We start from the raw sequence: 60,948 nt of genomic DNA on the forward strand, positions 1-60,948 counted from the left end.
TGTGCGACAATAGCCCCCCCATTCCCAAGTGTACGCCAAGTTGTTTCCTTCATTTATCACTTCCTTATTGCGTTCGGATCGCGTGGCGCGGATCTTGGATTATGCGCTTTGGAAGCCGTCTCCCCCGTTCCCCGGCCCCTTGTCAAATTCGAAAGCAATCATTCCGACTCCCCAACCCAGCCAGTGACCTTTGCTGCATAAACTTTACCCTCCTCACTGGCGCCCTTTCTTTGGTAACAACGCATTGCTGCTAGTCAAATGTCAACCAACAGCCGAGAAGCAAATCGAAATAGGCGGCGGCTAAGAAAGTTAAACCACGACCTGCAAAATAGATGAGATTTTGTACCGCGCCCCTTCCAGAAAAGAGTTCAGGATATGGCTCTCACACACATACACACACACTCACACACGTCCTACAGAAACGGCAAAAAAGAAGCAAAATCCATTGCTCAGTCAATAAACCTACCCATTCCCACGCATTCTGCACCGAACGGAACAACCGTGAAGGTAAAAACTTTTGCGCAAAAACTCATTCAAAAGTTTGCTGCTTCATTTTTATGCGGTACGGTTTTTATGCTTGTTACGTACATTTATTTGCTTTTTCCTCGCTTTGCGATATTTTCCCTCTCACTCTCTCTCTCTCTCTCTCTCTCTCGTTCTCTGTTGTTTTCTTTCTTTGAGTTTCACCATTTCGATTTACTTTCCATCGGTTGCGCACCCTTTCACCTCAACAATCTCACTTCTGCCTGTGTAACGTCGTGTATTTGATCAGTTCCTCTTTTTTTTTCTTTTCCGGTTATCTTGTTTACATTGAATAAATCCGAAAAGTTGTACTGTACTTCAATTAATTTGTTTTTATTACCTGATTGCTTTTTGCGACGCGATGGCGGAATGAGTTTTTGTTTGTTTGTTGGTTTTTCATCCTTGTAGTTGTCTCATTGTGTTGGTCTGTTGTGCTTTGATGGTTTAATTAAGCTATTATTTTTAATGATAAGTGTGATTACTTTTATTAAGTCTCTTTGCAATAGAATAAGTTTTGTGATTGATTGATATTTACTACTTATCGTGACATGCATATGCATGTATTAATTACAGGCAAATACTTTAAGTGACATTAAGCCCCAGAATAAAACCACAAAAAAAAACAAGCAAACCGTGTTAAATTAGCCCTGTTTTATGTCATTCCGCGTCTCTTGTTGCACGCAGTCAAAATATTTGTTTCCTCATCTCGTGTTTTGCTCTCTCTTCGCACATTAAATGTTTCTCGTGTTGAAATTTGGTTTAATTTTATAAGCCTCATATACAGCCATTATTCAGTTCTGCTTGTTGGCAGGGTTTTTGAGGGTCACTTTTAAAGGTCAACATAGATACAATGTTGTTTGATGTTTTCAAAATGATTTCCCACACTTGTTTGCCTTGAGCTATAATTCTTCTTCTTCTTCTTTTGGCTCAACAACCGATGTAGGTCAAGGCCTGCCTGTACCCACTTGTGGGCTTGGCTTTCAGTGACTAATTGATTCCCCCCCATAGCAGGATAGTCAATCCTACGTATGGCGGCAAGGTCTATTTCGGGATCGAACCCATGACGGGCATGTTGTTAAGTCGTACGAGTTGACGACTGTACTACGAGACCCGCTAAAGCTGGTTGAGCTATAATATTGTATTTAAAAACATAAACTTTTACTTGCCATTTCAAAAACGCTTCTACAAACCCTTCAACCATTAATTTGCAACACAATCTGCATCGGTTTGTTTCACGCTACAACAAATCCAACCGAATCGATCGTCAGTGCCGACACTTAAACAGGCTCGTATCGAACATGGCACAACCAAAATCAATCTCCTCCAGCTTGCATTTCATCTTCAACAATTCGGGACCATTTCGGACCACTCCGTTTTACAGCAACGGCAACGCGCTGCTGCGTTTTTGTGCAGCGTTTGGCAATTTGCGTCAAAAACGTCCCCTTCCATCTCGACCCAAAACCCCTCGCCGTCACCTCACGTCAAGCCATTCGTCCGCTTCGAGCGAAGCAGCATTTTGTTGCAAATAATGTGCAACGTGCAACGACACCGACCGTTTGCTGATGCAAGCAGTAATAAAATCGAAAACCGACGACGGCTGTGTGCCCTGCTTGTCGACCAGCTAATGAAACGGCATGTTTTGCATAATTCTCACACGAAAAACACAAATCTCAAAAAAAGAGAAATAGTTGTCAAACATAATGTGAGCACATAAAACAAACAATCGATAATGGTGTTCAGTGTCATGTTTTGCAACTTGTTAGCTTCACGTTTTTTGTGTGTGTGCATTTTCTTGCAATTTTAGCAGATTTTGACCCGTAGAGGGGCTGTACATTTGAGTTGGTTTTTGCAAAGCGCAACATAATGTGCATCCACCGTACTTGCAACAAATTATTCGCTTTCATTCCGGAGTGCGGCACTGACGGGTTGCCTCGGTCAGCCGACCTACAGGAGCAGCATCAACGCTTACGTATGCGAACACGACACGTCCAGTCATGCGAGTATTGAGCTTCCACTGCGCTTCCGTTTCGTTTTTGCATAAACAGGGACATGAGCATCAAATCGAATTTCTATCCATCCGGATGCAAATAAAACAACGACCCGGCTCACAGGGTCATAGTTGTCACGGGCTGACGTCGAGATGGCACAGCCGCAAGGGGGAGATGCAAATCGAGCCCGTGGGAAACCGTATGGGGGAACATACTCGTACCCTGATTCCCATTCCGGCACGGAATGACCCGGAGATCACACTGCGCAGACGGTAGCAAAATGAGCGGTTTTACAAAACTTCCATGGCCGGCGGGAGTGTCGTGGAAGGTGGAAAAGAAATAGAGATGGAACCGTCCGGTCCGAACCTACCGTGTTGTGGACCGGCTAACGATTTATTACGCAATTAAATTAATCTCCAAGCGCACTGCCCGGTCCCCGGGACACACAGTGCCGAGCAACCGTGTCAGCCAGTCAAGATATGGCACTGAGTATGTGAGTGTTCCCCTGGGTTCCCCAATTCACCACTCACCCACATGGCGGCGTTCTGCTGCTTGTTGATGCTTCAATCTCTCGCCTCCGTTCATTTGTCTTGCGCATGGACACAGGCCATGCCCATGGCCCAGTGTGGAGCGATGGAAAATTGAAATCGTGTGCGCTATGAGATGGAAATTGCACCAAGCGGACTGCTGCACACACGTACTGGGTTTTAGCTCCTGGAGGAAAGGAGGAAAGGGCATATCAATTTTGCACCGAGATTGCAACTCATTTGACAAGTCGATCGTGAATGACGGGATATCGTTGGGAATGAATCCCGAGCGAGTTTTTTTTATTTTAAAGCTCATCATGCAACGTTCAAAATGACCAAAAGCTGAATTAAATTCCTGGTAGAATTAAATTATTTTATGAAGCAGAAAATAAAACTGACCAAATTGCACAGCAAAAATGCAATAGATTATATTGTCCTTCCTAGAAGCGACCGGCAACAGAAAGCTGTCAAAAATATATGCAAAACGTAATCTTTTCCCAGTATTCTATTAATTTTCAAACAATGTCCCTAAAATTCTCCTTATTACAAACTGGAAAACACACATTTTTGCTTCCCGTGCCGTTTCGCCGTGCATCATTTTGTGTGCGTGTGTGTATATTTTTGTATACAGCTAATGTGTACAGCTGCCGACAACATTATGTCGCTACAAATGCTGCCGTTTTCCCTCCGGTCTCGGGGTTGCCTTTGATGATAAATTATTCATGCGAAAAAATTTACCTATAATGGTCTGGCCGTGTGCACACACACATTTTCAATATGGAGGACGCTCAAAACGTTAGACAGCGCTCTCATCGTTTGCTGCTGCTGCTGCTGCTGCTGCTTTACCTGCTTTGCTGGATCAAAGAAAAGCGTATGGATCGATTTTATTTCCCAGTACTGCCTGGGTGGCCCTGGTACCTTGGTATGTGTGTCTATGTGCTTTTGTGGGTTTAAGATACCAAGGTCACATCACATTTTCCCTTCATGAGCGCTCCTCATTTAATAGTCTGGGTGGTTGAGTCTATAGACTGGTGCTAGAAACACGCCTTCCAAATTAAAGTCTTTCCCCGGAAAGCTGTTTACTGCTTCGGGAGCATAATAATCATTTAAGTAGCCCCGATTGGGAGGAGCTTATGTGGAGGGTGTCCTCAGAAGCGGGGATTTCATTTCGTGGGATATTTATCGAGAATTTTGGGTAGGTAAATGTAATTGTGGGCGGATAAGTGGTTCTTTTGATTACGCTCTTACGTTCATACAAACACAAAATACGCACTGACATGCCTTAAATAATGATGAATAGGAGTAGTTTCATAAATTTACTTTCACAAACAATTTTGATTTGATTTCTAGCTTTTTCAATGGTATTGATTATAAATAAGGTAATATTCTACGTTTTTTCAAGGAAATTAACGTAGCGGAATTCGGGGCAAGAGTGCCACCAAGCATTTTTCCTTAAAAACTTTAGTTTAATGATCGATTGTGTATGCAGTTGGTTGCTTTTTAATGACTAGGCATACTGACCCGAATTTCATATTGACTAATCGATATTTCCCATGGTTTTGAACTGATTTATGATGGGTTTCAAAATTGAGCAGAATATTATAATTTTTTAATCCAACCAAATAAGCTCTCAAAAATCATGCGAACAATCAACCGAGAAAATATTTATATCACAGTATAGCTGAGAAAACTATCTGAAATTTTTTGTGGGGTTAGTTGAAAAAACTATCTTTTTGTCACAGAAAAATTCAATTTCAAAAAAGTTACAACTTTTGGGGCAAAAGAGCTTTCTCTCTCATTTGGGGCAAGTGTGCCACCATCTTTCATAGGCGCGAGCTGTCAAAAATGTAAACATTGTTGTAGTGTTCAGCGGTATAGTGCGCTTTTATGAGCGGATTCTACTCCGAAAAACAGACCAGCAACAACCCATATTGCGATACAGTTTGTGATGAAAAGGGGTTCATTGGTGACTCAAGACATGTAGGAATACATACACTAGTGGTACAAACGTAATAATTTCCAATTATCTAAGAAATACGGTTATTTTAACCAGGTGGCCGTCTTGCCCCACCTATAACAAATTACATATAAAGTACATATAAAACTATCAAACGATTAAAAACATAAACACACACAATCACTGCATAATAAAATGCGCTTCAACGTTTGCACAAACGAACAACCAAAGGGTGTGCTTCCAACATGACAACGATTAGCTAACCTTCCAACCTGACAAATCATTTTAAACAAATACCCTACCGACAGCGAAGTCGTCGTCATCGTCAGCTTCCAAGGAAAGATCATTACGCGGCACTCGACAACCGCAACCTGCTCGAACATGGCATGGCACGGTACGCGACGGGGGAGCCAACTGCAATTAAGGCCAAACGTATCGAAACGCCACTGTGAGCGAACGCATTTGCATCAAGATCGATGACGCACCTTCAGTGTTGAGAGTTCCCCCTTCTCCTCCGCCGGCTCCCCAATTGGACACTTGGACGGTAAATGACACCGGGATCTGAACGACTCTCGCAAAGCCCCCCACGGTTCGTGCACACACACACACACGCTGCTAGCTACTGAAGGCTTTCCATCCCCCCGGTGAAGAGGGGTTGGTTGGTTGGTTCGGGTTTCACCCCTTGCCCCGTAATTCCGTAAGTGCAATTCAGTGTCGGATTAAGCAACGCATTCCACCTTCCATTCCACCATGGCACACCGGCTGTTTCCTTCGGCTGTCCGGTAGTAATTTCGCATGCAGGCAGGCAGGCAGGCAGGCAGTGCAGCATTCACGAGCTCAGGACGAAACACCAAATCAGCACCATAAATGGATCGGTAGCTGATTTTTTGAGGTTAGCCTGCGGCAGCGACAATAAGGCTACAATGTGCGTTTGACGAGAGCGGGGACAACCACACTTCAGGACACTTCAATTAGAATAGAAAAGTTGAGCGTGGCAGTAGATGCAACACGGGCAAACTGCAAATTGAAGAGAGGGTTTTTTTGTGACTTTGTAGGTCGAAAGCGTCCAGAAAACCTTTTTAAAAAAACCAAACAAAAGTACATCTTTTTCTCAAAAACTTTTTCTCTTTATTCTTGTTCTGCATTAGAACACGGGCTCGGCAGGTTCGTACAGGTATGCGCACGCTGGCGTGAACGTAAAAGTTTGCGACCGAAAAATTAGCATGCGACACATTAGTGCTTCTTGCCCACGCTCACTTGCGGCTAACGTGAAGGAGCAAGTTCCGTAAGCAAACCTTCTTGCGCGCGCACACACAGTCACGCTCACTTGGTTTAACTTTTTTGACGCCACAGAATGGTTTGCTCCCCATTTCGGATGGCACACGGTGTGCTGTGTGCAAAGTGCAATTTTCGCACCGTTCAGCACTTGACACCACCACCCTTAAGACGACACACACACACACACAGGTGAAGAGGAGGGTTTAACCCGCCTCTTAAAAGTGCCTGCTTAAGAAGAGGGGAAGCGACTTGAGGGCTGATTGTTTTTCACAACCTGCTGACCTGGCACACCAGCAACACTTCTTCCACCTGTACAAAAGGCGAGCGAAAATGGTCACCAAGCTAAACAAAATGTTCAACTAAAATGAAGCAAAAAGAAAAGCTTCAACACACACACACACACACCCAGCCATGTGCGCGGGCAGGGCTCGTGATATCATGAGGCAGGTGTTTTCCTAGAAACAATAAAAACCACTTACACCAGCTATGCGCGTACACACACACCTTCACTCTCGTAGAAACGTTTTTGGAGTGGATATTTAACACTTTGACCGCCGGCCTGACGTCACAGTTTGCGAGTGAGCACGTAGCGCATGACAAGAGAGCGATGAGAGCGACAATTGTTCGTGCGACTATTATCACTCTTTTGTTTCATTTCGATAAGCGGCGTAGCACATGTCGTTCTCGTTCTCTCTTGCCTAACTCATTCGTTATCAAGAGAATTGGTGAGCGTCAGATGCAGAGCTGAGCGGTGAACAAAGCCGTCGTGCGATTTCATATGACGCGGCGCTTAAAGTGTTAATGCTCGTGTGTGTCGGATGGAGTAGTTCAAGAAGTTGGCTGGTGGAATTTGCTATCGCAAGCAGTTGTTGGGAGTGTAAGGGAAACCTTTTGTTGCTTTTTGTTTAGTTTGCATCAGGATTAGGATTTTATGGATAAAAAGGGTGGTCAAGGTAAAAGGGCAGGTACACAGTACAAATGTACGTAATGTACGTAGTGTCACAGCTTACTACAAGAGCCACGTGATCGTTTGACATAATTTGAAAACGAATGGGATTGTAAGGCTGGAAATAGACGAACCGAGATCGACGCGGTATAGCGAAATTCGCGCCTTGTTTATAACAGCTGTTGTACAGTTGTGCTGTCAAATCTTCCTCGGACTAGACTTCGGATGAGTCCATACAGTACAAGTAATACGCAATTTTCACGGAACTGCGAAAATCGTGGATCGTCTATTTCCAGCCAAATGTATTGAATTATATAAAGTACTGCTGGTAATGTAAGGAGAAAAACGGCTTTACAATGTTTTCCAAATTACCAACAGTAGTGACCCAGATTCTAGGCTGGGTGTGAAAACTGACCCAAGAACTTCTAATTGGTGTACACATGATGTTGGCATATATAGGCTTTCGAGACTTATTCAGTATGACATAGCCGGGTGCTCAGTGCTTGCTATGAGAGGATGATTCATTCTAGATTTGAACCAACGACGGGCATGTTGTTATGTTGCGTAACTCCAAAGTCCAAGCAAAGAGAAGGTTCTGATCCTCATCTCTGTTCCTATCCCATACCCTGAAGTGATTCATATTATTGTCCTTCTCTCATTATTCATCCTTATCATAGGCTTAGTAATTATTGAGGTCGTCTCTGATGGTCTTTTCAAAGTCATTCTTTCAATTTGTATGTAGTTTGTATCCATATTGGTAACAATGACATTCCCCAAAGTGATAGTCCTGTTACTCTCCCAACGTCAGATGTTTGAGCAGATTAAATCGTAGTTAATTTCTTCCAAGCTACATACAGAGTTTGTAAACGAAATGTTAACTGTAAAGACCTAAAATTTAAAGATTCTTGCACGAATGGAATATCTTTCATCGTACAAAGCACAAATATCTTCACTAACTACAAACATTGAAGACCATTTAATACTTTACTCTGCATTATTATTGAACAATCAATCAAAACTTTAAAATGCACCTTGAAATCAACATTTTTAATAGTTCCAAGATTTGCTTCAAACAATAAGGCCCACAGCAAGCAAACGTATCTCCCCAAGCCACTTCATCTTGATTGTACACCTTGAAAACAAAATCGATTAACGATTGTTGTTTCCATTCGTTTATAATCACTACCAAATGTCTACCCACCGGGCTATACCAGGCAACCAATCGCCCATCCCATACCTTACGGACAAACTTTTGCCCGGCGGCGGCGGGCGTCTTGCGTCATCACATCGGGCACGATATGATCGGTGCAAGATTGCGATTAGAAACTTCTCCGACGATCATTCCAAGACTTCCAAGAACGGAACCAGCCGGGAATCCAACGCAAGTAGGTATCTGTGCAGCACTGAACTGAAACTTCTTCAACCCCTTGGTGCACTGCGCGTGTTCCCCTGTGCTTCTCGGCGAAGCGAAACAACCAAACAGCTGAAGGTGCATAAAATATGCAAACCGAACGACGCTCGCCAACGACGTTGCGCCCTCGGTTCCCTTTCCCGAACACCGTGGCGGAGACGGCGTTGAAACTTATGTGCACATTCATCGTATTCCGTATCCCGTATTCCCCGTTCCTTCCGATCCCCAAGCGCCTCCGCAGCGCACCGTACCACAATGGAAAAGTTATTTATTTGCGAAATATAAATCTTAATCCGATACAAAACAAAACGTTGCACACGCTGCTGCTGCTGCTGACGACGGCGCAGGCGAGTGCAGAGGTGTTGTGTTGTGCATGCAAGCCAGCAAGGGCTGGGGTTGGAAATTTGTTGCAAGAAATTGGAAACGCTTCCTTCTTCTCAAGCCAGCCGCGGAAGACACAACTTTTAAGCACGAGTTTTTTAAGAACCAGCTACAGCCATCGCCGCTCGATCGATCATGAGCAAGTGTGCTATGATAGGATCAATTTATACGCGATCCCCATCCACAAGGTGGAATGGTTTTCCGGTGGTTTGGAAACAGGCCTGTCTATCAATTGTGTGCACGTGTGCTGCAACCCTCTCTACATTTCACTTCGCAAACGGCACAAAAGAATGCATTTTACCCTTCGTACTTGGATGCACATCCTCAACGAACAACCAAAACACGGTCCTGCCCTAGACAACTTCTCTGCCCGTCCGGATGGGCTCACTGTCCCGAATGTGTCTGTGCTTTGTTTCTTATCGTGCAAACGTGGTTCTTTCTTCTAACTATTCTTTTTATTCGCACGTGAACATAAATTCTGAACCCCACCCCAAAGTAGAGGAGCTGCATGGTAAACAACAGCACGACTGGCTGGATGGAAGTTTTATTAGCCCAAAACGGAACGAGAAGTTCCGCTCCCGCTCAACACGCACACACAACTGGCGCGCGCGATACGCCCGTTGGCGATACTGGTTTCCAATCAGTCGGAGAGGGTTCAATTCACCCTGGCGAGGAAGAGTTCTGTGCAGTGGGAAGAGTGTTTGAGAGAATGGTGAGGCGATGGGAAGAAAATTATGCCGGGCACACGAAACAAATTGCGTGTGCCCAAAGTTCCGATCGGAGCCTTTCACCCCCCCCTGGATGGTGTGTGCCGGTGTTGATTTATTGGTGTGTCGGAGAAAAACGGGTTGGTGAGGTAGTTGCCAAAGTAAGTCAACCAAGGTAAGGCTGCCTACACATTGCGATCGATCGACTGGGGTTCGGACAGTACGCTTGGTGCCACGGGGCTACTGGAGGTACTACGGTGCAAATAACCTAATCAATATTCCCAGCCCGAAGATTACCTAGTCCAAGTGATTCATCATGATAGAGTTTGTGTTGTTGTGCTTTTGTTTCAATTGTTCCGCCTACTGGTGCGATTTGGCATTGGCATTTCTAGTGCAAACAGCGTCTCAACGCGTCAGAACGGTAAGAAACAATAAACCGAAGTTGAGAGTGGAACGTTTGCCTCGTGCGCCTAATTTACGACTCTGATGGACTTATTTTTGGAAAGTTTGCTGAATACATTTATGATCAATAAGCGTTTCACTTCGTGAAGAAATCGCTCCTCCTGTTTGATTTGAATTGGAATTTCAAGCACGCAATATCCTTTCCCCACGAATTATGATTCACTTTTTAACCCATTTCCCATCATCAATCGCTAAACCTTTATCACATCGAAAGAAGAGGGAGCTGTTAAATATTCAAAGGCTTTCTTTCTCGTGAAGCGATTTGCAGCCACTATCACGATGCAAAACCCTCAATCTTTGTGTCGCAAACCTATCCGCTGGGGTGGATTGAACTTCGAGACCCGATTTATGAAATCAGCTTTGAAATCAATTTATATGGAATCGTTCATTCCACCTGCCAGGTTCGTAGCAATTTGGCTCGAAGCATCCCTTTTCCCTTTTGCATATTGATAAAGCTAAAGCCGGCCTCGGAATGGATTTGTGAAGGCCGCCGCAAGCCCACAGACGAAGCTTTCCCGTTTTGGAACGCAAGGGAAGCAAAACGCATGGACGAACGTACGAGCACCGCCCAGCATTACCGTTTGTCTTAGACTTATCTGACTGTGTGTGTGTTTCTCTCTCTCTTCTTCTTCTTGCATCCTAAAATTGCATCCCTAACCTCAGCATGATAAGCCCCACGTTTTGCAGGATTTCACACCTTTCCATCGTTCCTACGAAAAGCCTCGCACGTGGACCAACCCGGGCAACAGCTCGAAGGGGTCTGGTACTTTGACCAGCTTAGCCGACCGAATCCGAGCCCCGAGACGACGGGTACCATTCCATTCCAACTCTCAGTCGGACCAAAATTTCTTGAGAACAGCAGCAGCAGCAGATCCTCTCGCCCACCTTCTTCGGTTTAGCTGTAATCTACATTTCCAAAGAAAACGCTTCGAAGCGAACGAACGCTTTCTTGCATCGATTTGGTTTTGCTAATTGGAAGGTGGCACGAGAAGGTGGTATCGCTTTTTGCCGTAGCATAGACAGACCGATTTCTTTGAAATCTCTCTCCACTAGAGTGCCTTCGGTAAGACCGCATTTTGGCGAGGAATCTTTTCGAGTGGAATAATCCTGCTCACGCGCCAAGGTAGGGCGGCTGGCTAGACATTGGACACATCATTGGAGCAGGGCATTGGAGGATTACGGAGGTCAGCAAAAGGTCCTCCTGGGGGTGATCAGAGTTTCATCATCTCACATGACCTTTCGTGCAATTTCGTGTCACACGCGGGTAGTTCGAGCAGCCTGCGTTTAATTGTTAACACTGTAATTTTGCCCCATTGCCAAGAGGGGAATGAAAAATGCGTTTAAAATTTACTTCAATTTACTGTCGCCCTTACGGCTGGCACGGATCACACACCAACCTGCTGATGCATGATGCCCATCGTCTTCCAGCATGTGTGTGTGTGTGTGTCTGTGTGTGGCATATTGATTGATTTTGATTGATTCATTACCACGCGCCCAAGAAGACACACGCACCTACCGTACCGAAACAAACGCGTCCCGGCTGCGTACTTACTATCTCCTCAGCGCAGAGAGTGTGTACGTGACTGGAACGTACAACCACTCCACCGCTCTCCTCCAGGCTGGGCAAAACAAACACCAACCAACTCCCTCCCCCAACGACAACGCGTAGTCTGTGCAAAGTGATCGTTATCTTGTCGTCGATATCTCTTCCCCCAACAGAACGGCCAACCTGCTTCCTGCTTTCACTCATCATCAGTGCGTGAAAGCAGTGCGTGTCGGCGATGCAATCGATGCCTGCACGTCTTTGCTGCTACTGCTGTTCCTGCTGTTGCTGTCCATCAAGAAGCCCGAAGCAGCGCGACCTAAAAACCTTCTGCTCGAAAGGCTCGAAGGCTCACAACCACCAGAACGCGCACACCCGAACGTGCGGTGTCGATGACAGTTCATTAGCTTCAATTAACTGTCACTGGCGACTGATGCTGCTGCTCCTTGCCAGTATGGACGGGAGAAAGCATCGGCAAAAAAAAAACAACAAAAAACAGGTCACTGAACTCAGCAGTAAACCGGTCCATCATTTCTGCCAAGAATTGCACCGAAATGTGTGTACCTCAACGCGAAAGCAGGACATCAACTGGTTCAAACTCAAACACCCCTGTGCCCCAATGGCTGTGCTAAGTGACACCAAGTGAACACCATGTAGACCACCACGAACTGTAGAGGGAGTGGACGGTGTTACCCTTTGCCAGTAGTTAACATGAAGATGACCTTCTGAATTGACGTTCCTGTTTCGGTTCCCTTTTTTTCGCCAATCTGATTGATGGATGCTCCAGTTTTCAGCTCGCTGGACACCCTGAGAGTCAAATCGATTCGACACTCTCAATCGATCGATCGATGGATGGATGGGGTCCACCACCATCCCCTCCCCCCTCCTAACCAATCGTTCTGACAGTGCGGGTAAGGGTCACGTATCAATGGAATCTCGAGCGTATCAAAACACAGAACGGTCCATATCGGTGACAGTATCGAATGAATCTTTCCATTTCCTGTTTAATTCCATCGCTCAAAACTAGAGAAAAAGCATGCTGTTTGCTCAAGCTTTGAAGTGTTTTGAAGGCGATTAATACTTTAATCGAACTAACGTACCAACACATCGGTGGAAATTAATTTGACTATCAAAACACCCATCCCTCCCAATCGTTTCAATCGTTTTGCAGTCCCCACTGACCAAGATGATGCAAAAGTGCATTCCAAACACCTATGGATGAGCTTTCCTCCCGCCTCGACACCCGTTTTCCATTTCCGAACCCGCTCATTTGCACTCACACCACACCACGTGCTGTAATTATACAGATTGATTTTGATTACAGCAAATTACGATTCCACCGCAGCACCGGAGGGCGACGACACGACGTCACCAAAGGAATGAATGAACGGTTACGTGCCGTTTGCTTGGCCCGACGCTTGGGAACAGTCTGGTGCGAGAGGGGGGGGGGGGGAGATTTAATGCATTTTCACTGTTTTATTTATTTCCGTTCCTCACACTTCTATTTACATTCCAATCGGAAGCGGAAGTGGATGGGACGAGGCACGGAACCTTGCGGGTTACCTGAGGGTGTTAAAAATCTGATACAACTATCGGACCAACTCGATTGTAAATGTGTTCGAAGGGTATGTGTGTGTGTGTCTGTGTAATGATGGGATTGGTAGTGAAGTGTAATTTTAATTCAGTTTACATGTCGTTCGCCCATGGAAGGATGATGACACAGATGAAAAACTGTTGTGTGAAGCACACAGCTCAAATGGGATAAGCAAAGGTGTTTTGATTAATTTTCAATTTACGTTTGCGTATCGTGAAACGGATATCGCGGCTTAGCGGTGCTTACCGTTTGCAAAAAAAAAGTTTTGAAAAGCACAAAAAGCATTTATTTCGCTCGAACTATGTGTAAATTGAAAAGAAAATAAAGAAACTATTCCAATTTAACGCGTTTTTGTTTAACAATTGCTTAATTTTACGTAATTCTCTGGGACGACATCGTCTAGTATTTTCCTCAATATTTTATTTTCGTCAGTAAATCGACCTCAAACTGTAAAGTTAAATCTAGATGCATTTTCTATGTTAAGCATGTCAACCAATAGAAGTACAAAAATAAATTGCTTCTTCGCAGAATATATCCGCTTCGCCCACTTCACAAACGCTTCCGTTCCTGTGTGTACTTCCACAAGGGTCACAAATCCTTCAAGCGATTTGCCTTTATATTTCTGTAGCGGAAAATAGGAAACTGCCATTGAAAACCCCCAACATCGAACCAATCGAGAGCCCCGGACCTATCCACTCGACGAGTTCTACCTCTTCGTATCGTGTGTAAATGTATGGGAGAAAGCTGAAATATACACCATTTGCCAAGTTGCATTCTTTACGTGGGGGAAAAAGGTGCTACAACAGCGCCCTCCCTTCGCCGATTCCAAGTGCCGATTCCATTAAGCTTTTGACCTTACCGGAACGGAAACAAAATACTCACACACACACACACACACACACACACACACACACACACACACACACACACACACACACACACACTCAACCCCACAAGTAGAGGGAGGCACATAGTACATTCCGATTACTGAGAAGTACCCTCTACGGTAAGGGAATCCTTTGAACGGTTGTGCAATTTCGTCCCGATCGCAGCGCTCCGTTCAACCTCGGCGCTGGCAGGCAAGATGGGAAATAAATTGAACACAGCGTGTCGTAGTTGCAAAAAAAACACACACACATACACAGGGACGTCCAACGTCAACGCTGTGATTATTCTTGCCAAAGGTGGGAAAACCACAGCCTGCAGGGCAGCCGGCCACGACGGCAGGATGCTGCTGCGATGGAAAAAGTGGCTCCGTGTTTTGCTGCACACTACCAACAGCCGAAGACTTTTTGCTGCTGCTTCTGTTTTTGTTGTTGTTCTCGACAACGACACAGTTAATACCGCCGGTTTGAAGCGGGAAAGCTAAAAAAGCCAAGTTTACAAACAAACCACCACCCAGTCTGCAATCCAGGCCACCGTACAGCAGAACGGAAATGCTAACTCTCGCCAGGTGCACCAGAGCACACCCATAGTAACACAGGTAGTAACAATAAAAAAAAAGGAAAAAGTAAGCGAATTTGTATTCGATCCGAGCAGGCGGGAAGACACATTGGCTTCTGGTTCATGGTGGCACATCGCCTCACCTCAAGCCAATGACACACGAAGCTACCCAATCGCACTGATGAAGTGTAAACAACTGGTTCCACTCACCAGTATACGGTTTTGCTCTCTCGCCTCGGTCATGTGGACCACTCGATTCTCACGAATCCTTTCAGCTTTCATGCTGTATCGTTCCATTTGTGGGCGGCTTTTCGGCCATGTGCAAGGAGGGAAAACGGATTAAAGGTTTCCCGGGCGTGGTACACGGACCACGACGGCGACGGTGTGGGGTGTTGATTGGGATATCATTTGGCAGGATATTTATCGTATAAATTGCATTTTTATTTATGGCTTACTTTACTGCTCCTCTTGCCGTCTTATGGTTGGATGTGTAATGTGTGTCACCGATTTCTTCGAATGCTTCTCGGCGGTTGTTGACTGAATCGAATCGTCATGAATAAGTTCGCTACAAAAATGAATGCTTGTAACGAGTATGCGGACGAGATTTGAATTTGAAATCAAGTATTATTGATTCTTTTAATGTTATAGAACTGTTTATGCAAAATGACAATAAAACTGGTTTTCTGATTTTTGTTCAATTGACAATCAGTCATAACTTCATTGTTACTTCCTAATCTGTTCATGCTATTAGGAAAACCAAGCAGAAAAAGTTTCACTCTCGCATCGCGATTTGAACTATTGCCTTACCGTACACAGCGCTGAACACTTACTGCGACACTACGCTGCAGTCCGTCAACGGTGAAGCTAATTTTAGAAATAAAAACATCATCCATCCTCATGATACTACTTTCTCTTTCCGTTCACCTTCAAATTCCTAAATCGTTCCGCGATGGACAAATTAAAGTGACGGCTTACACCGCAAAACGGTAACATAAATTAAACCATATCCATAAAACATCCTAATGCAGGCTTTAAATCACCGTTCCGTCAGCAATCTCCACCACTTTGTTGCTCTACTCTCTCCCGCTCCTTTTTACCACCCACGATCAATTGTTTGCACTTGGGGCCAACGCAATATAATAGGTATTGATTATTTCCTCCCCCCACCCCCTTCCCTCCTACAAATGCAAATTAGCAATCCGTTAGCATAGGATAACAGTATCTAGAACCCGTTAGCCGTTTTAATTATCGATCTCGGTTTGCCTTCGCCGTCAGCGGCGTGCACTTGAATTGCCTAACCCCGTTTCCCCCCTATTCGCTTATCCAATGAATGTACGCAAAACGTGCCAACGATGCAAAGGTTCTATGCCCGCCAGCATCCAACCAAACCTCCCAAACGCCCTACAGGTTGAAGCACACTTCATTAGTGGTCCACAAAACCCATCGTTAAACCCCAGCCACACCGGCGGTGCCTTCGACGGTAGGCTTGCATGTGCACAGGCAGAGCAAAACTGCCAACCGAACGGGTTGGATGGTTGTTGAGAGATGAAAAACGAGCTACCTGAGGTCATTGAATCAACGGTGGTCGTTTTTTTTTTGTTTGTTGCCTGTCGCGGAAACAGCTCCCCAGAGAAGGTTACGTTTTATGAAGTAAGAAAACGTAACCCAACTGCCTCTCACTCTCGGTTGCGTATTAAAGACAGCAACCGCAACGACAACGCCGACTCGAAACGCACACACTCCGGTCAGAAATTAGCTCTACACAGCAGCTAATAAAGAATAATTTGTCCCATGAATAATGCAACGGACATTGGTAATTATTATTGAATAATGAGCTAATTTGGTCACACGTCTCGGCCGTAATTTGCCACCACCACCGCCACCTCTCGCTATGTGTACTCGGGTACGGGCGCGAACATACGCGACAACCGTTGACCTCGAGAGAGTGGTCACACAACCGCGGCGACCAGGCGGCGAGGGTGAGACCGGGAGAACGGGTGAGCACGCTCGTGCACGCTTTCGGCGTCTGTTTCTGCTGACGTCCACACGGTCCCCGAAAGCCCGATGTGTGTCGCTTTTTCTTGATTAACTCGTCCGCCCGTTTCTCCCTGCCGCGCCATCCCCATGGAGTGTGTCGTCCACTCAAGCGTGGGAAATTTAGCCAAACAGCCCGCGCCCAATCCGGCACACACCGACTTCTCTCTGCTTCGTCACCATCAGTCGGTTTGGGGTCGTCCGATTCGTCCGAGATCCTGCTGATCAAATAATTAGCTTTTCTCGGACGTCTGATTTTGACAGCAGGTGGTGATGGACGGGCGCCGGCCTTTTGCCGGCGGACCGACGGCACTGATGCTTGTGCTGATGATTGTGCCTTAACGGTTGACGGTTGCCCGCCGGGGTTGAGCGGTTGCACCTCCTGGTGTACCCGCCCCGCCCCGCCAGCAGCTCGATTGACGAACTTCAATAATGAGACCGTTCGATTCCGGCGACACGGGTGCGACGCTTTTCAAATCGAAATGTGTTGTAATCGAGTGGTAATTTAAGTTATAATTGAGAACTTATTTAATTCCCAGTTGTTTGATATTTTTAGTTGTTGTTTGATTAGCGTGAATATCAGTTCAATTAACGTATATTTTCGTGTTTTTTTTTCTAAAACTTCCATAACAATTAGGTTCGTATAATTCCTTAAATTACATGTAACAATTATTTATAAGATATGACTCATTGGCAATAATTACAATAATTTGCACATCCTTTGCCTGCTAAACAGAACATGGATTCCACAGTTGGCACATACTGGAGTTTGATAAACTGCATCATTTGCAGTCGCGATGTGTGTTTTTCTCCGGATAAACCACTATAAACAGTTCACACTCAAAAGGATGTTGCACATCGCCGGTAGCATCATAAATTATTCCCTGTCCTCCGAAGGCCCCTCGAGTTTCCTAACTCTCCGAAAAACCTACTGATAATGATTCGCGAAATCGGATCGTATCAGCGTGTTGAATCAGCCACACGAAAATGCATCCAACCGTTGTCTACCACACTGGGGCGCTTGTTCGCACCGGTTTTGTTCGATGGTTTGTCCGTTTGGCCAAACACTGTTATGGTCTCTGCAAGAGCTTGTGTCGCTGGTTTTGTGTTGGTAAAATGCACCCCCAGCAAATCCCGTGTTGCTTGGTTGGCCAAATGGGTTGAAAATATGCTCTGTCAGTTGTAGCAGCTTATTGGAGAAGCTGTAACAGGAGGGCCCACGGCCATAGCCGTGGTACGGTGTTACGGCTGCTGCATTTTATTTTTGTTACGATTATTATACTTGTGTACTAGAGTTCCTTTTTATTATTATAGCGGGGATTTGCTTTCGCTGTACTCTCCCGTTGTCCTTGCCAGTGTTGAAGCGCACAGACACAGTGATGGCGGAGGTTTTTTTTCAATTCGAAAAGGCACTTCTATTTTAAAAATTATTCAACAAAAACAATTTATATTTAAACCCTCCAAATAATTATGAAACATAACAAACTTAGTTATTCGAATAATATAAATTATACAACAATATTTGCCCTCCACACAATTCTACACATTCACACCGCACTGTAGCTACGTTCCCATGTGCACAACAGCCACCATACAAATGCCGATCGCATCCTTTCCAGCCCACCGGGGGAATTGGAAAACAAATTGTTAGTACGGTGTGTGTGTGTCCGACACAGCTTTCTGTACTCATGTCCGACCATTATGTTGTATCCTTCCCTTCCCCGTCCGTCCCATCTAAAAATGACCAGAGGTAACATTATCGACAATCCAGTTCGTATCCAGGAGCAAACTCCTGTACAAAACAAAGCAGCAAATATTCCCGTGTTCTAGTTTCCCTTGCAGTGGGTACACTATACTTTCAACCGCAGCAAACAACTCCTACCTTTAGGGTGGTGTGTATGGTAACTCAAATGTGTGTACCCGTGCGCAGCAGAAGCATACCGATGAATGCTTGCCTTCATTTTAAAAACGCTTTCTAATGAGTTCTGAGAAGCTGCGCGTACGTGAAACTTTTGCGCTTATTTTGTTAATTTATTTAACTGTTACATGTACTAGGAATCGACAATCGCTAGTGCAAGCGATCTGGTTGGTACTGTACTTTGTACCGCCAACCTAAAAACCGGTTGAAAAATTCACCGTAATTCAATATTGCAAGGCTCCCTCGCGTGACGACACAGAACGCGCCCGGAGTGACAACCCGATTTAAGCGCTAATGTTTCGTAAATGCACACGCTGCACAAAGCTCCAGTGTGTGTGTCACGTGTGAGTGTGTGTGCACCTGATCCGGTCAGAAAAGTGCCATTTTTTCTCACAAGCGCACGTGATTTTTCCTCCCGGGCACGAGTTTCTCGCATAAATTCCAAGAAGCCGGCTGGCTGGTACACCATGATGATGATGATGATGATGATGATTTTCCTTGCCCCTCCAAACAAGGCAACTTATTCCCAGCGCATTTTTTTTGTCTTGCAATGTGCTCCTCTCCCCCGTGCAGTGCGGTTTCATCTGCTACCTCGACTACTATTTGTGCAAAACGTTCACGTACCAGCCAGTTCACCGAAAAAGCGCACACCGGAGCGCGCTCCCCTGGAGGGTGACACATTTTATTCCGAAAAAATTGCATGTGTATATGTGCTTGAGTGTGTGTGTGTGGGTGGGGGGTTCCAACGCAAGATCAAATGGTTCACGAGAAACCGCGTGCAAAGCATTTTTCCGTACAGTTTATTTGTCTCCCCTGCTTTGCCATGACGGAGAAGGGCAAACGTTATGGAATTGCTTTCACGATCCAAAATTTCACACACCACACGAATGAATGGTAAAAGGTCGTGGTTTTTTCGTTTGCCCGTTTGTGACACAGGGAACATTCCACTGGGTGGTCACTTTAAGCGAATGACATTGCGACGGTGTAGCGCATTTGACATCCCTGGGCAAGGGCTGTTCCGAGAATCATTTAGCACGGGAGCAGCAAAAACAATTACGTCAGCACTTTTGGAATAAACGTACATCACTCGTGTCAAGCGAGTGTGGGATCCTTGAAGCCCTTCAGGCAACGGACTACCTTCGTGCTTGTTTTGATATTTTCTCGCGATTCATTCAATAGAGATAAAGCCATACTGCTAAGACTCATATGCCAATATGATTCACCTTAACTGAATGATTGGACAAAATACACAAATGAGTTCCTTAGAAGCCTATAGAGCGACCGACTTTCCAAAAAAGGATTCAAAGAATAATTATTTATCAAAACAGAGTAAAATTAAGGTTTAATCGTTAAAATTTAAACATTATTTAAAAAAAGAGCACACACACATATACAACGTCGAATCCGCCTGAAGATGATTATCATCTCCTCCCAAAAGCTGCATAAAAATTACGCTTTATACCGAAGCCCATCGCAAATGCCCTCAGCCCTTTTTATGTCTCACTCCTGCTGTATTATCTCTGTGAAACAATCAACCCCTCCAGAGAGGCAGAAAAAACTGGGCACACACACACACACCAGATAATGCGCCAATGGAAAACCCGAGCACTAGCCAGGGTTTTGTTTTGGTTTATTTCGTGTTGCCTTTCCCCGACGCCAAACCTGAGATCGCTTATCGCCGCGGGCTGTTCCGTTCGCTGCGAGAAAAAAACAGTACCCACAATCACGAAACACGGAAGTGCTTAAGAAAGGGGCCGAAACGTTCTAAGGCGGTCAATAAATAAAGCAACCCAATCGGCGGTCCTTATCGGGCTTTGAGACGGTTCCGTTTCCGCCGAGGCTCTATCCGAAAATACCCCTTTTTTGTGCTGAGTAGTCGTTGATGCCTCCTCTAGGGCAACGATTTAAAATACGGCTGCGTTGGTTGCCTTTTTGGTTACTTTCCACAGCTCCCCTGTTAAGCTATACAGTGACAAATATTCCAATATTCTGCCTACTTTCACGGGTAAGAGGGATAGGGAGTGAAAAACTTATCTCATTTTAATGGCGAGTCATTCGTTTAGTACGCGCAAGCCATTATTTTGCTGCGTTGCTTTTTGATATACTTGCAAAGATATCGCTTCCATTTGCTATCCTCAGAAAAAGAAAAGCTTTTACGATACGTTGAAAATATCTTTCCTGTGAAAATAGAATCATTTGACTATTAAACAACCTTCTTTCCATCAAAACCACCAGGCTGCTCCATGATGTCAGTTTTGTTGCCGATTTTAAATTACTCACAAAGCTCCAACCTTTCAGACTACATTTCAACAGTTTAAACCTTCCATATTAGTTGTTTCCACCCAAACAGGACAATCGGGTAATCCATTTTCGCAACATCTAACTTCATTTTCCCCGACTTTAAGCCACCACCACCCATCATCACACGGCAAACAGGAAGTTAGCAAATGAGAACGCTCATTTCCGCCCAGCGGACGCTCATTCGTTAAGGAAAAGTTCATACCCCCTTACCCCCCATGGTACGCAAAAGCACACAAAGCAACATTATTTCATGCCTACGGAGGCCAACACAAAACAGCACGGCGTACAGCAGTAGTGGCGCTTAACTTTTTCCTCCGCGGAATGAAGCGATAACAATTTTCTCCCCCCGCGCTAGGGCTCGAAACGGCTCGGAAGGATAAAATAGGATTTCTTTCCACCACTGCTATCGTGTTTCATTTGTTCTCGCTGAATGTCACCCATTCAGCGTAACGATCAGAGCACAGCGACCGTAATTTTCATCCTCTCTTGTTGGTTTTTTTTCTTTTCTTCTGCCATACTGCCCCACCGTAGTCCATTTTCCAACTTTAACACGGCTTTTATCTCGCACGGTTTGAGAGACTGAGAGCCCGCTGGCCCGCTAAATGCTGCACCGAGCAGTCATTTCCGTCCGTCTGTCAGAGTTATTAGTCGCGATCTAATAATAGCTGCTCGGTGCAGGAAAAACAAATCTCGTGCCTTACGCCCCAGCAACTTTGCGCGAACAAAAACGCACCACAAAGAGAGGGAACCTCCCCGTGGTGGAACGAGGTTGAAAAGTTGCAGGTTTCCGATAGACAGCTGCTGAGCCTGAAAGTTGGCCGGCGAAACGAGAGAAACCACGTGGTTTCGCCTTTTACCTTTTGATTTTCTCCACATTCCCCGGGAACGGTAATCGACCACCGAAAGAAGGAAGGTCGAAGCAAACTTTTCTGCGAAACTGATTTTTTTCCACACACACACACACTTTCTCTAACGACTTCTTTTCCCTTCTTTTTCTCTCTTTGTTTGCGTGTCGTTTCAGGTAATTATAATCAATGGTTGAAAGTCCAGAGTCCCTTGAAGCCCGGGGGCAGAAGTTGCGTGCGGAACAACCGGGCGCACAAACACCACGGAAGAGCACGCGGAAGAGTTGTCAAGGGGGAAGGGCACACAAACATCCACCAACTAAACCTCCGTAAGTCCGCTATTAGTGCTTTGACGCTTCTGTTTCTGAACACACGCTCCAGCAGCTGCGGGTAACAGTGCCTCCGGGGCTTTTGTGTGGCTTTGGGGAAGTGCACGTGTGCGCCGCTCCCACCACACCGGAAATCGTTTGATTCAGACCGAACCACCAACCCAAGCAGCGTAACGCGATGCAATCGTGGCTAACCTCTCACCGGGACCGAGCAGCAGAGATAAGACACTTTTCCGCGTACAGGCGAATTCTACGGGTGCGCGTACGTCAAACTTTTGAAGGTCCTTCCTTCGGCCTTCCCTCCCGTCCCTTTTATGCAGCGTTTACGTAAGCGCCGTACACGTGGAAAGCGTTTCGCTTCGCATCCTTAGTGCTGGTCCCATGGAAAGCGAACGACCGGAAGTGGCTACATTATTCTGCTCACGAGGCGTACGCTTCTCGCGGTTTCTTTTGCGCCCCGACCGGCGGTGTAGTAAAGAAAGTTAAAGATTTATGTCCCGACAGTGACTTGATCGCTGAATGGCATTTTGCTCGCTTTCTCGCACGCAAGAGGTTAACGCAAAAGGAGCCAAGCTCCTGGTAGCAGTGAGGGCGAGCGTATTTTTATCCACAACCACCACAGTAACTGTCAGCCACTTCCGGATTGATTCGGCCAAAGGGTGCAACTGCTGCGTGGGCTACTGCGCGGTAGTTTTCTTGCTGCTTTATCTGCTTTCCCTGCCGACGTAAGAACGCGGAACATAGAATAATGGGATGAAATTGTTCTTGTTCGTTCTGTACAGAAACGATTCAATCTCGCATCCTTAACGAAAGCATCCGGTGCTTGCTGTGCGCGGGAAATGCTTGCACAATTTACCAAATCGAGCACAAATGTCGCTTCCCCTAGCGTCGCGTGACTGGAAAGTACAATGGAGCCGGTATAAAATCACCCATTAAAAATGATGTACTTTCGCACAAACAACGCACAGGTTTCGGGAAGGAGTTTCTTGTTAGGCTATAAAAATGGTAAAATAACGACGGTACCTGTAAGCGCACGCGATTTTTTTTTTCTTGGGGGATGCGTTTTTTCGCTTTGTGGTTGAACTAACATCTATCATTTGTGGCACGGAAACCGGGAAAATGTATGGCAGCAATAGAATATAAGCTGCGTAGGCGAAGCTTATACTGAAAGGAAAACGATCTCTTCCCATGAAATGGTAAAAAAGGATGCTTGTATAAATCCGTATTTTCTCAATTAAAATAATTTAATTTAACTCTCCCAAAGACAAAATCAAACCATAACACTAGAACCGCCGATGGGACTTTTTTGTCCCATCGCACTCGAAAAAGGTGTGTTATTCCGCTTGCCGTCGTGACAAACCATTGAAATTTTCTGACTTTTATTTATTTTGAACGATCTTTCGAATGCGCTCATAAAAATAATTGTATCCCATATGGTTCTTTAAAAAAATCATTTTTATCCTTGAACCGCCATATGGGACATTTTTGCCAAAATACCAAAGGCAAAATACGTAGTAGTGACTGGTATATCTGCTGTCAACGAGTGACGGATGTGCTTCTGCAAGTTTGACAGCACTGGGTAGAAAGTATGCGTAGACAGTACTCCGTGAAAAGTGCTAGTAGAAGATGGCCTGTTCATTCATTTTTTTAATATTCTGGATTTGGCGGGAATCAATGATTGGGGTTTGTGCAAAGAACTTACAACAGAAAAGATATCTAGACGCGATTTTCTTATCAAGCTAGGCAAAGAACTTTCATGTTTCATGTGAGCCAGGTTCTGATGAAATAAAGATGTGTTTTAGATGTTTGAAATAATTAATCTAGGTGTTCCTTTTGTTTTCGAAAAAAAACCTTGTCCTCTTCTTTTGACCATTTGGAGCTGTGTTGACATCGAATTTTTGTAATGTTTCTAAAGCGAGTCATATACGTTTGCCTATACCCAAACAACTTTGAACATTAGACTTGTTTCATTATCATAAAAACCCTACTTATCAGTTGATTGTTTAAATAATTTATACCTGTAAGCCTAGATTTACTGTTGTTCAACCCTATAAGAAATAACTATCTATAATATAATTATCATAAGGAGTTTATCACTAGAAGCTCGGTAATGTTATATTATTCTACAGAAAACTGGCTTTGATATATTTGGTATGCGGTTCATATGATCAGAATTCGATTTTATCATTGATTGAGTTACTAATGAAGCTTCATTATACCTAATTATAATGTTTATTAATTATCTATCCACAAGAAACCCTTAGGTAATAATAAACATGTCCAAATATTGACACATAACTAATGGGACAAAATTGTCCCATCTGGCGGTTCTAGTGAGGTTGAAAAGCCCGGCGGTTCTAGTGTCAAAGAGTAATCGAATTCTAGTAGTTTTTGTTACTATTTTGATTATCAATCAAAAACTGCTCGAAAACTGCACGAAAAAAGTTCGAAAGCTACCCGAATTAAAACATGCAGTGAAATTACACGAGCTTATTGGATTCCTACAATAATTTAATTGCTTCCGCATTCCTGTATGAAGCCTTTTATTTCCATTTAATGCACTGCAAAGACTCAATGCAATAAAAAAAAAGAGGATGCACCAAAATCAATAACGATCGAATTAAAATTCCACCGCGCATTCCACGTATCGCTGGCACTAATAATGGTTGCTCATCACTAATTATGTTAATAACTTTTCACTCCTCATATTCATAACCACATTAATTAATAAAGCTTCAAAGATGAAACGCGTGGGGTTTTGGGAATGCTTTTTTCCCCCCACCGATGTGTAAAGGGAGGGTTGTTTAACGACCGCTTACATAATTAAATTTAATATTCGTTACAGCTTAAATCAAGTCATTACAGGCACAATCCCACCCATTATTCGAAACGGAGGGGGTTCAACTCAGTCGATTTCATCATAAATTACATACAACAGCATCCCTCACATATTCTCTCTTTCTTTCTCCCTCTTGGTCGATTATCGATATTAACATGTGCACAAGGACATGGGCATGGTGGCCTTTCCAAAGGCACTTTCCAACTGACTGAATCGTTTACTGTTGTGCCTCTGCGTGTGTGTGTGTGTCGGTGGTCAATCGGAAACAAAACGATTGCAATCTTCCAACCCTTCCCACCCTCTTTGATACACAGAGGGAGAGAGAGGAGGATTGTTGTTCAACAACGCGTCGTGTCCCAGATGACTTCATTACAACCGCACCGCATACCGAGCGCTGCAGCGGGATGGCGGAAGGAGAACCAAACATGTCCACCTTCTAACCACACGAACCATCACCACACCGGGGTTTGACTTGAGCGGTTTTGTCCTCCTGACCGACTGACACAAAAGTATCCTCGTCCGGCTGGACGCAAACACACACACACACACAATTTCCCAACGGGTCCGCGAGACCCTTCTTTTTCCGACCCCCGGAACAAACACACCGGGGCCGCACAGGGCTCCAGCGTTATGGGAGTTTTGTGTGCAGCCGGCCCCCATTAAAACGTGTGCTATCAATTTGTACCGGAGTGTAAAAACATCGAAAACGTACATCCATTGCCCTGCCCCCCGTCTGCCATTATTGTCCTGCCCGTTTTTGCCGCTCACACGGTCCACACAATATCGCATGTGTGTTGCAACAAACTGCAGGCTCGCAGCCATAAAAAGCTGTGTGCTTCGAGATGCAAATTATTTCTGTCCAACGGTTGGGGCGGGGTGGGAAAGGGAAGATAATTCTGCCACACCACCCACCAATCGAACACTCGGGTGCTTCCCGTTCATTCCAAAAGCAGGCAGAGTGTGAGCAGCAGCAGCAGCAGCACGCAATCGTGTGCGGCATAAATTAATGCTGAAGTTTTTTAATGCAAAATTTATGTCACCCGGCACAAAACTTTCACACCCCCGGAGGCTCTTCCGTCTTTCCGCTCTGCCCGCTCTGTGCCAAAACGCAGCTGTGGTAGAAACGCCAACTGACCCCGCCAACAGCCAACATTATGCAGCGCGCCGTTGGGTCGTTTACGGTACAAACAAAAAAAAGGGGAGAAAGAATAAAAATCAGGACACTACCCACCAGCAGGATGGCTGCGCTGGGAGGCATGGGTATGTGTGCTTTTACGTTTTATTGTATGGCTTGTAAATTTAATTTTATATGCGCACAATTTCCGCACACTCCATGCCCAGAGCCAGAAATTACACACACACACACTGTGTGCCCTGTTTCGGGTCTTTACAACGACACTGAATCCTTCATCGTTTCACTGGGTCTCTTCTTCTTCGTCTCCTTGAATTAAACCAATAATTTAAGGATAGAGCATAAACAATGAATGCTTTATGGATAGTTTTGTTGGACAATTTTGTCCTACTGCAATCAGCACACCGCCCCATAGTGATGTTGTGGTGAATTGATAATAAGATTTCGATTTTCCCGATCAACGCGCGCGTGTGCACAAACACACATATCCTGCAGCTAGCATCCCCTTCGGCTGGTCATAAATTCTGCCTGTTTCGTAAATATTTACGCCGGTGCCCGTGTGTTCTAGCGCCCCCGTCGAAGGAAAGTGGTGCAAAAGCACACCGACAAAAACAGCTTTCCCTCAAGTAGTGGGAAGGTTTTGTCTGCACTTTTTGCCCGCTCAGCTCAAGCACAGAACCAGTGAGCGACAAATTTCCGAACAGAACAGATAAGTTCCTGTTTCTGGCCTTAAAAAAGAACGATCTAAAAGGAAAAGGCTGCTGCAAGGCGACGGCGTAAAAGAGCGAAGCGTAACCACGCCGGCAAAACGCTAACATTAGCCCAGTACATTCCCGCCATTCCCGGAAGCAGCAGCAGCAGCAACAGGACAGGTCTCTCAGTGCCTGCTCGCCAAGATAAGACATGCCTCTTTTGCATGTGCCACGACGGCGTGTCAGCACGATAGGAACGTCCCGCACGTGACGTGACTGGATTGCAAGACACACGCAGGAGAGCTTTCGAGGGGAAATTACACGCCAGCCACGGTACATCACTCGTAGACGCGCACGTAACACGTTTGCGTTGATATTTATTTATTAGTTTCGCGTCCTACTTCATCCTTCTCCCTTTAGAGTTGTGAAAAAATGGCTGGAATTTACATTTACATGGAAAAGGCTTCCCGGGAAATTGTCATCAAACGGTTGTAGCAGTGATGTGCGTGCTTGAGTACATATTTCGGGGGAAATTATTGCAATTAAAGTTTGCAAAATTATGAAACGAGAGATTTGTAACCGTTTCGCGGAAGAAGAGAAAATTAATATCGCTCCACAAAAAGCACCAATATTTAATCACAATAAGTAGTTTCCCGATCTCGATTGAGCTTTTTGCTTTGTGTCGTATAAATAAATCATCATAAATATTTTTCTATGAAAAAAAGAAGTATTTTCCTTCTCTCTGTGCCCATAAATTGAGCCATGAAAAATAGCTTCCTATTATAAAAATGGAGCCCGATAACAAAAACAGAGGTCTACCACCAAGAGGAAGCGTTTCGCAAGCATACTACCCTTACCGTATGCATCAGGTGCACGGAACCCTCCCCTCCCCCTCTCTCTTACTCTTCCTCTCTCTCTCTTTATCTCCCTCTATTATTATGCTTCTTTCTTCCCGCCCCATTTCCGGTATGTTTCGGTGTCAATTTATTCATAAATAAACACATGTTCTCACCGCATGTGGTCGCCCGTTGCCTTTTTGCTGTCGCAAATTTCCGAACCACCGTCGCAAGCGGAAACACGGGAAGGATGCACAATATTGTAAAGCGATTTATTTCATATTCCTTTTATTGGGCTTAATTTGGTTCATAAATTATAAACAAAGCGAACATTAAAGACATAATTTTGGGTACTCACAATTTAAATAAGATAGCTAAGCTTCTACACAATGCAAGAATCCCTTTGAAAGGGTTCATAAGTTGTGCCTTTTCTAAAGCTACTTTTAATCCACTGAAACAACCATCCACCAATCATGCACCATCGAACCGAACATCAAACATCAAACAAACACGACATATCTAGTCCGTGTGGCCCAGACGGTTAGCATAGACGCATAAATCACATAAATCACACTCACTCCACTATGCAAAAGGGCAATATATGTATACATGGGCATCCCTTTCTGGCAAGGTTCACAGCAGCAGCAACAGCAACATCAACAAGCAACACGTGCCTCTTAAATCCCTCCGGCGGGGAGGCCAAAAAAGGCTAACGAAAACATCAGGAAATTAACATAAACCTCACTCACTTGACAAACACTCTCGCACGCGCACCACCGGCTATGTCTCCCAGGTGGACCATTTATTCCACAAACACACACATGCAGAGCCTTTTCTTCGCAAAGCCCCCATATACGACACACGCCCACACACTATAAGCGCCACTCGTCACTGGGGGAACGGCGTGCGAATGGAGCAAAACATGACACTAATTATCTATCAGCTCCATTTATGGTGTTTGTTTCTTGCTTTTCGGATCGGTGATCTATTCGATCTTTTCCAAACATTCCATCGCTCCATTAGCATTTGGAGAGGAGAGAAACGGATGAGAGATGTACCGGATTAGTGCGTGTGTGTGTGTTTATTTTTATTCCATTTGTCAACAAAACCTCATCCCTCCACAAAACAAACACACGCGCGCTTCATCCGCCTCAAACACACAACACACATAGGAAAAAAAAACTTTCAAACGCTTCGGGTTCGGGAGAACACCCGCCGAGATGATTGTGCGATAAATCTTGAACAACGCTACGCGCCCAATTATCTCCCATGTTGGGAGCAATCGCACACACACACACACACAGGCACACAGAGGGATGCTGGAGGCAGGAAAGGGGTGGCAGGTGTCAAGTGACCGCTTCTAACGCTTTGCGACCCCCAAACGACACTGCCCGGCCGTCGGGAACACGCGCAACGGCTTCCGAAAATTTATCGACTCGAATGAAATATTTGACACAATATCTTAATTAATTACTGGCACTGGACGCAGACTGGGACGCCGGGGCCACAATCTACCCTGCAACGCGAGCTTAAGCCTCGCCGGGGAATCCCACCGCTGAAGTTGGGCAGCACGACAGCACACATGTGGCTTTGTTTTGCTATACCCCCATTTCAGGTCCTTTCCCTCTCCTACCCCAAATCACATACGCATTCCGGTTGGCTTTTGGCGGGTCGCCCCCGAGATCCTGTACCACACGTTCATAATTTTGGTCTACCAAACCCATAAGCCATAGGGCTTTATCAGTGTGCTTGTGCTTAGTGTGGAGGCTCAACTTCACTCGAGGCGCTTGGCGAACGGCAAGCGCTTTCGCATATCATTTCACTGACTGACTGCCTGTAATTTATGCGAGTGGGTTCAACCACTCAAACTTCGCAAGCAAGAGTCCATCGCCGCAAGAATGGGGCCGCCCCAGTATGCGATTAAACAAAACGCCCCTGGTGGCGGCGCTGTAATATTAATGGTTTGAATTTGAACAGCCCACAACACTGGAAACCAATGAACTACCAACAACCACTGCGGGCTCTGCTCCGTAGATCCGTAGGGCTATCTTGGATGCTCAATACCTCCTCCTACTCCGACCATATGGGTGTCTCATCAATTTTCAAACCAAGCAGTGTGAATGCTCCAAAACACCACTCTTGGAGAGAGTCACTTATAAATAAGCTTATCGATTTGCGATACACTCCCCTACGAGGATTCAGTTCCTTGCCACTTCCTGTGGTTATTCCCCAAATACACCGGTGTCTGCTGCAAAATGCAAGATTACCAACACCCTGTCTCTCTCTCTCAGTCCAAAATCCACCAATTTACTACTGCGGATGGATAGCAGACGGTCGCTCCAAACTCCCAAGGACCAAACGACATAAATAGCGTCCTTAAGGTGTCCAAACACATACACAGACGGTGCCAAAAACGAATGTGTGAAAATGTGTATGTCTGTTCGGCCGTGCCCTGCCTGTCTGCCAATTCTTTCAACCCATAAGGCTGACCGGGACACCTTGGGTTTGGCTAGGATTTTTGTAAGCTGTTGTTTATTTAGCTTTCCCTCGTCCTGCGGGCGCAAAAGCAGGTGCAAAAGTCGTAAAAGTTAACGGCCACCGGTCAAGCAAGAACAGAGGTACAGCCTGCAAACACGGTGAAGGTGGTGGCATACGATTTAACACTGCTGCACTGGCGCTACTGCTATCCATCGAACCAGGGTGTGATGGGGGAAAAAAAACAGTAGATCGGTTTCACCCGTACCAATGGGGTAGATGCTTCGGTTGACCATAATGATGAAATAAATTTCGTGCCTGCCTCATGTGACCAGCAGCTGTAGCCGGGGCTGTTGTCAGCTGGGGACAACGATATTTATTTGCACTGCTGCCCAGTTTTTATCACCTGCCCTCAGTAAACCCACCGAGAGAGAGAGAGGGAAAGAGAGGTTAATAGTTTACTTCATGGGGCTTAATAAGTTACTGTGCAGCAGAGAGGAGGGTTTTCCTCTTTTAATAGTGTACGCTTAGGAGGTGGAAATAAATTCTGAAGAAACCTAGCTAAATCCCCAATGCTGTCAGCAACTCATTTGGATCGTTTATCTTGCTGCATACATTCGGGGCGTCGTCGGACGCTTTATTCTGCACACACATAGTCAAAATCGATTTCATTTAAATTATACCTTCACTACGCTCCACCTTCGATGTAACGAAAATGTAACTGCTAGGGAGTAATATTTTATTTCCCATTTATCTGGCTTGCAACGCCAAAGTGATACGCTTGTGAATGCATTCATTGCTCCGAACCAGTAACAATAACGACGAGAAATCGTTCTGAAAATCGGAAAAGCATTCTTAAACCAACAAAACGAATTCCTCTCTCCCCATTTTAACCCCAAACGAATGCAACTGTTTATCCTTTGTTTCCATCTGTGCACCGCAGCACCGATAACAAACCCCTTACATAATCCCACTACCTGGTCGTCTGATGTCGTTTTATCATTTTCCACAACGGGTTAGTGTACACTCGAACAGTGAAACAGCGCACATAGCAACAACACCACCACGCACCAAGCAATTGTTTCGTCGTCACAATGGTGCATCGCAATCTGGGCCATCAGATGGGAAAATTCTCAGTAACTCTTAACTGTGCACCAAACCGCCATAAGCAAAGCGCATCCTGTCGGGCTTCCGAGTGCAGTATGGTTGCTCCTTGATGTGGGGATGGTGTGGCTGAGGGCTGCATTTGTAAGTCAACTGCAACACGCCGAGTTAGCACACAGGAGAAAGACAAACAAAATCGGGAAAAAGCGGGGTTAGCGGATGCATCCGTCGTGCTGCATCCGTCGTCGTCGCCGTGTCGTAAGCTTTACCCAAGCAGTTGTACCAGTTGCAATTGAGAGCACAATTTCCCACGAGCGTGTGTACCTGGTTGGGGAGAGGGTGATGCTACTGCCTTGTTGCACACCGCGAAGAAAAGTGTCATAAATGGAGCGTAAAATGTGGCAGCATGTCTTGCGATGTTTCCACTTGAGCTAACGAAGAAGAAGCGTGGTACCTGTGGTGGATACGTATGGTGCAGCGAGATGGAACGAGGTTGTTGCCATATTTTGTTTGTAAATCAATTGGAAATTATGAGCAGCACTCCAACAATGCAAAAATATTCCAATTTCTTCTAAATTCCTATCGTTTGAAATGTATTCTAGCTTTCCAAGAGACAACGCAATATGTCCTTTCTTCCATCAAAAACCCACTCCAACGAATCAATATTTAATCTGCATTCTCCATACCTGCATTGATCCATCGCTCAACGACAGCAAAGGAGGAACAACCGTGAGCAATATTTATGGAATAACTTAGCCGTACAGGCGCTCACAAGGGCTCACAAGCAGTGTTTAGCGACAGACAGAGACTGCGTGTGGTTTGGGCGAAAAGTTGCGCAAGACAAAACTTTGCCCTTTACTTGGAAATGAAACGATACCAGCTGAAAAGCTGCAACAGTTTCTCGAAAAAGTGGCAACAAAAACTCGACTGAAAAGTAGCACCAGCATCGTGCTATCCTTCCCGAAAGTAACTCATCCGTGTTGAAACATTTCCTACCCGTCTTGACTTTGGCTTCCCCTCACCGGATGCCTTATCTTGCACTGCCGTCTTGCCGGAACTTAAGTCTTAATCTAAACACCGTCGGAAGTGACGCCAACTGCCTTTCCACCGCTTTTTTTGCTTTTAAAGTTTAATTATTCTCCAGACGGAGACTCTCGCTGCCGTTCCTGTCAGCCATCATCGAGGTTTGCTGTGTTTTCTGAAGCTTCTTAAGAGTTTCTTCCCATGAGTGATTCCCACTTGATGTTTTGCTGAGGGGCTACTTCTTGAGCAAGATAATGAACTTGTTGCATTGGATGCAACACCCCCAAAACAGTGAAGAGTGTGTGTACGCGAGAGTCTCATTACACATATTGTGAAACTCAACACTGGATGTATCATCTTCAGAAGCTTCCATTCAGCCATCTGAATCACATCCCAGCCGTTATCAAATCGCTTCTTCGCACTGAATTGTTCAACCAGATATCTTATCAAATTGAAATGATGGTTGATACCCAAAAATACCCATTCAAATCACGACCGCAAACAATTCTACTCCAGAGCTCGCGTTAGTTTCATCCCAAACCTCTCACAATGAAGTTCATCTTAGTGATCGCGTGTGTGGGTTTGCTGGTGCTGTCTGTCAGCGTACCTTCTGCCCAGGCCCAGCAGGAACTGGACTGCAACGATTCAAACAACATCGGCATCTTTCTGCCCCACCCGACCGACTGCAAGAAGTATCTGAACTGCTGGCAGGGTCTGCTGATCGAAGGTAGCTGCCCGCTGGGACTCTACTTTGACCTGGAGCGGCAAGTTTGTGAAGCCGAAGCTCGAGTACGGTGTAAAATGAGCGACGTAGCCCCGTAGACAGTGAACGCGCGGAACTCTCGGGTACGGTGGCCTCGTTGGTGGACAGATTAACGGACAGAGAACAGTGGACCCCCTGCTGCTGGAGTACGCCACCATGTTCGGGAGTTTCCAATTCAAAAAACCGTGACACCTCTTTTAAACTTCCTACCTTGACAGGGCACACGCACACCTTTTGCACCAAGTCCGGCAGAAGAATTCATCAATGAAGCGCGTACCCTCTGTTAGCCCTTATTTGTGTCACGCGTCGCGGGTGGTACAAACTCACAATAAACGATCCTTTACGCACGAATACGAATGCCGCTAGTTAATGGCTGGACGTGCACCCTCGTCACAAACACCCGGTGTGGTCACGCGCGTCAAACGAATCAAAGTGTGTGTGTGACCCTTTATGTCTACTTCTTCCCTACATCTGACTGTTGCCCCTTTGCTACCCGATTTAATCGATCGCTTTTGGTTCACTGTGTGCCGCCCGCTTTGAAAAACGCCGACCACCCTCCTCGGCTTGAAGGTCGTCAATAAAGAATGTTAATAATTTAATTTACTACTGTAGCCTGTACTCGGGTGCCCTTTCCTTTCCTGTCCGTGTTTACGTCACTGTGATGTAAAGATGGCCTTTGCATACCGAAATAGATGACGCCACCCAAGGAAGGGAACGAATTGTAATTACCCAACCTTCCATCACACCTGCGAATTGAGTTTTAATTGAGAAATTTCACGCTAAAAAGACCAAATGAAGGAGATTAACGTGTGTCCGCAACATTATTTCGCCCTGCAGTGCTTGATTGGGAACTAGCTTAAGGTCATTAAGTTGCAATCATTACCCCTATTTAGCACAGACATCTTGTTCTACACTACGACCGAAAAGAAGTGCATCGCTGTTACGGTAATGGACTAGAAATAAAAAAAACGAAAAATTAAACCATTTTCCATTACCGCTTATCGCGCACCAGCATTAAAAGAAAAAAGAACCCGTAAAAACGGAGAAAAACCACGCTTAGCGGCTGGGAAAGAATTAAACGTCGCTCAACCCTAATTAAACGATTCCCAGCCATACCCAGAAACCAAAACGGGTACGAGCTCGAAAGAAAAGTTCGCTCTTCCCGACTAATCCTTGCTTTTGAATTTAATTGATCTTTGATGTAACCATTATCCAATTCCCATTCCCCAGCAGCAGCAGCAGCGGGAGGTACTCTACTTAAAAGGTAGTCAATCGTTTTAAACCCCAAGAGAAAAAGGGTTTGATGAAGGGATCGATCCCACAGCAATCCGACCGACAATCAGTATCAGTACAGTACACACACCCAGCAAGCAGAATCCTCCAGTCATTAAAAGCCACTCATTGGGTGTTGGCTTTTCTTTTGCCCTGCATCGGTTCGATCTTGAAGATCTATTGGCTTTTGTTTGAGGAAGAGATACTGGTACAGGACGGAACAGACAGACAGACCACAGCAAACAATCACCACTCATGCTTTTGACACGGGCTCTTTATATCCACTCAATCGTAAGACGAACTACTCCCTCCGGGGAGCAATTCGTTTTAGCTCCGACGGAACCAAGGGGCCAAGCCACTGCTAAAGCAAATTAATCAGCAAAGCCAAAGATCCGAATCAAATATTGGCCAATGTGTCAATGTCATCCGCAACCCGCAAACGACATGGGATACAGGGACCAGATCCATTTCTTGTCCCGGGACTGGTACTATTTGCGGCAAATTGATGTTTCCATACTCTCTCTCACACACACACACGCAGCTCCGGGGCTCCATTCATCTTTGGAACATCTTCTTTCTTCGGGATGTTACCGCAGTTCCTTAGAGGCTTCTGGTCCCTTAAATGAAGTGCAGGGAAGATGAGTGAATCAAACGCACGCAAACCACATCATATAGCGATAGCAAGGGGGAAGGAGCTGGTTGCTTTAGGCGGGAAGATGGAAGCAATGAAATGACAATATCGTTTGCGGTCTCTGCCAACGATTAGACCAGCCATTGACAGACCTGTCCATGTATGTTCTAGTGATGCCGGGACGCACTTCAAACACACAAACATCCACCCCACCACACCAGATTGATCGTTGAAGGGCGTGGAACTAAGGATGAGTCAGTGGATAAGAGCTGTAGCCACACCGAAAGGCACTTGAAGAAAACATGCATAGTTTCCCCGAGCCGTGCCGGGGACCAATGTCTCATCGCATCGGAATGACAACCATCTCCAGCCATGTTTACGCCGCTGGGGGGCCATGTTTAAAATGTAGCACAATCCTCTAACGAATTCCAAGTGAATCACACTCTTTTGGCTTCAAAATGCTGCAAACTGACGGAAAGAATGTTTATAGGACATTCAAATTCTTGCTCACGTTGTTTCCCTCGTTTAGAGTTCGGAGGAATCAAAACAAGACGAGTTTCTTTACAAATACAGCTACGCAATTTTCCCCCAGCACAAACACTGATGATTAGTCAGAACCAGCTGCCATTAAGTCGGATAAGGCCGTGACGTGTTAGAAAGAAAAAATAAACACACCCGCTGCCGCTGCTTCCGATTAGTGGAAATTCGCTCAATGAATCACGCGATAAGATGCTCGTTCGTGTGTTCATTTTTTACGTCATATTGATGGGTAAAAGAGAGCTGCGTAGGTTTTTATGGATAATTCTCCGAACACAAAAGAAAAACCTTTTTTTCCCAAAAAATAAACCCATCGATCTATTTTCCATTATCGATTTTTGCTTCCTGTTTTCCTCCCAGCTTTTACTTTGGGACCTCAAATGAACAGCAAAAAACATTCATTCTTTCACACTCATGAATGAATCGCCCCCGTTTGATCCAGTTCACCCAAACGCCCAACGCCCTCTGTCTCACGCACTAAGCGAACAGCAACAACAACCACCCAAAAAAAAACATTAAATTTATCCCCCTGTTTCGTATTCTTCCTGCTACTCCTTTCCCTCGATCCACCAAGCGGTCGGAGATGATTAATTGGCTCTATTTTTAGCGCGCGCATTTAAACGAAATCTGTCTTTCGTCTACCGGATCTCGCACTGCCAATCTGTTGCAGTTTCTCCGGGTTTTTTTGTGCGTGTTGTTTTCTGTTCCATTTTGCTTGTCCCGCATGATTGCCGTAACGATTTTTTTGTGAGTGTGTGTGTGCGTGTGTTTGGACTACAACCACCACCGGGAAGCTTCAAGTTCCGTCAATTTGTCGATTAATCATTCTGCTAAATTCCATTGCGCGAGTTTTTCTTCTTGTGTTTTTATTTTCTTTCTCTCCTCTCGCTTGGTTCTCGCAGCATACCGCTGGGGGGAAAATAAACACCTCATCCACACGATCGTTTGATTGTTGGAGCTGTTGTGTGTGTCTTTCTTACTTTCAATATGCGGTGATACATCAAACCAGCATCCTCCAGAGCGGCATTAATAACAAGCCTCCGAGGCCTTCCAACAACTCACCCACACTCCGTAATCGATAGCACAGCTATGTGACGAACCTGTCAAAGTGCGTCCTCAACAATTCAACCGCGCCAAAGTACATCCCGCCAGGAGCGTGTCCAAATTCAGCCCGGTGGAAAATGGTACATGGCAGGAAGGAGCGAACAAAAAAAACTCCATCACGATAAATTAAAATCGCACTCTATGAAATGGAAACGTCAAAATGGTTTCGGCATTCGGTGCTCTCTCGTGCAAATAATACACACACCACAGACGAAGCATGCAAATGGTACGCGGCGTACAGAAACACACGGCGCGGATGGGCTGCGCTTCAAAAGGATACGACAGGGAGGCAGTGACATACACCACCGACACTGACGACACCTTGGTGGACAACCAACAAAAAGTGTCACCTTTCCACACCGGCTGGCATCGGAAAAATTAAGCGAAGCATAACTCATCCGAAAGCGCTCGCAATACGTGTGATGATGATCGGAAAATGCCAGCACGGCTCGCGTTAAGCGACAGCACACGAAGCCGGAAAATGAGTTCCTCAGCCGGTGCATGAATATTGCACGCAACCCCAAATCGGGAGCCATCCGGTGAAGCTCGTCGGAAGAGTGAGGTTTTACCTTTCCTTTCGCTTTTTACTTTTACTTTTTGTATGTGTTTGGGCCACGCAAGCAGAAAGAACGCTTTTATTGTGACGCGGTACCGAAAAAGCGATGTATTCCAAAATGTTCCACCCTTCATATCCACACACACAGACACACACTCTCGGGCTGTATTCCTCAACCCACCGCAATAATGACGACCCGAAGGGAAATGATAAATAATTTATGGCGACACAACAGGCCACGCGGTGACAGGGCGGCACCGTACAAGCCTTTTGGATTGAGTGAACCGGCGAAGAATGTTCTCGGAAGGGATGCTAGAGAGAAAGTTCATCACCATCGCCCGGTGTCTGTGACAAGGTGGAAAGCACCTCCAGAAGGAGCGAGAGTTCGTTTACACTTACGATGCAAAAGGTGGAAAGTTTTACCCCAACACACGCGCACACACAACGAAAGCAACTTCTTGCATGACTTTGCTAACGCCTTTAATTCGTTTTGTTAGACCACGCGCAGCCCTGCGTGAAAGTTCGGTGTATGCTGCTAATCAAAAATGACATTCCAGAGGGGTTTCCTTCTCTTTTTTTTTATCTGCTGTTTTGTTGTTCAGCGATCAACTTCACCACCTTTCCCATTAATGTCACCGAAGAAAACCGCGCGAACAGCAGGTGTTGCCCGCGCGCAAGAAACAACTCTAATCAAATATGGTTTCATCATGAGTGGCTCCTCTTCTCGTTGTGTCTGTAGGGTTTCTCAGAACTGTGCCAGACAGCATTCAAGTAGGAGGAAGCGCTGGGTGGTTCCATCAAACCGTGTGCGTCGAGTTTTTGGCAGCGCAAAACTTTAAAGTGCGCTCCAATAAACGCACCATTCCCTCGCAATATGTACTAGACCTTAACCTATTTTAGCTGTGTTTATCGCCCTCTGATAGGCGTTACGACCTACCGCTCCGACCGCGGTGACGGTGACTACGCACGCCCCCTTCGTTACACAAAGCTAATGCTTCTCTTCCTCCACCAAAACAACTCAACTCACTCAATGCCCGCGCTCTGGAAGGTCAATACAGTGGGTGCGTGCGTTATCTAATTTATGCCCGGTTAGCGTTTCCGTAATGTACTGAGATCCGCTGCTTTCCCCCCCGAGGGCAGGATTGCTTGGACGAACCTGCGGGCGAAGCGCGTATAAAAATCAAACATTATGGACCGATAAATTAAGGGGTTTGCTTAAGATTAACATTAACATTAGCAAAGTTGGCCGTTCTTTGCTGCCGTGTACGTTGTTGTAGTATCCGGTTAGTGTTAGTTTCTTCGTACGCATCCGTTGAATGGTTGAAGAAGAGCATGGAAAGGGCATAATTTTGGATGCAAATTTGTGAGTGTCGATAGTGACTTAAAACAGATAAAGAAAAAAACATAAATTAAACACAGTTCGGACCTTTTAATGTTCTTGTTTGTTGAGCCATATGTTTTATACTACTTTTCGCAGAAAAGAAGGCTACAAGCATTATTAAGATTACTAAGAGTTCAACTAAAGGGTTTTTATGAGCCTTTAGAATGCGACATTCAATGTTCTAACACATCTCAGACTAACAAAATAAAACTCATGAAAACTCTGTTTGGATAGAAAACAGAATTTTCATTATTAAATTATACGTTTTGATAGTTTTTTTTAGCAAAACAGCAAATACGCGTGGGACACTCATGCTATCGTCATTCATTTCGTTGATTAAAACTGTTGCAACACACAGTTGAAACAGTGCTTTTCCAACAAAAAAATGACACATTCTTTCTCTCGAAACGATCAAAAGTATAACACACTCACAAAGCAACGCATTGCTGCGATGAACAAAGAAAAAACAAATCCTTTCCCCCTTTTTCCAACCTAAACCAAACGAATCCACTTCTAATCTGTTCAATTTGCTCGCCTGGCTTTGCAGCCAAACGCGCAAAATGTCCGATCAATCGAGCGATCGCTCAATGTGTGATACAATTTGTGTGCCACGGACGAAAGGATTCACCCGAACAAAAAAAAAAGCTCTCATGCTTTTACCCCATGTGAGGTCAAGTGCTTCTACCACTTCAACCGCCCCAAAAAAGGACGCTAGCGCTGGGGACGGGTGGTTGAATGTTTCGTCGAGAGCTTTTATATTTTTATGGGCCACATTGTGGAAGGCCGGCTGCCAGCTGCAAAATAAGGGTTGACATTTTCATGAGCTATGAGGTCGGGTTGCCCCATCACCTCGCTGTCTCTTCCCACCGGGTTCCGGGTTTTCCCTTATGTCAGTGCGCGTTCTCTGTAATTTGTTGCTTTCGGGTCCAAATTGGGGACGATGGAGAGAGAGAAAGAGAGAGAGAGCGAATAGTAGCCTGGTAGTTTGGGATTTTCGGTGCGGAAAATTTATTGCCAGACATGATGGATGACTGACGTGGTCAGTGTGCGCGTCCATTCGAATGAAATTTAGGGATATTTTTTCACTCACTCGCGTCAAAAGGGGGATGGGTCCCGTGAAGGCGGCCGAAACACGATGTTTGGCCCACACGGGTCCGCTGCTACCGGGCAATCGAAACGAATAAAATTTATTTATTTCTTTATTCTTTTTGCTGTGAGCCTTTTTATACTGCCCCTCCTGTGTTTCTCTTTCGGCAAGGGGCTCCGGGACATTTATGCTGACATGGATCAGCATGGATTGGCACGGAGGCCTGCAATCATCGTTGCGTAAATTTTCACCAACAGCCGACAGGCAAAACAACAGCAGAACAGAAAAAAAAACAAATCGAACAATATGCTGCTGCCGGCATCCCTATTTTCCCTCACCCGTTGACGACACCCTATCGATCCGACCACCGACCGAGTGACCGACCCGCGGACAGCGAATGTGATGTGATCAATAAAGCATACCGGTGAGCCCAGTGGTGTATGAAAAATCGATTCCGCACATACACAACCACAGCTGCAGCAGGCTAGAAAATGGAAAACAGTCCCATTGTGCCGGAAAAATTATGCTAACACGATTGGTTCATTTAAAATTCATCTCGCAGCGGCCACAGGGATGGCCAATAGTTTGCGGCGCAAGCTTCAACACCGAAATAGAACATGAGCACGGTTTGCGTTTTGTTACCGTAATTTTACAAAACGCTGTGGGTGATTTTGATGAAAAGCGTAAAATAATTACAGACAATTCGTAAAATCCGTTAAAGCCGTTCATTAACGGAATTACAGAAAATCTGTTAATTTAGAAATGCTTCTGCAAATCCTCAACAGTCTCATTTAACTCCCATACATTAAACAAAACCACCTTTAGCAACAACAAGGCTCGTAAAGCTTCCCCTTTAAGACAGATCTTCTGTACTCATGCCACTCTTACGGAACATAAAAAACACATCCACTATCCTCAGGCCTTGTGGGGCAGCAAACTGTCAAATCGACCGTGTACCATCCACGGCAGAAACGCGTCAAAACACACCGACCATTCGCGTGTCACACGCACACGTACTTTTATGTGTGATCGAGCATAAGATAAGCCTATTATACAGCCTCGCGCACCAAACTAACAATCGAAACATTACGCTTCACGCTCGATACGCGAGAGCGTATTTGAACGTAAAAAAAAAAACAGACAAACCCACACGCACGCACCTGCGGGACGAGAAACAGCACTAAAACGCTCACAACTCTATCTATTAGAAGTGACACACAATACGCGCGCTCGTTCACTTTAGTTCACAGATTCGGTTTTTTTTTGGTTTTGCTGCTTTTGCACGCTCTTTAGCTAATGGAAACGGTTTGCCGGTTGGGGCGAAGTTTGAGCCTCTTTTTTTCCGTTCTGTCCAACCTCCGTCCGTCTTTGGTGTAGCACACACCGTTGGGTGCCACGGACAGAAACCCCAACTTAATCGACTTTTTATCTTATCAAGCACCATTTAATAGTGCTGCCCGCTTTTGATCGGCCCAGCATGGGGGGGGGAGGGAAGGAGAGCCTATAAAACAGGAACAGGGCAATGGGGATTCGATTTTAATGGAAACCATGTTGTCGTCGTTTGCCACTCACCCGGGCCGCTACAGGCTGATACGGTAAAGGAGTTACCCTGTGCTGGACACGCACAGCTTATGCTTTTAGAGGGAGAGAGATGCTCTTTGCAAAATATATAACACATTGAGTGCTATTTCAGTTCCGCTTGATACTGTTTGTGGCAATCAAATAACACACACACGCACGTTGGCTTTTGAGTCGATCTCGGAAGAACTAGACAGGGATGGGGTATTGTTTTTGGAAGCTTGCAAACTAACTCCGAATACCTTATCGTTAATGCACCTGGGAAATCATTGGCTGGAAATTGGATACAAAATTTCCTCAGGCCCAGGCGCTGGCAGATTAGGGCGATTAGGGATTATCATTGGAAAATGCATTCGACGCATTCCGGAATGTAACATAAAATAAGATAATTGATTTATCTTAAATAAGTTAGGCGCAGTGCTTGTGACCAGAATCGCACAATATGTTCAAGAAACATCCCGAAAGTGTCTAAAAGTCCTGAGTGTCTACTTCTTCTTCTTCTTTTTAAGGTCAATTAACGATTTTTTATGACGTTCAGTGTCCTGGGCCCTCTGCTACTATTCTGCAGTTAGGATATACAAGCACAAACTTCTGCTTGATTATGGACGGCATCAAAGGCTATATGTCCTATCTAAGACCTCCTTGTGGTGCGGTCCCGTGGTACAGTCGTCAACTCGGACGACTCAATAACATGCCCGTCACGGGCTTAAGCCCAGAATGGACCGTCCCCCCGTAGCAAGGATTGACTATCCGGCTACATGATAATGAATTAAGTCTCGAAAGCCTGTAAGGCCGGCATGTCCGCGTAGGACGTTACGCCCAATAGAAGACCTCCTAGTCTGTCGCTTATGGATTGTTTGAATCTCACCACTATTTATTATGAAGAAAACTTGGACTGGACATACCTAGACTATGCAATACAATGAATTAATTACTTACTAGCCCATCTTACCACTTTACCTTGTGCCCATCAAGCCAACTATGACCTTTTGGACAGCGTAAAAGGACTTTGCGGACTGTAGGGCCTGGCTCCATGCGTATAAGAACTAGTTCGAGTGAAGAGCTATATCATTTATTACACTCTGTTTAGACGGGTTTGATTACGTTTGCTAGTTTTTATTTTAGTCCTACGTTGTGTTACAAAGTTACAAAGTTTTAGTGAAGTTAATGAAAAAGGCTGAACAAATCCGTGGTGTTTAAGTGTTGCGCACAAGTACGACTTTCTTGTCTCGAGTTCACGAAGCGTCTGTCTTCTCCTTACAAAAAAATGGTAGTGATGAGCGTCGCAACGGAATCGATCATTCCGTGCGGATCGGAACTGTATCCCTCACTGAGCTGTCAAAATATGACCCAAGCAGCAAATTCTCCTAAACAAAATGTATGACAAGTTCAAATCCAAACATGGCGCCCCTCTAAATTTAGGATAAATTTACCCCTCAATTGGCAAAATACAAATCTTTGAAGTTGGTCTGGTATAACTGCCTTTCTGCGTACGCACTTTAACTACTCGTACAACCTGATCTGGCCCTACAAAAGTCTTCTCGATCCTACCCATTAGCCATTCACAAACTGGCACATTATCCTCCTTCAAAAGAACTACCTGTCCCTCTTCAACTCTTTTAACAGGCGATACACGTTGCCCATAATTATGTAGTTCACTTAAATATTCTCGCTGCCATCGCTTCCAGTGCAACTGGACCAATCGCTGAAGCAGTTCATAACGACGCAGACGATTTTCAGGTTGATTGGAGACATCCTTCTCGGGTAACGCCGTCAGGGGTGCCCCAATCAAGAAATGCCCTGGCGTAAGAACATTCATTTCCGACGGGTCTTCGGATAGTGGCGTCAAAGGACGACTGTTCAGCTGCGCCTCGATCTGCGTTAATACCGTTGTCATCTCAGGAAAAGAAAGTCTCTGGTTGCCCAGCACTTTCCGCAGGATCCGATTAGCAGACTTTACGGCCGCCTCCCACAAACCACCGAAGTTCGGAGCATGTGGCGGGATGAAGTGCCACTCGATGTCATCTTGGAGAGCTGCATTCTTCAATTTAGAGCTCGGTGGAATGACACGCCCACTCGCTAGCTCCTTTATCTCCGCTACGAAGTGTTCTTGTTGAAGCATCTTCACTAAAGCCATCTTAGCTGCAACGATTTCAAACATAGTTAGACACTTACTTGGATACACTTCGCCGGACTTTCTGCATCCTTTTACAAATCTGAGGCAGTAGGCTGTCACTTTGAGGCATCTCCAAAACTGCGAAAACCTCTCAGCCCATTCCTCAGTCTTTTCGCTGCTAACTGCTACCAAGACCTTTCGCTTCCTTTCAAGGTCGCCTTCGTCAGGGGGATCCAACGGCATCGACTTTCTCCACTTGTCCTCTGAAGACATCAACCAAGAAGGACCGTGGAACCAGGAAACTGATGCTATCATTTCACTCGGAAGCGCCCCACGAGAAACGATGTCCGCCGGATTCTCACTGCCTCTGACGTGTAGCCATGTATAGCCCTTTCCATTTTCCTGTACCGCCGAGACGCGGTTTGCCACAAATGTAGCCCACGTGTAAGAAGGTGATCGCAGCCACTGCAAAACAATTGTGGAATCCGTCCACATGAAGGTTTCAGCCTCCTCCATCTTGAGCGCTCTGCCGACACACTTTCTCAAGTTCGTAGCTAATACTGCTCCACACAGCTCTAGTCTGGCAAGACTAATTTTCTTCAAAGGGGCTGGCCTGGATTTCGCTGCTACTAGCTCCACTTTGACGTTACCATCGCCGTCCATTGATCGAAGGTAAACACAGGCACCATACGCCGCCTCTGAAGCATCGGAAAAACAATGAAATTGGACACTCACCGGATTGCTGATAACCACATGCCGCGCAAATTTGATTTCCTTCAAACGGGGTAGCTGATCCTGGAACTGGTTCCACAGGAGTTCCATTTGCGTCGGTATTGGTTCGTCCCAATCGTCGATAGCTATCCACAAAGCCTGCATCTGGATCTTCGCCCATGCGGTAACTGGTGCTAGAAGGCCAAGAGGGTCGAACAATCTAGCCACCATGGAGTACACGCGTCGCCGGGTCCATGGCTCATCAGATACAGGAATGCTGGCCTCAACAAACAGTTCGTCATCTAGGGGTTGCCAGGCTATTCCCAAGGTTTTTACCGGCTCCTCAGAGCTCAGCTTCACAACATTTGCACGTGACCAATCATCAGATGCCACTTGTGCCAGAACAGCAGATGAATTAGAATTCCATTTTTGCATATGGAATCCTCCCTTCGCCATGAGTTTTAACAATTCATCAACCAGCTGCCGTGCTTCTTCTTCATTGTCTGCTCCTCCCAAGAAATCGTCCACATAAAAATCTTGCAGCAACGCTTGCTGAGCTCTAGGGTAGGCGTCCCCTTCGTCAATCGCCAGCTGCTTTAAAACCCTGGTTGCTAAGAATGACGATGAAGTCAGACCAAAAGTAACACGCTGTAGCTCATACACTTCTATCGGCAATGCTGGATCCTCGCGCCATAATCGCGCTGACTTTCATGCTGCTTTTGATAGTTTGCCTCACTCTTTATTATTAGCTAAATTGTCTAAACTTGGTTTTGGTGATGGCATTATTAGCTGGCTGTCCTCATATTTAAGTAATCGATCATGCAGGGTTAAAACCGGGTCGTACTTATCTGAGGAGTTTTTTTGTACGTCAGGTGTCCCTCAGGGTTGTGTGCTAAGTCCACTTCTGTTTTCTTTGTTCATCAATGATGTTTGTAATGTTTTACCTCCTGATGGTCATCTCCTTTATGCGGATGATATCAAAATCTTTTTACCTGTGTCTTCTTCTTCTGATTGTCTGAGACTTCAGCATTACCTCAATGCATTTGCTCATTGGTGTTCATCCAATTTACTTCGCCTGTGTCCCGAAAAATGTTCTGTTATTTCTTTCTCTCACTCTCTTTCTCCTATTTTATTTAACTATACTCTCTCTAGCGCTTCCCTCTCTCGTGTTATGTCCATCCGTGACCTTGGTATTATACTTGACTGTCGTCTTAACTTTAAACTGCAGCTTGATGAGGTGCTACTAAAAGCAAATCGAACCCTTGGGTTTATCTTACGTTTTACCTCTATTTTTAGAGATCAAAGCATCCTAAGAATCCTTTATTGTGCTTTGGTAAGGCCTATTCTTGAATATGCAAGTATCATCTGGAATCCTCCCACTATTGATGGCTGTTCGAGAATTGAAAGCATTCAGCGCCTCTTTACCAGGATTGCCTTTCGTCGTTTGTTCGGTGCTGCCTCACTACCTCCCTATGAAACGCGATTGCAGTTATTCAATTTTCACTCCTTAAGCTTCCGCCGCCAAGTGTTTCAGGCTTGTTTTATTGGTGGCTTATTACTTTCTGCTACTGATGCTCCTGATTTACTCTCGTCCATCTCGCTGTATGTTCCCTCTCGTTCTCTTCGTCCACGTGATCCTCTGTCAATTGAAACACGTCATACTCTTTATACTTTCAATGACCCTCTTCTGTCCTGTTTCAGGTTGTTTAACCACTTTTACTATCTCTTTGATTTCGACTCCTCTCTTAACTCTTTCCGTAACCGTATTTTTTCTTCTAATTCCCTTTAATTATTCTCCTTAGTTTTCTATTACTCTCTTTTTTTTGTTTTTGTTAAGTTTATGATAGTCTCTACGCTCTACTCTTGTTTTTTTTTCTTTTCTTTTTTGCTAGGTCAAGACTAGGTTAGTTAGGCTTAGTTTTTCATGAATTATTTTGTTTATTTGTTAGAATTAAATTAGTTTTAAGTCTATTATATTTAGCCTTGATGGCGGATATTGTATGAAATAAATGAAATGAAATGAAATAATATACGCTGGTAACGCGTATGCTTCGGATCTACTTTTACCTGTAGATACATTTGTTTAATATCCGCCACCAATACAAATGCTTTCATACGAAATCGTAACAATATGTCCAATAATGAATCCTGAATGACAGGCCCTTTCAGTAAGGCTTCATTAAGCGAAACACCATTCGATGTTTTGGCGGAACCATCGAAAACTGGCCTTACCTTCGTGGTGGTGCTAGCTCTTTTGATAACCGGGTGATGAGGAAGATAGAAACTCTGCTGACGGTCATCACCGGTTTCGTCGATAGTTACTTTCTTCAAAAAACCTTGATTAATGTAGTCGGCAATCACTGCAGCATAATCTCGTCCCAACGACGGATCCCTTTTCAAACGCCGCTCCAACTGCAGAAACCTTTTGGTCGCACACTGCTTCGACTCGCCTAATGGCTCATGCTCGCCAATCTTAAAAGGCAGATTAACTACATACCTGCCTTCGTCGTCACGATGATGAAATTGTGCAAAACTCTCCTCACAATCCTTCTCCTGTTGCGAAAATTGAGGTTTGTCTGGTAGCTCCTCAATGGTCCAAAAACGCTCCAAACATTCCGTCAAATTTTCCAACGACGGCTCAGCGGTGACAAGGTGACATGCGGCTTGCTGGTTCTTCGGAAAACTTGTTCTGCCAGACGCAACCCAACCAAACACAGTCTTCACAAAACCTGGGTGATCACTACTTGCTGGAACAATTTTACACTCGTGCTGAAGAATGTCCACAAAATACTCCGCACCCAATAACAGATCGATCGGTCCCTTCTTGTAAAAATTAGGATCTGCTAACACCATGTTACCCGGCCACCTTTTCACATCGAAACGCATATCACCACAAGGCTGATTTTCCGTAATATGTTCGAGCACTACAAAATCAACTTGTTCCATGAACGTTCTTCCTTCCGATGATACTAACGCCTTTGCCATTTGGGTATTTTGCACACCGATCTTTCCTATACCAGTAACTGTTACCGAACCGCGCACTTTGGGCAAACACAAACGTCGACAAAGATCTGCTGTCATGATGTTGATCTGCGAACCATTGTCCAAAAGGGCTCTAACGGAAAACCATTTTCCACCTTTTCCTCGAATACGAACAATCGCGGTTGATAACATCACTTGCCCATGCGTAGACGATTTCAGCGCAGGTAGCACGGCTAACATACTGCTAGCCCCCGCGGACACTTCTTGCTCTTCTTCTTCACCTGACACTTGTTGCACTTGTTCGATTGCAGGCATGTCTTCTTTGTGAAGCAAAGAATGATGGCGTTTTTTACACGTGCCGCATCGACCTTTAGAAAAACACTTGCTCGCAAAATGGCCTGGCGACAAACAATTTAAACAAAGCCTTTTCTGCATAGCCACCTTCAACCTGTCATCGATTGTTAACTCTCCAAACGACCTGCACACCACAATGCTATGCTGTTTGCTACACTGCGCACATTTCGTTTCTCCTTTGAGAGCAAGATTAACAAAGCGACGATCAGATTTCTTCGTAACACCCAAACTGTGTTGGTCAACCGCCATGGCATCCAGAACACGCGTTTCTGCTCGAAGAAAATCGAACAAACTTTGCACCGAACACTCGCTATCACTCTCTAACTGCCGTTCCCAATTCCGCTGAGTTTCATCATCCAATTTTGACAAAAGAAGCTGAGTCAAAAGCATACCCCAACCACTGGTTTTTTCACCAAGCTGGTCCAAAAGCTTTGCATTTCGCTCGAAACTATCCACAACGCTGTGGATGTCTTTTGTTTTGCGCGTTTTCATTTTCGGCATATTTAACAGTTCGTTTACGTACCGCTTTTTCAAAAGATATTCGTTGGCGTATCTTTTTTCCAGAGCCTTCCAAGCGGCTTCATACGCCGAACCACACGTAGGAAAAGCGTCCACTACCCGGAACGCCTCCTCCTTCAACGCACGCTTCAGATACATTATCTTTTCTGTATCCGTCAAACTATTGTTTTCATGGACTGCCGTTTTGTACAAACTGTAAAAAGGCAACCATTCATCATAATTTCCCGAAAATTCGGGCAGCGCAAGAGGCGGTAGCCGAACCTTTTGTTCGTCCAAAACACGTACTGCCACTGCACTGTCACTTTCTGGACGCTTCAACTTTTCCTCGAATTGCCCGATCAACAACATGCACTGTTCGTCGATTTCGTCCACCAGTTCTTCATTTGCTTGGACTATTCCCTCGATCGAACGAATTTCACGGGTTACTTCTTGGAATTGTTCCCAACACGAACGAACACGTTTCAACCTTGTTGGAACATACATTGCGTCACTTTGTGCGTAACTTTGCAAAAACACTTCCTGACGCTTCAAACACCGGATTATGCCATCACGTTCAGCTTTTTTCACTTCTAACACCGCGTTGGGCTCAACGAATGCTCCTGTCTTAGGGCCCTCCCCCGAGGCTCCCCTGACCATCTTCTTATCCAACTCCGTAGAGTGGTGTTGAAGTAAGGATGCTTCTTTCACCAACACTGTGTTAATTGCGGTTTCCAGATCTTCATCTGCGAAACCACGCAACTCCTCATCCGACTCGTCCGAGTGGCCTTTAGACGTTGCCATTTCACTTCACTAACGCAAAAAAACTCCAAACAACAAATCGAAATCACGCTAAACGATCACAATCACAATCCTGTGTCACGAAGCACCATATGTTTAGACGGGTTTGATTACGTTTGCTAGTTTTTATTTTAGTCCTACGTTGTGTTACAAAGTTACAAAGTTTTAGTGAAGTTAATGAAAAAGGCTGAACAAATCCGTGGTGTTTAAGTGTTGCGCACAAGTACGACTTTCTTGTCTCGAGTTCACGAAGCGTCTGTCTTCTCCTTACAAAAAAATGGTAGTGATGAGCGTCGCAACGGAATCGATCATTCCGTGCGGATCGGAACTGTATCCCTCACTGAGCTGTCAAAATATGACCCAAGCAGCAAATTCTCCTAAACAAAATGTATGACAAGTTCAAATCCAAACACACTCTCTTTAGGCTCTAGAACTCTTGAATGTTTTAATCAACTGTTAGTGGGCTTGAAGTCTCAATTGCAATTGAGACAAACAAATTCTTTCCGAGAGATGATGCAAAGAATGCAAATCTATATCAGTCACCACATGTACAATAACAAGTAGGTTAAATACATTAACTAATATCGAAACTACTATAAAGAATAGCATTCGTTCGTGATAACAAACTGCCAGTGATACTCACTAATTTAGATTAAACTAGAATATTTAAGAACTCACAGACGGCTAAACTCGCAACCCAAATCAGAGCTGTCATTTTCACATATCACTTGGTGTGATGAATCTAATGCATTTTGCGGAACAAAAAAAACCGTAAAAAATGCGCAACCTTCCCCTGAGAGCCATTTAGTGGTGCAAATTTAATGAAACCAACCCACTGAAAGCTTCATCATAAACCAACCCTCCGCCTCGATCGAAACCCGGTATTATCAAGCCGTATCCCACATACGCTTAAAACTACTCGCAATCAATCGATCGAACGCCGCCTGTGCATCGGTTTGATGAATTTCCCTAGCGATATTGCGCAAAGCATATCCAGCACAAGTGTGATTCGTTGTTGCAGAAGTTTGTCACTATCATTCTTCCATTTGCATTCGCAATGCCTCTCCACCAAAAACCGACCCCCAACCGCCGGGCACAGTAAGCGACCAGAAATTGAATTAATTCTAGCTCAGCTGCCACCAACTGCCTCGAGCGGGGATGACACACCATCGACACCAGCTGGTGAATTCCCTAATGAGGAAAACGGCGTTACCAGGAGCACACAGAGCATCAACCAAAAAAAAAAAATAGGAGAGATAAATCTACACACACACATCCTCCAATTGTTTGCTGTTGCTTCCCTTTCTGCCAAAAGCTGAATGATTTTGATTTTCCGTTCCACCGAGTGTGCTACGATATGTGAATCCCTGTCCTGCCCCAACAAAAAAAGGAGCCAAAACCGAAGTGTGAATAATGTCGTTCTCCCGGTTGAAATCAGGCTGAAGGGAACGCATTTGTATGGTTGGAAGGGTGGCACCCGGTTCCCTCTCTCCCTCTCTCTCTCCTACCCCTTCTATCTCTATTCCTCACAAACAATGGCAACAGATGAGTTGCAATGAGCCGGAAAATGAATTCATCCGCTCCGTCTGGTTGCCTTCCGGCGTGAGCGGTTTGCGGTGGGCAAGAGCAGCAGCCGCCCGAGATGAGCAACGGTGCCAATAATAGGCTGACGCCGGTCGCGCGGTGATGGTTTCCAATCTATCTCTTTTCCCTTCGATTGCACTATCACACACTATTCATCGCCACATCGATGGCAATGTTTGTGACTATCAATTTGCGTTACAAAAAAAAACACACTCACACACACACAATTCGATCGATATTCTCTGGGTTGGATTTTTGTACTTCCCCTGATAGCCAATTGGAATTTGATACGAAAATGGTGGAATGGCTTCACTATTTCTCTGCGTTAGGCTTGATATTCACACGCGTATTTTTCATGCGAATGCGAATGTCCCATGTTGGTGCAGCACTCTCGTGAGGTTTATCGCTTAATGTGGCTCAATTGAATCGTTGCTCGAGTTAATTGATTTCATGAAGCAAGTGGGTCTAACCGAACAAGCATAATCCAACACGACTTCGTCACACTGGATCGATTCCACAGAGAGCTAATTCGGAAATGTTGAATGTATGTCCGAGTCTACGTGTTGATGAAGTCCTCCTCGGCATTCAAACGTTTGATTGCTGTTCACTTTTCGAGCCACGAAATAACGAACCTCATTAATAGTTGCCCTTATCCTCTCTCTCTCTCTCTCTCTCTCTCTCCCTCCAACAGATCTCGCAACACGTTGCCAAAGCGTGCAGTGTCCGACGAGCTGCCCACCGGACAGCTACCTGCAAAGCCCGCTCGATCTCGGTTACGCCGACGAGTACGATGAGTCCGACTCGAATGAGCGCGAAAAGCGCGCGATCGCCATGAACACCAATGCGCACGGACCGATCAAGATCATCCCGAGTGCGCTGCAGTTCCCGTACGCCAACAGTGTCCAGCGGCTCCATCGGCATCTGGCCAAGCGGGACACGATCGAATCGCCCTCCGCCGCCCAAACCGACTACGCCGAGCTGCAGCAACTCTGCTGCCCACGGTGCACCTGTCTGCCCTGCCCGGAGCAACCGGTCTGTCCGCCCGACACCAAGCCACTGATCGTGGACCAGCAGGAACTGCAGCACGGTCAGCCGGGCAACTGCTGCCCGGCCGTACACTGTCAGCCCGAACCGGTCATGTGCTTCTCGAGCACTCATCGCACCTCCTACCCGACCAATGCCACCTGGCAGGAGGATGCGTGCACCGTTTGCCGGTGCGAGGCCGGCGAGCCCAAGTGTCAGACTTCGCTCTGCAAACCACTGAACTGCGAGCACAAGCTGGAGCTGCCCAACGTGTGCTGCCCGGTGTGCGATCCGGCCAAGTCCATCTTCTGCGAGGAGCACAACTGTGCGATCTGGTGCAAGTACGGGTACGAACGGCGCACCGATGGCTGTGCGCTGTGCAAGTGTCTCACCTCGCCGCTGCCTGCAGCGCCGATCGAGGTGATAGTCGCGAGTACTACCGCCAGGACGAGCCAGGACGAGCTGAGCCTCACGGTCGACGGTCACGCTGGGGACGCTTTGCAGGACGGCAAACAGGAAACGGCGGACCGGACGGATGGTTGGTTCAATGATTTGCGCATTGTGTTGCTGCTGGCGGGTGCCGTGCTGCTGCTGCTCGTCATTGTTACCCTACTCTATCGGCAGGTCACCATCGAGAGCGTGAAGAAGTGGCTCAAGCTGCTGTTCCGCTGCAACCAGCTGCCGCAGCGCAAAACGGCCTACAACCGGGTGTCCAGTACGGCGCCACCGATCGCGCCTACTCCTGCTCCGACCGGTGTCCAAGCGAACGACAGCAGTATGGCCTAAAGTAAAGTTTTGTTTTGGTTTTTTGACAGATAGGCAGCATATTGCTCCTTTTCCTTTTCCCATTCGATTGAGTTTCGAGATTTAGTTATGTAGCTTTTAATTTTCTTCTTTGTTCGAATTTTTGTTCGACCTACAAAAGGTCACTCTAACTGTCACTTTGTTCTTCAGTATCGTTCTACGAAACGATATTGATTGATGAGAGAAGAGTTATGATTCACTTTAATCTACATGTTTCTACATCAAGAATGGTGCGCCTTTGAAGGCTCGCTATTTCTTCTATTTAATATTATTTCTACCTTTCAATCGACACGTTCTTTCTGTCCGTGATCAGTGACCTGTGATCCTGATCGCACAAGAGCACGGAAAACGATTTAGAACACTAAATAATCTACCAACCATAATTTGTGATAGTAATTAAAGTATGAGAAAAACGTAAAATTGATACAAATGAAAGCAAGCAAAAACAAAACGCAAAAAAAGTGAAACGAAAGTATCGGAAAAGCCAACGAGCAAACGAGCAATGAGGTGTGCAAACGAAAAAGAAGAATAAAAAGAAAAGAAAGAAGAAGAAGAAGAAGAAGAAAAGGAGGGAGAAGTAGAAAAAGAAGAGAAAGAAGGATAAAAAGAAGAGGAAGAAGAAGACAAGGAAGAAAAAGAAACAAGCAAACTACAAACTATATACAACAATGCAAACAGAGCTAATCCACACAAAAAATGGGATGAGTTTGATCTCTACCGAAACTAGTTAAGAAGACGGATTGGCTGATTGGAGAAAGCGAAAGCGATATGTTTGACGATGATAATGATATTTCAAGTGAAAAAAAAAGAAAACAAACGCGCGGAACGGCTGCGCAAACCGTCAAGCGTGTTGTCGTTGTCAGGTGCGTGAAGTTGTGTTAATCTTAATACTATACAAAACGTAAAACAAATACGTATATTCTTACGTTAAATATGCTCTTAGAGGTTTAATTCTATATATTTATTTACATACTGCATACTGAATTGGAAAAGCAAACCCTCCCTCCCTCCCGCGACACGAGTAAACGAACCCTAAGGAAGTTGATGCGACAAAACAAACAAGCAAAGTAGTATGGCAGTTAGAAAGACGAGACTCCTGATACTAATGATAGTGTTGCAAATGAGAATGTTTTTATTTTTATTTTACTGCATAAAAACTGTAATCGAACGATTGAGCTGAATTGTGATGAACGTGTTTTTGTTCTTTCTTTCGCCATTTTGATGCTTGTGTTAAGCTTCCGAAATCCGAATTTGACGTGTTTCTACATGCCATTGTCTGCTGAGAAAGGTACGATTGGGGTGTTTTTCGATGAAATCACTAGGTATTATTTTAAGACATGGCAACAATAAAAGATGCCAGCTTTTTTTTTTGCTACACTAAATATTGTTTTTCTTTAGCAAGAAAAGCTTAAGAAGAGTTTGATTTTGTCTTTCAAATACACTTTACACTTCAGTTGCAAATTATAGCAAAAACTGAAGAAAAAATTAAGGTGTACACAGTACAGTTTCGTACTTGTGACTGCTGGTCAACTGGGACGATCGGCTTCCGTTCTGAAGGAGGCAAATGAATCGTCACAGAGCAGCGTACGATATAAAGTCGTTACAATTTCAAGCATAACTGTATAGACAAAAAGGATAATGCATGAGAAGAAGAGAGCGAGCAGAAAAGTGACAGGGGACAGTGTAATATATTGTGGTCATTTAGGACGTACACATACACACACAACAAGAATGGGAAAGAAAGATTAATCATTGTTGCGAAAATGATATGCTAAAAACACAAACAATCGATGCTTCCAACAAAACAAAAAAAAACAGAAAACAAAGCGCAACAGTACCATTGAGCTGAAAATCTATCCAAAATTATAATACATAAATACAAAAATCAATAGGAACAATGAAGAAAAGTATAGCAAAAAACCAGGAACCAGACGATCGTAGGTGAGTATAAGAAACATACGACAGAAACAGTGCAAAAGTTCCTGCAGACCACACAGCTACACACTAAAGCGCATTCTAAATGTTCTAACATTTCGACCATCCCGGTTTAAGCTAAGGGGTTTTAAGACAAGCTTTCCCAAAACTATGCACAAACATACATACACACACACATACTATCCTGTCACTGCATATCACTTCACACGCTAGGCAGATCATTTATCAAAAAATCGCCCATACTGTCATACAAAAACGGCAAACAGATGAGATGCTCCTCATCGTCGCGGAACAGTTTGTGTAGGTAGTACGGAAAGAATGGGAAACAATTTATCTAACACATATATCTAACCCGAAAAACACATGCATACTTGCTACCTAAATGTTGTCGCTTGTGCTTTATTACTCTGCATATCCCTTTCTACACGCACTCACAGCAGACTCGCCTCACACCTCATATTCATCGAACACTTTGCTTAGAAACAACCAAAAAATTCTCGAGCTGCATCAATGACCATATTTTCACCCCATCCCTCACATACTGTACATGTATTGGTACGCAAACAGCAGTCAAAAAACTGCATTTACCACACACATACAAACACAGATGAAAAGGTAGTGGAGAATGTGGAGCTGTACAGAAGATAGAGAAAGTTCATTGCAATAAAATCCCTTCAAGCTGCTTACATTATTTACTATCGTTTCAGCTAACAATACAAAAAAAAGGATTTTGTTCCTTACTTTCCACCATATTCCCTCAAATTAATAGGGTCAGTATTCTATAAAAAAATCACACACACACACACTTTAAAATACAGCTTATGATTATCAATTATCACATATTATCCCACCTTTGTTGTTAAACTTGTATTATCACTTTACAATTTCCCACCACCCCGTAAAGCCTCCAAATACAAAGAGGTAACATACAATATAACACAACGCTTGACATGTATGTATAAATGGAACAGCAAATGCTTCAGGCTTCAAGTGTCAAGGCGAGAGAGACGTTAAAATCCTTTTGTGAGTAAAAGGAGACAGTTAAATAAAGAAACGCTATCAAATATATAACAAAAAAAAACAACAAACAGAAGAAGAAAACAATACAAGAAAACAAATCAAACCAATCGCTAGTGATGCTTTTCCTGATCAAACATCCTGCGCAAGCAGACACGGGGGTGATGATGATATAGACAAATTGGGGTTGGGATGGGAAACCCAACCCGCGCGTTAGGAGAGAACAATTCGCTATTAAACAACAAAACCAATGGTTTGCGATGACAGATGATGATTATATTATTGTGAATAGTTATCGAGCGAAGCGGGAAGGAGGCAAGCAGGAAGGGAGGTTATGTAATTTGTAAAAAGGAATACAATATACAGCTAGAAACGTAAGAAATATATAAGCATACGAATTCGGATGAAACCTAAGTAACGAAAACCGTCAACCGCTTGTGTCATTGTGCTTATTGCTAAAAAGAGAGTAGATTTGTTTGAAAGAAACGAGAGACTGGAAACATTTCAAGGGGTAAATATCGTGCAAAACTTCCACCTTTCCAATTTTTCCTCCATTTAATTGGGTTGACCAACATTGGTACACAGCAATCAATTAGCGTAAAACGGGGGGCGGGCTCGGTAAACTTTCCACGCCGAAGAAATTGAGTGTACTTTTCAAGGGGAGCTGCTCCGTTGCTGTTACGCGCTTGTTAGGCCGGTTATGCCACAACAACGGGCAAGTTACAGCATCCTCTCCCATCAACAATCAAACCAGACCCCTCGTGTTCGGAGATTGTGTGGTTGAGCGCTTCACTAATAACTTCCAAATTGAACGGGAGCACTCCTTCATCAAGCACAGGGTTGAAGTGCTACAACGTTGCAAAACTTTCCCAGCAGCTGCGCGTTTCTTCACTAAATAATAATGCCCTTCAAGCAGAAATTTGCACAAAAAGTTTGCTTCTCTACAGTAGCTGCAGTCTCTCTACAGTCACACGCCCACAGGAAAGCGCTTTTTTAGGCAAAATCGAACAATCAATACTCTTTCGACCAACTTACCTAATGGGGCGCGTTTGTTGCAAAAGACGTAAGAGCCAATTAATAATTTACAGGACGAAGTTGGCGCTCGTGATGTTGTTATTGTGTTGCCCAATAGTATGATTTAACGTGGCTCATTCAATAAAATGCTCTTCGGGAGGGTGTTATTATGTATTATTATTAAATACCAATTTTTATGGCGAAAGTTTGCGTAAGCAATTGAAAAGCTTTTAGCTCTAATAGCATTCAGACGAATCAGTCATGATGATTGAGTTTTATTTTAATGCATCATTTCTGCATCATGTTTTGTGTCAGTGAACCAAAAATATGAATAATTCTAAAATCAACACTACTAATTTCATATGAAAATCATTTCATCAAGTAAATTTACTCTCTAACACACACTCAATATGCAAACGAAACGCCTATTGCTGTGAAAATAATTCCAAAACTCATCCCCAACACTTCCTCCGCCCTTTAAACTCTTCCCAAAAATCGGTCCCAAAAGTCACCAACATCACCCAACATGCATCCGTGTCAATTAATTAGGAAAAGAATATAACGCACACGTGCGTCGATCACATTATTCGGTCGGCCGTAATCAATAATCAGCATCACGGCATCAGCGGCCAGGACGCCCCCAAAAGGCGTTGTTGATTTTATGTGTGCTGAACACACCCGACCGGTCCCGGTCCCCCTTGCAATGCCAAAGCGCGTTGGCCAACGCATCGATACCGGCAGTGTATGATTCGATTGTTTCTAGCCGCATAATTCGAGTGCATTGTTCAGTGACGCGTACCGAGCGACGGTCGGCGTGAACAAGAGGCAACATCCAACCAATATTTATACCCCTTTGGTTCAAATTTTAGCGCCACATGGTGGCCGCCCTTTCGAGTTTCGATGGTAACACTAATGCAATAGTTTTCAATGCATGTACATTCCCTCGTCCCCCTATGAACTGCCTCAATTTTCCACCTCGCGGTAACGGTGGAAAATTATCAAAACGACGCGCAATGTACACAGCACAACCACACAAATGGAGGGGCAGGGATAGGGCAACAACAAGTCAATGTACACTTTTGGGGCGAAAAGGTGAAAATTCAATCACACCTTTGTATAAGGATGATGATGTTGAAAAAGCACATCCACGCCGCTGTTTTGGAGGATGGTGACAGACGACAAACAAACTGGTGATTGCTGTCGACCGTAAATGTGCAAATTATTTGGTGTGTGTGTGTGTGTGTGTTTGAAAATGTTTGCCCATCAGGGGTGGGTGGGGGGTTTTAAAATATCGCAAATAGAAACAATCCAGCTTGTGTAACCATTCCCCATTCCGTTTGATTTTAAAGCGTACAGTGTCATTTGTGATTTGTTAATTATGACAATTGGGTTTGACGCATCGATGGAGGATCTACATACACTGTATATTGAGGGGCAATTTTCCATTTCCATTTGATGTGTGGGCCAACTGTAAATGGATGGTTTATCTGTTGCTGGGCATTTAAAAAATAACCCTTTTATTACAATTCTCATTACGGACACTACACACACAATACTAATTAGCATTTATGGAAGAGCTTTTAACACCTTCACTATCGGCTGATGTTACGATAACTGCCCATTGATTGGAGTAATCCGCTGTAAACCTTCTCATTACTATTATTAGTATTACAAGCTTTTATTTAATCAGCTTTGCAGTCAAGGTTTGTGCTTGTACAGGTGGACCCTACTAGCAGGTAGAGGTGGAAATTGTGATGGTTTACTGCATAATCGAATTAGAAATACAAATACTGGGGCCCTTTCCGATTAAAGTTCGTTAGCTGAAATTTCAGCTTGTCAGCTGTTTGCATTGTATAGCAGTTTTCGAGCAGCTATCTAAGTGAGTATAATATACAGGTGGGCTTATCCCAAGGTGTATGAATTTAGAATGCTGATTTTTATTTCAAGAGTGTTTTGAGTATTCGTCAAGCCTCCAGAAAGCTCGTTTGAGCAAAAGTTTTCACTCGTTCGATCAAAAAGCGATGTTCATAATTGGGTATAAAAAATGCTATGAGACCACCTGGACTACATACACTTTGATTCTATAGTGCATCACCTGATCTCTTTAATGCACCTTGGGATAAATATAAACAAAACCGTGTTTTCGAGCAGATACTCGAATCTAATTCTAGCTTTGTGGCTAGAATAATCTAGACTGCAAATTGCAGGTTAGTTTTTTGTGTGGTTTTGTATGGAGTGTTTACATGATTTCAGCCTCCAACTGTCAAACTCCATACAAAAAACTAACTAGAATCGTGAAGGCCCCCACTATTGGATTTTTGTGTAGAGTTTATCATGCTAACACGATTGTTAAATAATGCCGTTCACATTAGCAACTGACCCGGAAAAACAGTGTAAATAATTTCTTCTGTTTTAACACGAAAAACAAATACATTCTACATATCAATAACCACAGGCGAGACCACAAACGAATGATTCAAAACATGTGCATTAAAAAAAAAACAGAAAGCAAATTATAAATGCTCAAACACACGCTTTTCGTACCATCATATAGGTAATTTTAATGCATTTATCTGTGTAAGTTTATAATTTTTTCGTCTTATTTTGTTTAATTTTAAGCCTGCAATTGTCTTTATCTTTTTATTTACATCACCACTAAAGTAAAACCAGGACAAAGCTTGTTTATTTCATTCAAAGTCATACCCAAACAAGAAGGAATATTTGTTAAACATCATTCAGGTGTTCATTTCGGCAAAGTTGTCGCTCAGCATTCACTGTTCAAATGGCAATTCAAATAAAATGTAACATTTCCTTCCAAAAAGTCGTCACAGTTCCTCGTATTTGTAACACGAACAAAGGAAAATTTATCCTTGGAAAATCCATCATACGATCCATCAACAACACAACAGTCCCAGCCCCATCTTTACAAAGTATTGGTACACTATCTCAATAAACTCTTTCAGTTCATCTCCAGGATCAGACGTCAACTGCATTCCACACCATCAATCGCACGCAAAAAACACGTATGAATTTACAAACGAAAGCATCATGTTGATCCACCGTAAGCTAACCGAGTACGCGCCTACACTACACATCCAGGTTCAGCAGCAGCAGCACGCGCGCACATACGCATCACTTCCGCTCCAGCAAAACTGGGTGTTTAAGCCCCATTTTAGCACGACATCGCGGCCAATCGAAATTCCGACCCGTAGGTTGATCCATGAGCCAAATTCCGCTGCAGAAAAAGGATATTGCAAGACATGACAGATACGCCGAGCCGAGGTTGTTGTGCCCGGACAACGCACAATAGCAATTGTTAGGCTGCAACCGATACGTGAGCGTTCTCTTCCTCTTTTTCTGCCATGTCACTGTCACTACCATCTTTACCCTCAGATGCGTCTGGCACGGGTGAATGCTGATGGAGCGTCTGCCGGGCGGCACACGTACGCACGCCCGATGCATTCCCAAATGAGTTTTTCTGCTCCGTTCGCTGCCCCGGTGCCAGGAAGGCGCGGAGTGGATTGCTTCCACCTGTGAGGTCGAAAATGCAGCACGCAACACGATGGTACGGTGCACTACCGATGAGCTATTGTGCAAATTTCAATTCATTGCTCCGCTGAGATTACAAGCACGCGAACAAGGTAAACCGATACCTGGAAAAGGGATGAGCCCGGAGGTTGATTTGAATGCGATGTTGTCCTATCCGGCGGGTGTGTGTCCCCGTTTGTCGCCGGAAAGCACTTGGAGATGGACTCGCTCTCTGTACAGCGAACCGAAAACCGAAGAAACGACTCCGCACCGAAGGGAATAGATCGGAAGTGTACAGAAATTTACATTGTCGAATTTCATTGTCATGCAAGGTAAGGAACGGTGTGTGTGTGTGTATTCGGGCGGGATGAGGATGAAGGTAATGATGCTGGTTTTACACCCCATCCCCAAAGTCCCAAATCGATTTGTCCGAGTGTGCAGAAGTACTACAACAGTGCCAGCCGTAATTTATGGCACACCGAAGGAACATACCCCGACGGTACGGTGAAGTAAATGGAGAATTGTAAAATGTGGTAATAAATTTGGAACTCCACCAGGCAGAGGTGGAGTGTAGCAGGCAGGTGGGAAATATAAATTATAAATCGACCAACAAAGTGATTGTAATAGAGAGATGATGAGTGAAAATAATTTAGATTTTTCACAGCAACAATAGTCATTGCATCGAGTTCTTTTTACAATATCATTACTCAATCACTTCTTTCAAGCAAAAGGAAAAGGGTTACCCGGTTGTATAATCTCAAACAAATATTGACACTGCCAAACAACCATATGAACCATATGTTGCTTGTGTCCACAGACTCATTAAATGCGTCTCCGTTCGACGTGCTGCACTGTGCCCCGAGGATACGCCGTACGTCGTCCTTCCGAAGCGCCGTCTACCATACGTGCCATCGGCAGAACGCATTGCAACGATGCAGTGTACACTGTACAGCAGTGTTGGTTCCTTTGGCAAGGACAATTTCATTTTTCGGTAGGTTTTTCACGTACCGTTTCCGCACACGGTTCCCAGGGTATGCGTAACGTTGCCCGTAACGCATTCCATTGCAAACGGCTGTTGGAACTGTGTTGACCCAGGTGGATTAAGGCATTCGTATTTTCTCACGTACTACCGTCTGTGTGTGTCAGTGGTGCAACGAACCAATTCGAGCTATTCCTTTCCCAGTTAATCAAATTTTGCGAAATCGAAACAGATGCGAACGGTATCTGGCTGGGCTTGGAATTGCCAATTGCCTTAAGGATATGATACATTAGCACTACTAAAAGTATACTTTTAACGTAACTAAAACGAATAATTTATTTAACAAAGTTTCATTCCTTATCAAACGACCTCTCTCTCTCTCACTGTGTCTCTCTTTAAGGCTTTGCGC

The 60,948-nt window shown here is 44.7% G+C and overlaps 2 protein-coding genes across 2 annotated transcripts; both read left to right on the forward strand.

Annotated features, from left to right (window-relative positions):
* Positions 1–22,063: 22,063 nt before the first annotated feature.
* Positions 22,064–55,449, forward strand: LOC120960009 (cysteine-rich motor neuron 1 protein). Its single transcript, XM_040383861.2, has 2 exons — positions 22,064–22,186; positions 50,931–55,449. Exon 2 carries the CDS (start codon positions 51,071–51,073, stop codon positions 52,046–52,048), a length of 978 nt encoding a protein of 325 aa, XP_040239795.2. The 5' UTR covers positions 22,064–22,186; positions 50,931–51,070; the 3' UTR covers positions 52,049–55,449.
* LOC120960011 (peritrophin-1-like) lies at positions 32,801–33,653 on the forward strand. Its single transcript, XM_040383866.2, has one exon. It carries the CDS (start codon positions 32,837–32,839, stop codon positions 33,107–33,109), a length of 273 nt encoding a protein of 90 aa, XP_040239800.2. The 5' UTR covers positions 32,801–32,836; the 3' UTR covers positions 33,110–33,653.
* Positions 55,450–60,948: the final 5,499 nt, after the last annotated feature.

Source organism: Anopheles coluzzii, chromosome 3 (assembly GCF_943734685.1).
Source record: "Anopheles coluzzii chromosome 3, AcolN3, whole genome shotgun sequence".
Taxonomy (NCBI): Eukaryota; Metazoa; Arthropoda; class Insecta; order Diptera; family Culicidae; genus Anopheles; species Anopheles coluzzii.

Bases quoted from the DNA above. Each gene is read 5' to 3' on its own strand.
- LOC120960009 (XM_040383861.2), top strand. From the start codon at position 51,071: ATGAACACCAATGCGCACGGACCGATCAAGATCATCCCGAGTGCGCTG.
- LOC120960011 (XM_040383866.2), top strand. From the start codon at position 32,837: ATGAAGTTCATCTTAGTGATCGCGTGTGTGGGTTTGCTGGTGCTGTCT.